Raw genomic sequence first — 67,954 nt, forward strand, 5'->3', positions numbered from 1 at the left:
CTCCCATCTCCCCTGCCCCAATCAAACAATTTCTGATAGCTATTTTAGTTAACTTTAAAATGTGCACATATACAGCATTTACATTTTGTTTTGTGACCATGATTTGCAGTGCAAGTTCAGTCTCAGTTCTATGAACTCAGTGCTCACAAACAGACCTTTTAGCCTGAGTTCTTCATTCTTGCATCCTTTATTTGATTCATCATCTGGTTGGTTGGATTTCAAAGAGCTCTTGGCTCATGTGTTCCCTGAGTTCTTTGAGGCTGAAACTATTGCTTCTTGGCAGGGCATCTGTTTCTCGGGTTATGCATTCTTTCTGTGCTCTATAGACATTCTCCACTGTGAGTTGCCATAGCGAGTTCCCTGGGAAAATCTCAGGCTAACTGGATTTTCTCACCTTGTGTGTAGCTTGCTTTTTCTTCATGAATGCTCTCTCCATTTTTTCTTTTTCTTTTCCTACTATTTTAATGATAAACTATTTCAAGTGTACAGAAACGTGGAGAAAACAACACAACATCTAACCATAAGCGTTGTTGAATTTGAAAATTTAAAAATGTTTGCCTTAGATCACTTAAGATAAAACAAATAAAGCTTACAGATCTAGTTAAAGGCCTCCATGTGCAATCCTGTATTTCACTGGCCTGCTCCACAGTCATAGTTGCTATCCTGATTTATGTACTTATGATGCCCTTGATTTAAAAAAATTAAATTTTGATCACATGTGTACACATTCCTAAGCAATATTTTACTTAATATTGCATGTTTTGCACTTTACATAAATGGTATCATAATGCATAGATTCTTCTACAACTTCCTCTCTCGCTTAATTTAAGAGATCTTTCCATACGGATGGAATTCATTCCTTCTCACTACTGTATCATATTTCATTGGTTAAATGTGCTCTAATTTAGTTTTCCATACTTCTGTTGGATTAGGACTGTTTTCAGTTTTTTTTTTCTATTAAGAAAAACTATTGTACTTTCTATTAATTAAAATTTTTATTGTATAATAATAAGAAACTTAATTATAATTATAGGCCATGTACTAATGATTCTTTGGAATTTATTGAGACTTGTGTTTTAGAGCATATTCCATATTCCATAATCCACATGTGGTAGGAAAGAATGTGTACTTTCTCTTTGCTGGGTGTAGAATTCTACATGTACCAATAGCTTGGGTTTACCAATAATATTATCATCTATTTTATATCTCTGCTCAATTTTGTCTCCTTGATTAATCAGTTTTCTGAGAAGAATGTGTTAAAGTCTCCAACCATAATTAATTAATTTATTTCTTCCAGAAGTTTTGTTAGTTGCTGCTTTATATATTTTGAGGCTACATTACTGGTGTTTTTATGTTCATGATGTTTGTATTTTCTTATTTTATGTTCTTCCTTCTATCTTATATTTTTCACCTTGAATTCTCCTTTGTCAAATATCAAAATTCCTTCCTTGAAATTCTTCATATTTGCCTGGTATATTTTTTCTTTTTATTTTAAGTATTTTAAAAAATGTTTTCTTTTAAGTGTTCCTCCCTTATAAGATATACTGCTGAAAAAATAATTTAAACCTAATCTGGGAACCTTTGTCTTTTAAGATGTATGCTCACCTTTTCATCTTTATTAAAAATACTGTTGTATTAGGATAATAATATAATGTTGTTAGATTAGTCTGCCATTTTATTTTAATTTTCCATATACCGTCCCTTTTTTGTTTTGTTTTTTCTTGCTTTGCATTAGGTGGAGCCAAATATCTTCTTATATTTTTAAAGTTACAATTCCATATTTTTGAAATGTTACAGTTGCTTCAATTTAACTCCATGTTAATCCTTTGAATAATTTCTAAGTGTAGCATTCATTCTGTATTTCCCTTAGCAGGAAAAATGCTCCTTGCTACCCTCGCATCCCTCCAGTCTTGCTCTTTCCTCTCTCTAGCATCCCATTATTTTGACAGTTCCTAAAATTCTTTTGTGTACATCCCCAACCAAAGACCCACTGTCTTATCCAAGTGTGTTTCCTAAGGCTGATTATAAAATCCTGTGCCAAGTCATTTTTGCTTTTAGTTCATCTGTTGACAGAGTCCAGATGCAAATATGATTTGCAGTGCCTGGAGGCTGCTTTCCAACCAATCAGTCTCTCTCTCTCTCTCCCTCCCCCTTTGGCCTTTAAAAATAATCAGTCTTATTACATTATTTAACCAATTTTACTCCCCATATCTCAGGCATCATCCTGATTTATTTTTCTTGGATTTATTGCTCTTCTTATTTGAATACTTTCTGCAGGAGTATTTTTAATGTAGGTCTTTTGTGGCAAACCCTCTGAGGCTTACCATGTTCGAGAATATTTTTGTTATACCTTCACATTTGAAAGACTGGTTATATGCAACATTTGTTTCACTACTTAAAAAACATTGCTTCTTTGTCCTCTTGCATCTAGTGTTTTCCTTGGGAAGGCTGCGAATTTGATTCTTGTTCCTTCCTATTGCTTTTGGAGGTGTTTAGACTTTTATTTGACTTTGATGTTCTTAAATCACAACATAATGAGGCAGGATGTGTGTTTTCCCCCTTAGTTACCCTGTTTAGCATTCATGAGCCCATTCAACCTGAGATGTTCACTTTTCTCTCATTTCCAAAAATGTATCAATGCTATTTCTTCAACTACTTTATCCTCCCCCCCACCGCCCCGCCTCTCTTTGGGGCATCCTATTATCCTGATAGCTACACTTCCATCCTCTATGTCATTTAGCTCCTTTTAAAATACCTTTCTTTAATCTTTCTTCTGCCCTCTGGGAGATTTTCTCAATCTCATCTCCCAGCTCACCCATTTGTTCTCAATCTGCAACCAGCTTTCATTTTTCCCAATTGTTACCTTCTTTATGTCAACTAATATATATATTTTATATTTGATATGTCTACTCTGTTCTTTTTTTTTTTTTTGAGAGGGCATCTCTCATATTTATTGATCAAATGGTGTTAACAACAATAAAATTCTGTATAGGGGACTCAATGCACAATCATTAATCAACCCCAAGCCTAATTCTCAACAGTCTCCAATATTCTGAAGCATAACGAACAAGTTCTTACATGGTGAACAAATTCTTACAAAGTGAATAAGTTCTTACATGGTGAACAGTACAAGGGCAGTCATCACAAAAACTTTTGGTTTTGATCACTCATTATACTCTGTTCTTTTTTAATTAGTCCTTGTTCTTATTTCTATCACTGATCCTCTCCTTTACCTTTGTAATGAACTTTATTTTATTCTAACTTAAAATATATTTATCTTATTTTAACTTCTTGGTCCATCAGTTTCAATAATCCTGCTTCAAATGATGGTTTATGTGGCTTGTTCTTTCTTTCCTTTTGTATGTCATTACAAGGGCTATACACCTCGGGTTCTGACTACTTTGGCTTGTGAGCACGTGTTTGCTGGGCTGGGGTAGGGGTGGCTCTCAGTTACTGTCTGGTAACGGGTGTTGGGGAGAAATCTCAGTGTGGACCTCCAAAGACACAGAGAACTACTGTCACCGTTCACTTTGCAGCCATTCCATCGGGCAACATCCTGGTCAGGGATTTGCCTTTAAACTTTAATTTAAAATGCAGCTCCGGGAAGAAGCAGTCTCTCTAGGTTCTAAGCCTCCAGCTCTGGGGATTAGCAGGAGGAGGCTTGACTGCTCCAGGTCAGCCCACACTTATTTTCATCAGTTTCTAATCCCAACAGGGCTTCTACGCTTGTCCTGTTTGTAACCAGCTGTCTGGATTCTTGTGTTTTCTATAGAGGCTGTCATCTCATCTTGTTATTTCTTTCCAATCCTTAGACCTTAAGAAAAATGTTTTTCTTAATGGAATGGCCATAATCTTCAATTTACTTAATGTTGAGTAAAGTAATAATAGTGGGAATCTTCTCCTGCTTCTTGACTTTAAAACATTTACTATTCATTCATTTATTGTTCAGAATGAAATTGCAGTATTTTTTTTTTTTTCAGTATTTTCTGGCTACAGGTTTATTCAACACAAGACAATCTCCTCCAGTGTAACCAAGGTGGCTAACACCGTCTCCCGACCAAATTCTCCTCTAAACTGGAACTGGGGGGCTGACCCCGCCCCAGCCTTGGCTTTCTTGTCCCTGCCAGGGGGCACAGCACTTCATCTGTAGGGGCCTCTCTCGGAGTTTTCCCTCGTCCGAGTCTTGCAGGTTGCTGCCCCTCCAGACCTTTGGGCCTGCGACCTGCCAGTCGCAGGATGGCTGTGGTGCAGCGGGGTAGGCACCATCTCGGGGGACAGGTGGAAGTAACCACAGACACTGGATAACTGCGCTGGTACGAGACCAGCAGAAATGTCCCCAGGCCAACTGCTCCTTCACAGAGCTGGCCTCGCGATTTGAGAGGCTGCTCGGCCCTCACGACGTGACGATTGGACACAGTGTTCTTGGCCAGTTCCGGATGTTTAGGTATGTAGACATCCTTCTCAGCCACTGTCAGTTCCTTCTTACGAAGGAGCTCACGACTGGCAATCCGGGTCTTCTTAGGCATCAACATCTCAGCGGCTGCTGCGTCTGGCGCTGTGGCTGGCAAGCCGCAGTGTGTTTTTGACAGATGCCTTCTTTTCGGTCAAGGTATTTCTTTCTTCTGTATTACTGAGAGTTTTTACTATGAATGGGCATTGAATTTATTTGGGCATCTATTGAGATGATCATATGATTTTCATTTTCAATCTGTTAAAATGATTTACATTAATATATTTTGTAATGTCACAAACCATGGCATAAACTCAACTTAATCATGATTTTTTCCTTAAGTCTAACGCTAGATGCCAGTTGCTAATGGTTTATTTAGGATTTTGTGTCTTCAAGCATAACAGATTAGCTTCCAGTTTTCCTTTCTCATATGGTACATTTCTGGCGTTAGTATCTAGGGTGACCTGCTTAGCATACAGAATTGGCTGTGTAGAACATACCAAAAGTAGCAGCGGCTTGAAGGAGGGAGAAGTTAATCTTTTTGTCACATACCAAATGGAGGCTGGTGATCTAGGACTGGTTCTAGGACTGGTTCCGTACCCCTAGCTTGTATGGCCCAACTAGCTTATGTGTTTCCTAAGCAGCTGTAACTACAGGGAAAGGAAATCCCAGGGCAAAATACCTCTAAAGCCGAAATCAGTCAAAGGGAGAAATGAAGTTTAAAAACTGTTTATTGCCTACAAACTGCAGTGTGGGTCTGTCTCTTTTTTCTGCTCTGGCAGAAGCAAAACCAGCCCTTGCCCAGGTAATTACCTACTGATGTGGAGATGAATTTATCTCCACCCCTGAGGAACACCTGTTGATACGCAGATACACTAAAGCCAGGTGAGCTATTCTGGAAACATTACAATTTTACCCACAGCAGCCATAAGAAAGAATGACATGTTTTTGGTCATTAAGGGCCTGACTCAGAAGTTGCATACATCATTTCTGTCTACTTCATTTGGCCAGAGCTTAGCTACTTGACTACATCTAGCTGCAAGGAAGGCTGGGGAGTGCGGCCTTTTTTTGAACTTACAACTAAGGGCTCTTTCGCTATGAGAGATAAAGGGTGAACAGGTTCTGGGGCAAGTAGCAGTCTACCACAAATAATATTTTATATCTGCCACCCTAAAGTAAGTTGGGTGGTTTTTTTTTTTTTTTCTTTCTCTATTTTCTGGGAACTTAAGTTTGTATAAGATTTTTTTTTCTCAATTTGATAACTTGTTCATAAAAACCACCTGAGTCTTTTAACTTCTGCTTTTAATTTTTGTTGTGCAGATTGATATTACTGATAAATTTTTTTAATGGTTATAGGACTTCAGATTTTTCTCTAAGTCAATCTTGGTAAGTAATATGTACATATTTTCTGCAAAACTGCCTATTTTAGGTAATTTTTCAAATTTCAATCTCAGCTTTATCTGGGGGAATCCTGGTTAATCTGGTTTATGGGTGTGGGCCTTCAAAGTCATTTTGCTTTCCCCAGGTGAAGGCCATACCTGTTTAACATCACATTTTATGTTAATTTTTGGTTTGGGGATTTTCTGAACCACACCAGCTATGTTAACTAAAATCCCAAACTTGCATGCAGGCAGGACCATCGCTAAAATTTCTCTAAGAAAAGTATTTAAAATTCTTTAAAAGAAAGAAGTCATATTACATGAATTTTAATAAAATCATCCTGATTATTATTTACTTGAAATGGAGCTAGTGCTCTTCTGAAGGGTGAGGGGCTGCAGGGGGTGGGAGCACAGCGTTCCAGTGGCATCTGCTCTGGTGTGGGGAGGGGCACATCTCCCACTTTTTGGCATTTGGGAGGTAGGGTTGCATCCCAGTAAAACTTGGTGGCATGCAGTCTGCCATTCTCTGCCTCCTCTCCTGCTCCACCCCACTTCCCTCTGGTGGCCTCCTTGACTAGGTGGCCATGTCACAAGGCAATAGGAATGTCATGGCAGCAAGGTTTCTTCTGAAGCTGCCCTTTACTGTGCTCCTCAGGTGCCGGACTAGGCCAGTAGATCTCCAGAGGGTGAGTCTCCCCAGCCTGTTCTCAACCTCGAATGTTATTTCTCAATCAAAGGGACATAGGAGATCCCTTTACTGGGGTGTCTTCCCCTAGGGTTTGGGGAGCGTGTTTCTGCTTTCATTTACTGCCCTTGCTTAGATCACATGTCACTATATTTGGCAGGTGCCCTTCATGATTTGTGGATGGAGTTATACCAGTTTCATTAAACACAGTCTCTTCCCTCCTCTATATTTTATTTTGTTTGATTACCCTTGGTGAGGTTTCAGAGTGGAGAAACAAAAAATACCTCTACTGTGCCATCTTCTGTTGAGAGCTCCCGAGTCACCTCTAAGGCCTAAATTAGATTCAGTCATTCTACAGCTTAAAATCCTCCAGTGACTTCCTGTCGTATTGAGAACATAACTTCAACTCCTTACACCGGCCTATCCGACTCCTCCTGTTCTCTCCAGTTCCATCCGAGTTCCCTCCCTTGCCATCCGTGCTCCACACACACAGGTCTCTTGCTTCTTTGACACCCCAAACCCCTTCCCATCTCAGGTCACTGCCTGGAGTGCTCATTCTGTGCTCGCTGCGCGGGAAACCCCTCATTCTCCAGGTCTCAGATGCAAGGTCTCCTCTTTCACAAGCCCTTCCCCAACCGCCCTCCCCAGGTGACGGCACCTGTTCATTTTCATTCACAGGCTTTCCTATAACTTGTAATTTACATTTATTTTCTGTCTTCCCTACTTGAGCACATGCTCCACCAGGGCAGGGAATATGGCTGTTTCAGTCACCCCTGCATGCCCGGGGCTGCGTGCAGCATCCCTACCTAGTACATGTGTGTTGAGTGTGTGAGTGAAGAATGAGTTGGAGAGCTGCATCCTCAAGAGCCACACCGAAGAGTGCAAAGGATGTGGTGGTCAGTAGAGAGACCCAGAAGGTTTCTGAGCAAGTGAGTGACAGAAGGGACGGCTGTGACCAGAATGGATGAAGAAGGAGAGGCTGGAGTCCAGAAAGAGACTGGCGAGGAGGTTGCTGTCCCAGGATAGCTGGGGTGAGGCCATGGCTATGGGCACAGACAGGAAGCATCAGCTAGCTGAGGGGCCAAGGAAAGCCCAGTTGCACTTGCTGTGTGCTTAGTGAGGACTGGTAGTGGGCCAGCTCACCTGGCTGGGCTGCGGGTCCTGGGGGGTGAGGCAGACGTGGCGCCCACGTGGGGGCTGCCTGAGTGCAGTTTCAAACCCGTTCATTTAAGCTGTCTACACAGAAGGGGGTGATGGTGCAGTAAGAAAGAGGGAGAGAGAGAAAGGAGCCAGAGGGAAGCAAGCAAGAGAAGAGGGTAGAAGGCTTGTGATACCCCAGGAACCGGAGGAAGGGAGGAAGAGGGAGCAGGCAGCGGCCAGAGAAGGGATTTCACGGGGAGGAGGGCAGGCGGGGTGACTGAGGGGCTGTGCAGCCAGGCCAACCAGGGTTCGAATCCTGGTTGTGCACTTAATCCCCTGAGCTTCTGTTTCCTGATGTATTAATCAGAGACAATGCCGACATTATAGGGTTTTTGGGAGGATTTCATTAGATAATGCATATAAAGGACTTAAAACAGTGTCTACACAGAATAGGCACCCAGGAAACTTTAGATTCTTCCTTCCTACCTGTCTGCCACCCTTTTTCCTTAGGAGCAAATGTTGATCTAGCCAAAAGCCGGGCAGGTTCACAAAGTCATTCTCTGTCTCTTCACTTAGGGATGATCTTGTGCCGAGAGACTAGACCTTGTTTCCTCTTAGGACTGTGTGGTAGACCCAGACATTCCCGAAATCAGTTCAATTTCTTCCTGGAAGGAACGGCCTTTTGAGACTCCAAATGCAAACCAGAGCCAGGATGGCTGGAGGGGGATGATCTGAATGGGGTCCGCGAGGAATTGGGGGTGATGGTGTGTGTTTCTGTCCCCAAGTCAGGGATCCATTTCCTTATCTATGAAATGGGTTTGGGGAGCGTGCTTCTGCTTTCATTTACTGCCCTTGCTTAGATGACATGTCACTGTGGGGTGGCATGGGACTAAATCAGGCTAGGTCGTCACCAGACTCCACTGTTTTTGGAGCTGAACCTACTTGTTTTGCCGAATACAATGGGAAAAATATGATCACTTCCAAGCTAAGAGAAAGAATGAAGCAAATGAACAGATTTTTTTCAATTTTAAGATTTTTAAAATTATTTTTTCTTAAATGGGTTCACCTGATACTAGCTCAAAGGACAGGTAAACATTGACAGGGAAACTAAGAGTAGATTATTGTCCTGGTGTTTTTAGTGGATGTATGGCATTTGATCATGGTTTTAAGTTGCCAACAGGTCAGATGACCCTGTTTCAGCCATGACCTTGGCTCTAACTGTATATCATGGTTTCTTCTTGCACTGCTGTATCTAATACCTCTCACTGAATGTTCGCTATATACTTTACCTGTGTTATCTCACTAGATCTGTGAGGTGGGCAATAGTATCCTCCTGTTACAGAAGAGGAAACTGATCCTTAGAGGGAGGGTACGGCATCTCATAAGGTCACATGGCTAGTGTAGTGACTGTGGCAACCTGCTTCCTTCATCTGGTGATAGACCGTGGACCAGAAGGTCCACCGGACTCACACTGGACAATCACTGCACCCTGATTCCCTGGAAACAGGAAGGCCCATGGCTGAGTGCATGAGTCAAGCAGGGACATTCAGGGTTCTTCCCGGGACACATGGGCACTGGAATTACAAAGCTGGAAGAGCGTGCGGCCAAGTTCCTAGAGAGGCCTTGCTATAAGAGAATTCAACATGCAAAGAGAGACAAATAGTAATGGGAGAAGGATGCGTGGATGGATGCACAGTGTTGAGCTCCCTGTCTGAGCACCCAGGGCTGTGGTTCATTGACCCTGTGAATTATTGCAGTGACCTTAACAGTTAGGCAACACTATATACTGCTGCTTTTTGCTTCAGCGAGCTTGCACTGAACTTCTGTCTCTTATAGCTGAAAGATCTTGACCTATGGAACTAGAACATCACGGAGTCAAGATTAAAACTCTGAATCCAACATCTTAACTTCTCTGCTATGACTGTTGCCCAGTATTACACATTGATCTCTTAAAACATCTAATTTTAAACCACTTCCTCATGAGCAACGCCCTGTAATTTTTAAAATCACTGCTCACCTTTCTGAGTCACCTTTCTTCTCCTGAAGTTGCCCTTAGTCTCTTTCTGAGATTTGAGAAGTTCCCTGTATTTATCAGAACACATCTCTCACGTCGGGTGTTTCTGGGAAGGCTGTTAATCACTCTGCTCTGTGTCGATTCCCGTTAACACTAGTTTCACCAAGGGACAGTTTCCATCCTTGGCCCTCCAGCAAATGGCAGAGCTCACTTTCAGACCCAAGTGTGCCTGACACTCAGGCCTGTGTGCTTGCTGGGATAGGAGGTGGCCTCCAGGCTGTGGGAGTCTGAGAGGAGCCCGCAGGCTCGGGTGGAAGTGTCCTGGGCTCCTGAGTAGGGCATCAGACCTCAGGAACTAGCCTCTGCACCCCGACTCTCTGTGAGGAGTTGTGAGTTGGGAAGGCAATGCCCTAAGCCTGAGATCCAGGGGCCCCAGGGAATGGCCAGAGAGTGGCGCTTCTCCTGCCAGCCTGCTTTCTTGAGGGCATGGATGGTGGGGTGGGCGGGGGTTGGGAGTGTGTCAGAGGTTGGGGGCCCAAGGAACAATTTGTTCCTGACCAGATCTCCAGAAGAATGACCCCAGTTAATGGTGTAGATGGCAGTAGAGGGGCCAGAAAGGAGGAGGCCTGTTTCTGAGAGTGCTGACTGTTCACGTCTCCCTCCCTTTTGGGTTCTGAGAAAATCTCCAAATCTCAGCTATGGACCAGAGAATGGAATTTGGAGCTGAGGCCAAAAAGATCTTTATATTCCTCTCTGGCTGCTTCCTGAACTGACCTTCCCCACCTCATCACAAAGAGCTCTGCCCGACTGCACCTGGGAGGTGGGGTCACCAGGGAAGTACAGAGGGGCCAGCTGGTGGAGAGGGCCAGAGCCCCAGCCCACCTCTTCCTGCTCCCTTTGGAGGAAGGAGGCAATAAGAGAGGGAGCAGAAGGGATCACCCCTTGAAGAGGCTTTCCGAGGCGTGGGGTGTAAATTGCCCCCTCTCCAAAACCGTGTTGGCAAAGAGGAAGCTTCTAGTGACAATGGAAACAGCTGGATATGTACAATGGTAACAAGTCAGTTTTTAGAAGGTTCGGGATGGGGGTAGAGGACTTAGAGTCTGTGTCTGGAAATGTGGTACCGAAGGGAGGAGAGAGAATCCTGGTGATGAGACAGCATTTGGGCCTCCATCTGGCCACTCACCAAACACCTGCTCTGCGTCAGGCACTGGGACCCTGGGAATTAACAATACTCAGCGTCTATTTCCCAGCAGCCAGTCCAGCAGGGGAGATGCATAAATAGTCACGATGAAACACAGAAGGTGCTGTTATAGAGTGATGGGCAAGGGGCTGCAGAAGCACACTAGAGCGCCTAAATTATGCTAACACCTCCTATGTGTGTGTGGTGTGTGTGTGCTGGTCTGCATGCCAATGAGTGTGCACTGGTAGCTAGGGAGGCTGAGCAGTAGAGTCAGGGATGCTGCACAGAGGAGGTGATCTTTGAGGAAATGGACAGGGGGACAAGCTGAGGAAGGGCTTTGCAAGAGAAAGAATGGCTTAGGCAAGGGCATGGGGGCGTGCAAGGGCGTGGCATGTGCATCAGTAAGGGTGGCTGCCCAGAAACTACGCTGCTAGGAAGGTGTGCCATGCTCTGTAGCTTCTCCTGGAAGTTACGGGAATCCACTAGGTGTTTTCACCTGGGGTGTGACATGCTCAGATTTGAATTTTAGGAAGTTCATCCTGTGGCTGAGCTGCAGGGGGTCAGAGCAAGGGACAGGTTAGGTTTGGGAGAAGAGTCCAGGTGGGCTTGCACTAGCTCAGGAGCAAGGTGATGCGGCAGGATCTCGGACAGCGTAGACAGAGCCGAGCAGCGTTTAGAAGGCAGAAACGATAGGTCACCTCACTGGACATATGGAGGGCAGTGAGGGGAAAGCAAGAGGCTAGGAGGGCAGCCACGTTTCTGGTTTGGGTCATTGGGTGGATGGTGGAGTTATTTGTGATAAAGAGGGCTGAGGGAGGTGGGAGAACTGAGGAAGTCTCTTTTTTTAAAGATTATTTAAAATCCAGGCCAGAGTGCATTTGGAGGCAAGAGGAATCGTTGAAGATGCCAGACCAGAGCAGGTGGAGGGGAAGGGCTCCCGAGCACAAGGTGCACTGGAGAAATGGAACTGAGCGTCTGGGTGTGGTGGTGGGGAGAGATTGAGCAGAGAGACCCAGGCTGGTTTGAGTGGAAATCAGAAGGTGGTTGGGGCTAGTAGGGGAGGTGTACCGTCATGACTCATTAATTGTGTGAACTTGGATGAATTTTCCTGAGCCTCAGTTTCCTCTTCTGTAAAGTGGGTAAAGTTGTCCCAGCTTCTGGATTGTTGTGTAAATTAAATGGGATAGTACAGGGAAATCCCCTAATGCCCAGGGGGTGCTTCCTAAGGCAAACCCGTTAGGCACCTGAATCCAGAGTGACCCAACCACTGTGATACCGCAGGTTCTCTCATGCTGATTGTGCTACCAGGGAAGAGTTAGAGATCAGTTAATTCACCAGTTTGTTAAGAGAAAATATTTCAAAGCATATTTTGAAGAATGGAGGAATAAGTAAAGGGATCCTTGTGGGGAAAATGTTTAAGCTCAGAGACTGGTGCAACTCACCCAAGGTCACACAGTGAGTCAGAGGGAATGCCAAGGCTTAACCCTGGGGTCCCAACAGTGAAGCCATTTTTCTTTCCGCTGAACTGCCACATAGCTGGGCAGTGTTCAGCCTCTCACTTTGCCACCTAGTTCCTTCCTGCCCCTCCTTAATGCTTTTAAACAGCTTCCAGGCATCCAGGCTTCCATCTCAGAAGTTCACCTGTGCTTCTCAGCAGGGACTGTCCAGGAAACACCTTATATGGTAGGCAGGTGGCGGGATGCGGGTGTGGGAAAGCGCCTTGGCGATGAATCAGCACTGCCTCCTCCTGTGTGAGTCAAAGGTAGGGAACAGCAATGGCTGGCGGACCTGGAAAGAAGGAGGGAAAGAGAGCGAGCAGGGAGGGACCAGCCTGCAACGACACATATCAACCACCAGGCGGCACAAACCAGGCGGCAAAACCCAGCCGCAGCAGGTGGGGAAAGCTCTGGAGCCTGGAGCTGGGGCGACCGGGTGGACTAAAGCGAACTCCCTCTTTCTTTCTCACGCTGGGCGTGGGCAGAGTCACTGCCAGGGACGTGCCCACTGCCTGCCTGCGTCCTGGCTTCTTGGCCTTCTTGGAAAAGTGGAGAATGTAGAGCTGGATTGGACTCCAGGGGGTCATTCTCTCCAACCCTCAGGTGCTGTTAAGGGGGAGGGAGTTGGGCAAGACCACAGACAGCGATTAGTGGCAAATTAGTGTGATTTTCACTGGTCTCAGGAATACGGCCACGTGAGGGGCACCCTCCTGACCTTAGCTCTGGGCTGGGGACAGGTCTCCGGGTGCTGCCCTGGTACTCACTGGCTCGCTCTTACCCCTCTCCCCCCAGGCTCATCTCTCTCACCTTGCCCCCTTCTCAGTCACTGTCCCTTGTTTCAGTGACTATTTTACCGTGTCTCCCTGTTTCCATCTGGCTGCCCCTTTGGGTCTCCCTCTGCGTGCCTCCTGTCTCCGTTCCTACCACTGGGGAGTGTGCTCAGCTCTCTCTTCATTGGGCCCCTGGGGTCACACATAAGGGATTTGCAGCTCTTTGAGGTTCTGTTTTCCAAGTCAGTGTCTCAGTTCCCCTCCTGGGATCTTAAGGAGAGGTTATGGCGTGATAGCAGAAACCGCAGTGTGATTTTGGGGTAGGAAGAAGGGGGCTACTAAATACTCCCCCCAGATCCCCCCACCTTTACCACTTTGGTGTGGGTGAGACCCTTTCCTCATGCCCGAACGAATAGCAGCCAGTCCCTGTCGCATGACCTCGTTGTGCAGGGGTGAGGGCGAGAGAAGTCAGTGCACAGTGACCAGTGGAGAGCAGGATGCGCCAAGCACTCAAGGACGAAAAGGGGGCTTTGCACGGGACAGAGCTGGGAGAGGTGGTATCTGGTTGGGCCTGGGGAAGGCTCCACGAAGTAGGTGACATTTAACTGGCCTTTGAAGGATAGGAGAGATTTCAGCAGAGATGTGGTGAGCGGGCCCATGCCCAGTGGAGGGATGGGCATAAGCAATGGGGCTGGTCCACACCAGGTGCTGCCTCTGTACCCCAGGCACAGGGAGCAAGGCAGTTCAGTATATGCGGGGCGACCCTGGTGGGCGCCAGAGCCTGAGCACCTCACCGCCAGGCTTTAAGAAGAGCATGGGGATGCCACTGGGTTTCTGAGCAGGAGAGCCATCTGCTAGAGTCCTCGGTTCAAAGAGAAGTTCTGCGATGCATTGCATCCCTGGGCCCCAACCCTTGGGTGAAGGGCTTTATGCTGAGCTCCACCTGATACAGGTTTTGATGGGACCAAGCGGTGCCATGAGGGGTCCAAGTGCCTGGGGTGGCAGGGGGACACTGGGTGGCTGTGCAGAGATGTAGGGGAGGATGCTGGGGCCCCAGGGCCCGGCTTATCCACGCTGCTCAGGCTGCCCCAAGCCCCACAGTGACTCCCAGGAAGAGCCTCCTGGCTTCGTGTCTGATCCTCTGTCAGTTCTCAGTCTGAGCTTCTCTGTGGGGTCCTAATCCAAAACTCCCCAGGGTGGGTGGGTGGTGAAGGGTCTCAGTGTCAGAGCTCTCTCCTCCCAGGCTGGGCTGGGGGTCCGCCTGCTGCCCTGGGACCGCTCTGCCCTGGCCCCGAGGGAGGAGGGCGGCGCCGCTGAGTCACTGCCTGGGCATCTGGGCCTGGAACCACGGGTGAGTCACCTAAGATTTAGGGGTGCTGGGGGAGGGGAGAGAAACTGGTGGACGTCTGGAGTGGGGAGGGGAGCTGCGCCCACAGGAAGGGCGGTGCCCAGATTGGGTTGGGGACAAAGAGCAGCAGGCGACGGGCCTGGGAGGGGGCAGTGTGAGGCCAGCGCTTCTCTGAGCAGCCCTCCCCTGGGCTGGGTCCTGAATGGCTGCAGTGTTTGACTTTCTCCGGGTATGGGGTGGGGCAGGCAGGGGCGGGGCGAGGGAGGGAGGTGGCTGTGGCTGCATCAGGCCTGGCCCGCTGGCTCTGGAAGCTGTTCGCCCCCCTCACTCACCCACCCCCAGCTGGAAAAGGGGAGGTTGAGTTTCTTCCTTCTTGCTTTCAAAATCCTTTATACTGCACAGACCACTGCTCACCCCAACTGCGACTGTAAGCATCTCCACTTCTTACTGCCTCCCTGTCTCCTGCCAGACCCCTTCCTACCCAAAGGGGGCCTTTCAAGATATTTTTAAGCACGCCCACTTTCCTCGTGACCTCATTAAAGGGTATTCTGGTTCCAGCTATTAAAAGGAACTTTGTTTCTCCCACTTGCTTAAGTCAGCCCTGCCCTTGTCTTCCTGGCGCCCCCGGGGCTGCCTTCTCTGGCCTCCAGCTTTCTGCAAGCACCCAGACTGCTTCACCTGTGCGTGCACACACACAGACACATGCCTACAGGCCTGCGGCCTCTCTGTGTTGCCTGCAGCCTCTGAGCCAGGAATGAGTGGTGACTCGCAAGCATGTGTCATGAGAACAAGGCCTGGCATGCGTCTCCAGGTCCCATGAAAAGGGGCTGCCTCTCCTGGCCCTGGGCCCAGGCTGCCCCCTCCTCCCTACACCGCCCACTCCCCCATTTGGGTGGGCCCAATGCTACCCTTGGTGGTGCGGGCTCTCCTCCGGGTGGGGGCTGATCTTGCCATCTCTTGGACGGGGGAGCAGGAGGGAGCCAGGCTGCAGACGGATCAAGTTAGGGCACGTTCAGTTTCCTTAGAATGCCACGTTGGGGGCCGGTGGGGCTGGCGTATAAATCCCCACTCTGGGCACCTGGCTCTTGGCTTTCTTTCCTGCGTTGCACTCTGCCTCCTGGTCCAGTGAGTATGTCGGCCCTGCTGAGGACAGGGCGGGAGGATCCCAGGGGTCTCTGCCTTTGTCCCTTTTCTTTATCTTTGTCTCCATAGTTTTCTCATTCTGGCTTCCTTGGTAGACCAGCCTGGGCCTCTCTGAGTTTCTCCCACTTGGGGGCCTCTTGTGAGGTGCCAGATTGAGGTTTTTCTCCAGGTTCCTCTCTGAGGTCTTGCTTTAGGGGTTATTCTGAAGCCCTTCTTGGTCTCTCAGGCTGGAGGCACTCCTGTGGGTCTCTTAGGCTGGGTGTCTCAGGATAGAGGCCCTTTCTGGGGGGTCTAGGCCTGAGAGTACGAGGCATGTGTGCGGGGTGGTTTCATGACAATCCCGAGATTTTTTTCACAAAATCCTGGGCTCCTCCAGGCCTGAAGAACAAGTGTAAGTTATCTCCCTGTGTGGAGGCCTGCGTCCCCGCCCTGAGCACTGCCCCTTCTGGCCTTCTCCAGCCTTGCCTTGCGAACGCAGGGCTGACCATGGGCCCAGGGCTTTCCCTGCCTCTGGCACTGGCTACTCTGGCCTCACTTGGGGACCCACCTCACCCTTCTGGGCTGGTCTGAGCCATCTCAGAGGCAAGGACTTGGAAAAGATGACCTCTGAGGTCTGTCCTTGTGTCCCTAGATTCTACCCTGATCCCAGGGCACTGGATATTTAATTTCTTTAATTCCAATCCCAATATCCTTCCTGGTGGGGAGGGTGTTCAGTCTGCAGCACCCCTTTACCCACTCAGGGGCCTCCAGCATGAAGGGGCATGCATTCCTTACCCTCTGAGAGCCCCTAGTCTGAGGGAGGGAACCTACCTGCCCAGGAGAGCTCCTGGTTGGATGGGAGAGGACTCACATGCCCTGAGGCTGCCCCATGGATACTGCCAGAGCCCTGGGGGGCCCACTGATGAGCCCACGCACAGGACTGTTCCCAAAGTGTTGGCCCAGAGCCCACTGGCCTGTGGGAAGAGCTGCCCAGAAAAGACCCCACATGGGGCTCTGGTGAGCCTGTTGTCTCCCTTTCCGGACACTCAGATGGGGGATCGCTACCCTCGGGGATGTGCCCTGCATGGGATCAAAGAGGACTGGAGGCCCTACCCTCAGCAACCTCCAAACGCAGGGGAAGGGTTGACACCTGCCCTCCGAATGAGGCGGCGGTGGGACCCTCGCCCGGGAGCCAGCCTGATGGGGAGTTTCAGCCCCTGCCTTCCCATTCAGAGGAGCAGTTTGGGGCACATGGGCAGAAGTGGGGCTGTCCATCACTTGCCACCCCTGTGGCCGCAGATCCAAGATGTCCAGTCCCCTGGAGCAGGCGCTGGCTGTGATGGTCACCACCTTCCACAAGTACTCCGGCCAAGAGGGTGACAAGTTCAAGCTGAGTAAGGGGGAGATGAAGGAACTTCTACACAAGGAGCTGCCCAGCTTTGTGGGGGTGAGTGGGGCACCCGGGGGTGGGCCCCGGGGTGTGAGTGTGGGGGCTCAGGCTAAATCTCCTCTTTTGCTCTGGGGTGTTTGCTGAGGCGGACGCCAGGGTGGAGCTCCGTGCTTTACGGCTTCACCAGCGGCGGGGTGAGGCCCAGGTGTGAGTGCCTGTTACTGGCTGTTCCCTGCAGTTTTCCAGAGAAAGGGACGTGCTGTCAGGGAGCTCAGAGTCCATCTGTCAAATCTCCTCACTACAGAGTTGAGGAAACCAGAGCCCAGAGAGGGGAAGTGACTGGATCAGGATCACACTGCATACTCTCCTTCTCTCTTATTTTCCATATTTATATGCCAAACGAAGAAGGTGTGTAGGGACAGAAAAGCTCAGCTAAAACATGCACGCTGGGACATTCTGCAGAGAAGTGCAGTCCACTGTCTATTTGCCCCTGGCCCTCCCCTTACTGACTCCCGGATGATCCCAAAGTCAGTTCTCTTTGAACTTTGAACTTATAAGGCACGTCCTTCTTTCCTTTTAAAACAATTTTTGGTTAAACTTTTCTAATTTAGTTCATTTTGGTTGCTATTAAAAAGAATCTGCCTTTTCTGAGTGCACTTTGCTGGTGACGGGGCATGGTGGCGGCTCCAGAAATCTTTAGATTCCACATCAGCAAAATGGGGTTGATGATGCCCACCTGGCTGGGCTCCTGGGGAGCAGAGCTGATCCTGAGCTTAGGGGGTGCCTAGGTGCTCCTCACCTCAACAGGGAGAGTCGGAGACCTCACCGATGGACATCTCTCACCTAGGGGGTGCTCCCAACAGCTCCTAGGGGCTCCCTGCCTGCCACTGACGAGGCTGCCCAGTGCAGAGGGAGAGCTGGGCTCTGGCCAGTGTGTGTTCGGTGGAGTTAGCCTGGTGGTGACCCTGTTCTCTCTTGCTTCCAGGAGAAGGTGGATGAAGAGGGCCTGAAGAAGCTGATGGGTGACTTGGACGAGAACAGCGACGAGCAGGTGGACTTCCAGGAGTACGCTGTTTTTCTGGCCCTTGTCACTATCATGTGCAACGACTTCTTCCAGGACTCCCCAGGCCGGCCCTGAAGCCACCCTCCGGGTTCCCTGCCATGGGTCTCGTAGGCCCAGGACAACTCTCGATGCCTTTTAGTTTTGTACTGAATAAATTTCTTGTTTGTTGATAATATTTTCATTGCTCAGTGGTGCCCTATAACCTGGCCAGCTCAGTTTCAGTGCTGGAAATTGGGACTCCCCTTTAGATCTCATCCCCTCTGGGCCCTGACTCTTCTTGTGGAAATCTCCCCCATGCCAGAGTTGTGCCTTAGGTCTCAGGCTTTGGGATTTAAATTACCAGTACAAATTTGGAAATTGAGATAGTTTGCTAACATTTTTTTCCCCCCAGATAAGATATTTAAAAAGGTAAATACTGTCTACTATTATCATCACTTCCTAAGAAAGAAAATTCCAACAAAGAAAGGAGAGTATAATCTCAGGATGAAGGCCAGACCTTGTCACTCAACACTGTGAGCGTCCAGGCGAACTGGGATCTGCTCAAGAGACAGAAGTTAGTCTAATCAACCTGGCAAAATTTTGTATTAGGGACTTCCTGTCAGATTGCAGGCCATAGGCAGTGCCCCTGCTTTTACCAAAGCTGTATTTCTTTTGATACCTGCCTTTAGATTGGCAAGGTCTGGTGTGAGTTCATTCTTCTTCCGGTGTCTGCTAACAGCTAGTAGGAGCTTGTTCATATGAACGTTCTGATTTTTTTCCTATTATTTTCCCTGAAACTGTGACCTAGGTTGCCATTTTTCTACATCCTATGGTACATCAAGTGACAGTTTGACCAAATGATGCTTTGCTATCTCACAAGGTCGCCAACTTTCCAGCCTATAAATATTAGATCCTTTCTTTCCCTCATACAATTCCACATCTTAGGTTCTTAAAAAAATTTTTTATGGATCCCACTCATAGTTACTAAATTCTCTACTAATTAGGAATGTATTCAGCTGTAACTTACAGGAAACCTGACTATGAGTGGTTTAAGTAAGTCGGCATTTAAATGTTTCACATGCTGAGAAGTATGCAATTCAGGTTTGGTTCAGTGACTCAGAGATGCTATTCTGATTACCTACTGCTGCATTACAAACCGCTGCAGCACTTGCTGAATTATACCTCCCAAGTTTCTGTGGGTAGACTGGGGACAGTCAATGGGGTTCTCACTTGGGGTCTTATATGCAGTTGCCGATGGAGGTTGGGGCTGGTGTCATCTGAAAGTTCAAATGAATTCAGTTTCTACGGTAACTCCCTCAACAAGCCTGGCAACTGATGCTGGGTGTCAGCTGGAAGTGCCATCTGGAATGCCTGCCCATGACCTCTCTATGTGGCTTAGGCTTCCCAGAGCATGGCAGCTAGATTCTGAGAGGGAGAGAGTGTCCCTTTAGAGAGCATCCCAGGAAGCCCAAATGGGAGCCGTGAAGGTTCTCAAGCTTTATTTCAGAAATCCCAGAACATCACTTCTGCTGCGTTCTACTGATCAAGCAAGTCATTGAGGGGGCCCAGATTCAAGATGAGGAGAATTAGGCTCCATTGCATGCATGAAATTGACAGCGACCATCTTTGGAGACTATATACCATAGTCTGTCTTGTAGCAACCTTGGTTCACATTCCTTCTGTGTGCAAAGTGAAGTCAGCTCCTTCCCACCCACCTGCAAAATCATGCCATTAAGGCATCAACTTGAAGTCACTATCTTGTTATCTAAATCAGCTCCAGATAAGAACTTGGCTTCTCAGGTGCACCTCCAGGAAAGCTCCTCAAGAATGTTCCCCTTGATCTGAAGATCTGTGAATAATGCATTCAATGTACAAATGTAAGACAGAGACAGATAACTGCAATAAACACTCCTATTCAGAAGGGGATGGTGGGTGATTGAAGGCACAACATGGTTATTGGTCCACAGCGTTTCTGAAATTGAGTCAGACATGTGCCACCAGATATGCAATTAGGGCCTGGTTCTGCTCCTTACGAGTGGTTCTTCTTGGCTCCATCTTCTGGGCTCTCGGTTTAATTTTCTGAGTTAACTCTTTTCCATAAGAAATGTCTGTGTTAGTAGCTAAGAGGCTTCTCGGTTGCTCCCTGCCCCTAGGAAATGGAAGATCTAAAGCTTCTTTGTTTTTGTTTTTTCTTCTTGTTTTGAGCTATCTCTATCCCTTGCAGTCTAAGATGATATAATTCTTTAAAAATGTTGTGGGCTTCCTGTGTATCAACTTATAATTCACTTACAGACAAAAGCCACACCTCCAGATCTTTTTGAGACTGGCCTCTCTCTACCTTAGACTGAGAGTCAGGGAGCTATGAGAAACACCTTGTCTGGAAGGGTCTTAGAGGCACACTTCTAAAATTACTAGAAGCCATATTGTTTATTTGAGAAGATATGAGACTTGCCCTTAAATCTTTTTGAGGTCTCCACAAAGGGTCCCACCTTTGACTTCATCTCTACCTGAGGCCCTTTTTATTGGCAGGGCCCTGGATTTGATCTATGCTCTGAGGCCATTTATTACTTTGAGAGCCATTTGCTGGCTGGAAAGACTGTCCTGGGCCATTTATATTTCCTTTAAATTCTGCTCAAAAACTGAACAATTCCTTCTTTAGTTCATATTTTTCTTCTCATATTTTATCAGAGAAAGCCAGAAGAAGCCAATAGGTGCTTTCAGGATTCTGTCTAAAAACTTCCTTAGCCAAATCCGTGAGTTCATTAGGTACTTTTTCTATTTTCCATGTTACTATAGACAGTAGTGTTTCCAGACATGCCACCACTACATAACAGAGGTCATCCTGTCTTCAGCTTCCAGTGACAATTTCCTCACTGTCCTTCAAATCATTACTAGCAGCCTCCTTGAGGTCCTTCTAGCTTTCACCCAGTGCCTGGTCCCAAAGCCAATGACACCTGGCTTGGGTTGTTGTGATAGCAGCACCTTACTCTTGCAGGTCTGATGAAAGATGCAAGAAGCTGGCTTATGCAAACTTTCTGAACTTTTTTTTTACCACTTCCTCTATCCCTACACCTAGGTTTCCATTTGGTCTGCATCCCAAGACACATCAAGGGACAGTCTGACCAAATATTTTGTCATTCATTACAAGGGTCCTGGACTTTCCAGCCTGCACAGATTTGGTCCTCAGATCTCACTGTCTTCCCTCCTCTACTTAGCCAATTCCATATTTTAGATTCCTTTATTTGGCGACTCCACTTTCAGATAGAAAATGCTCTACCATTTAGGAATTTGTTCAGCTATGAATTATGGATAACCTGACTAATAATAGGGCTTTAATTGTCTTACATAACAAGGAATTTAGGGTAGGCAATTCAGGGTTGGTTCAGGGGTCTGGAGATGTCATGATATCCAGTGTCTTTTCAATTTTTTGCTCTATAGTCTATAGCATATATGCTTTCCCCCCTCACACATGTTTTTTCATGATCACAAGATGGCTGCTCTCCCTCCAGGTCTCTCTGTCCATGTTCCATGGTGGAAGAGAGAGGAAGGGTAAGGTGCTAAAATCTTTCCTAAAGAGACTTTGCCTTTTTATTATGTAAGTACTCTCTCCGGGGATTTCCACCTACCTCTCTTTGGCTTTGACTATGTAATATGGCTAGTCCTAGCTGCAGCCATGGGGACACTTAGGAAAAAATAGGTTTTCATAATAAGGAAAGAAGGGATGGACACTAGACAAGGAATAGATAATATTTTCCTGAACTGCATTATTTTTCTTACTTCCCTGGGAAAGTCTGATGCTGGGAACCACTTACAGAGTAGCTCAGGCCAGAGCTCCCCAAGGATGGCAAAGAGCTGAGTAAGAAGGTGCTGGAACAGCCTGCTGGTTCTTGCTGCTGTGCCTTAACTGCACATCTGAGGCTGGCCAGGCAAGGCTGGGCAGGCCCGAGCCATAAAAAGGGAGAAGTCCATTTCCTGATATCTTGTAGGAAAGGGAGCCTGTGAATACTGGTCAGGGAACCAGAATGATGCTAATGAATATTTCCACAGCTGTTCTCAGATCTCCTTTTGTGCACACTGTCCTTTCAGCTCCGTGGGAACCCTGAGAGGAGCTGCCATTAGGCCCTGTGCACAGATGAGGGGACCCAGAGGGGGCAGCATCTGCCATTCGTGGAGCTCACCCTCAGGCCGGGCTCTCTGCTGGGTCTGTTCCAGAGCATCTCACTGAGTCCTCAGAGCGTGGATGAGGGATGTGCTGGAAGTTTCTACACTTCACAGAGGAGGAAATAGGGGCTGGGGGAGGTTAAGTAGGAGCTGCACTGGGACTTGACCCAGGTCTGTAAGAAAAGGCCTAACCTCTGTGGGACAGGGGGTGGCAGCCTGGCCCTCCCCCAGCCATCTCCCCAGCCCTTGGCTTTCGTGAGGTGACCAGGCCCTGGGGGAGCGGTCAGGGCGCCTTCGGTCTCTCCATCCTCTGCGGGGAACCAGGCGCCCTTGCTGGTGGTTGCATTGTTGCTGCCTGACTGCTCACACGGCTCCCGGCTTCCACTGGGGCTCAGATCCAGGTCTGTGGCTGCGTTGGCTGCTGGAGACTGGCCTCAGCTGGCCATCTCTGGAGCTGCCCCCAGGTGGCTAAGCTCTGAATGAGGCCAATTGCTTTTCCTTCTGTGTATTTGACAAATTAAGGAACCCCAGACTTTCCTAGCTGGCTCAACGATCTTCCCTCATCCTGCCCCTGCCCCCAAATCTCTGGGCTGAGGCAGAGAGCAGGGGTCCAGAAAGGGCTCTGGCCAGGTCCTGTCTCACTGCCTCCTGCAACGGTGGCTGGGAGGAAGGTCTCAGGAACGCGTGTCTCCCCTCCCATGTGCCCTACTCTCCCCTCGGCCTTTGCTCTTTGGGGTCTATCCCTGGCAGCCTACTGACCCCCAGGAAAAGAGATACTAAAGTCAAAGGTAGATTCGGAGACAGGGGAATGCTGAAATTGGGCTCCTCGTGCTCTGTCTTTAGGCCACGTGACTTCCTAACTAGCTCACTGCTCCATCTGGGAAATGGGCGCAATCAGGCACTGACTCAGCAGTGAAAGAGGCAGTGGGTCTGAGCCTCATGGGCTCTCCTTGATCTCAGTTCAGGCCCCGCCTCCACCCACCACCCCAGTTCCATAAGCAAGGCTCTCCCTGGCTCTAGTCCCAGCCCCAGTAATTAATACCCCTTCCCACACTTGCCAGTACTTGGAGTAGAAGCTGAGAAAGGGGGTGAATCAGTTTGACAGGCTTCGCCGGCCCCAGGGGGCTGTGCAGTTGCCTGTCCTTTGGGCCCACGTCCTCTGAATGCAGGCACACGAATGTCCAGGTGCTCTAGGGCACTAATCTTATTTTTCTCTGAGGTGCAGAACCAGACACGGGCCCCCAGAGGGCAATGCAGCTTCCCAGGGGCCTTTGTAAGGCGATGGCGGTGAGGGTGGGGAGGCAGAGGCAGGGAGAGAGGGGAGAGGGAGAAGGTCAGAATGGTAAGAAGTCCTGGCTGGTCAGACAGCACTGCCCCAATCCCTCTGATGCGGTCCATGCCTCAGGGTTGGCTCCACCCCTGCAAGGGGGTGCTCTTGGGCTCTGCCTGGGGTGGGGAATCGAGTGCATGGAGGAGGGTGGGAAAGGGTGAGGAGGGTCCCCATCTGGGCCTGGGAGGGGTGCTTAGTGTGATGTGCATTTGGAACCACTGCAGAAAGGGGATTCAGGGTAGACTCGGGGGAAGAACTTACAGAACTGTAGGAAGGACTTGGGAAAGCAAGGCAAGAGAGGCTGTAGACCTGCCCCCTGCCTCCGTGGAGGCCAGAGGCTGGACAAAGTGGCCTGGTGAGGAGGGTCTGGTTCTCTCCCTCTACCTCCCTGCTCCCTGCTGCCATCATTGAGGGGTCTCAGCTTGCAACTGTTGAGTTTGACTCAGAAACCTCTGCCTGGACATCATCCACAGTGACAGCAAGGAACATAAAGCACTTTCACACTGGAGTCTCCTGGTAGGAACCTTCCAAACCCATTTCACAGGCAAAGAAATAAAAGCCCAGACAAGGTAAAGAACATGCTTGAGGTCAGGTGGCAGGGGAGTTGTGCAACTTGCAGTGAGGGTCCAGTGAAGGGCTCTTTCCATGACCTTTGACCCCAGACCTCCCTCTCTGTTCCCCAACCCACCCACAGTGAGGTCCTGCCCCTTGGCAGTCAGCCCTTCCCCGCTCTCCCCTGGGGGGCAAACAAAGGTGCAGCATTGGTGAGGGGAGGTGGGGGAGGGGGGGACAAGGACTCAGTCCTGGAATGGGCTGCCTGGCTCTTCCCTGGGCACCTATAGGAAGTCCCGGGTCACCCCCATTTCCTTCCCCTTAGCCCTGCCTTACTCTTCTCCCGGGCATTCACGTCCCCAGCCTGTCATACACTTATTTGCTACTGTCTGTTTCCCCCATAGGTTGTCATCTTCACAGAGCAGGGACTTAACTCTGTTTTGTTTATGGCTATATCCCCAATGCCTCCGTTAGGTGCCTCTAAATATTTATGTGAATAATGAGTGGCTCTTACACCTGCCACTTAGTTGTGTGACTTTGGGCAGGTTGCCTACCTCTCAGTTAACATTTATGCCCTTACCATGTGCCAGGCACTACTACTTCTCTGTGAGCTTCATATCTATTAACTCATATAAGCCGCATAGCAAACCTGTGATGTGGTTACCATCATTATCCTTTACCACTGACGGATGAGGAAAATGAGGCCCAGAGAGGTGGGTGACCTACTTTTGGGAGGTGACGGGTGGTGGAGCTGGGGTATCAGATGGGAATAAATGCTTGACCTAGAACTGAGTTAATTGCTGGCCCCCACTTCTGTTCCCTAGTCCCCATAATTCCTTGCCTATAAAACAGGACTAATCACAGCTCTCCCTCCCCTCCCCTCCCCACTGCCTGCTTGCCTCCCCTGTAGGGGCTGAATCTGCAAGGAGGAGATGGCACAGGCAAGGTTTGGGTGCCCAGGTGAGGTCAAGGTTATCATTAGCTCCCTGGCTGCCTCCACCAGCACCAGGGCTTCTCCAGAGGACTGGGTGCCCCCTGCCCCATACCCTTCTGGGTCTTGGCTTCTCTGTCTGTGAAATGGGGAGGGGTCTCTCAGGCTCAGGGATGACGGAGGGGATACAGAAGTGACATGAAGGGATTACCATTTCTGGTGACACGGTGGTCTGTGCCTGTTCCAGCTAAAAACAACAAAAAATGGACAGAAATAAAAAACATTTTTCAAAGTGTTAACGAGCTCACAAGGCAGTAAGAAATCTGCAGGAAAGCAGACTCCAGGATGTAAGCAGAACACCTGGGTCCCCAGCCCTGAGGGCATTGGCCAAGTTGAACCAAAATGACCTTTGGCTGTGACAGTTTGTGGACTGAGGGAGACAGAAGCTAAAGCCCAGGGCTCACTCAAAGAGGGGAGACAAAGGGGACACCCCCATAATGCTGGGACTCCAAAGCAGCTATACTTCAGCTAAAAGCCAGGGGATACCCAGCCCCACCCCACGAGACTGCAGGGAACAAGGACTCGGTGCCTAATGTAGTGGGAAGGACAGGAAACATGCTCCAGCCACAGCAGCTCTGGCCCTCGAATGGGCCTGCAGTCCACGTCACCTCAGTCACTGCAGTCTGGCTGGGGGGTGGCCAGGGAACTCAGCCTAGAGGGTTGGAGTGGCCCTAGGAGCACACACCTCCCTCCTCTGCCTCAGGGACATCCTACAGATCGTTTCCCCCAGGGTCTGAGCAGTTCACAGCCCGAACCGACCAAGGACCATGGATCTGGAGATCAGGCAGCCAGAGGGACGCATGGCCTCGGTGTTCTCTTCTGTAGACGAGGGGCTTGATCAAGATCCTCTCTGGCACAGGGACTCTCTGAGGGTGAGGCTAACGTGTGTTCCCACTTTGTATTCTTCTGGGGTGTCTCTTCAGGATAAAGAGATGGGGGTGCGTGGCATGGGTTAGCTTGTCTCCTCTGACCACGCTGGAGGGACATGGACAGGAGGCTATGGTCAGTGGGGAGGGACAGAAGGGAAATAATGGGAGGCATGTCTGAGGCCCAGACAGGGCCTTTGATGTGTGCATGAATAGGTGGGAGGGTGGGGCCTGTAACAGGGGTTGCCAGAGGCGTGGAGCCCCCGGGGACATCCTCAGCTTGACCTACTTGGATCCCCCATAATTGCTCCCTTCCTTCTTTGGGAGGCTACAAATAGGGATGCCCTGCCTTTAGGCTCCAGCACCTGCTGAGACGCCAACGCCAGCCGTGAGTGCTAGCTGCTTGGGTCCTCTGTTGGGTGTCCAGCAGCTCGAGGTCTGACTTCTGTCCAGGGGCTGGGCAGGGGTGCTGAGGGAGTATAGCAGGGACTGATGCAGTGAGGGAAGTCAGCTGTGGTGGACTCAGGGGTTCCCTTGTATAGTGAGAGGCTGTTGAGAAGTTTGGGGTAGGGGGTGTGCAGAGGTGGACTGACTAAGGGGTGGGGAAATGGACTAAAAGAGCTGGTGTTACCTTCAGTTAGCTCCCCCCGGACTCCTTCCTTTATTCCTGCCAACTGTGAGCCAGGGCTGCATGGCAGAGAGAGGATTCCTTCCAGCCTCCAGGCCCCAGGCTTCTGAAAAAGCAGGCTGGCGGGAGCCCAGAAGGCAGCTGAGCACCTCTGAGTTCCTTATCCCTTGGGATCATGGCCCTTTTCTCCCATGGGAACCCAGATATACTGCTCCAGTCCTGAGCTGTTGCAAAGCATTCGACCCCAGGCAGTGCTTAGCCCCATCCCCTTCCTCCTTCCCACCAGCCACAGCCCTGTGGCCATTTCTTCCGAGGGCCAGGCAGAAAGGAGCTCATCAGCGAGGGAGCTTGGGCCTTGGCTGCCTTGTGTTGTGGGACTCTCGTCCTCTGGGGGAACCAGAAGTGAGTCACTGGGCTCACATGGAAACGACATTTGCCTTCCTGGCTGCCTTAGTATTTCCCCAGGCTGGAGGCATCCTCCCAGCAGGGCAGTGGGAAGGACCAGTGGAACTGGGGTGGTGATTCCAGGAAGGGCTTCCCCGCTAACAGAACAGGGTGCCCCTATGCAGAGCCTTCTGTCTCAGGACCCCCAGGGGTCAGGAGGAGGGCCTCAGGTGGGGCAGATCACACCCTGGGGAAAACCCGAGCTGGGTCCGGCTAGAGACTGTCTGGCTCAGGTCCCTACCTAGGCCTGTGAGGTGGGATTAACCCCACTTTACAGACAAGGCACCTGAGACTGGGAGCCGGTAAATGGCTCATCCAGGGTTGCCCAGAAGGCAGAGAGCCTCCCAGAAGTTTTTCCTTTGGTAGCAGCAGGGAGGGTGAGGGGTGGGGGATGGTGAGGCAATGGGGGTTCCCCTCAGACTCCACCCTCCCTGAGAAGGTCCAGCTTCCCCAAGGACTGGAGCATGGGCGCACGGGGCAGGGTCTCCTTGTGCAGGTTCCTACAGAGGAACTCTGGGGTCCTGAAGGGGACCAGGGGCTGTGTTTCATTGGCTGGCATAGGTGGGACTGAGCCCTTCCTGGGTGTTGGAATGAAAAAAGGTGGAGAGAATCAGGGTGTCCTCATGGACCCCTGGCAGGGGGTGCAGGGGGTGGTGGGAAGAGGCTCTCTCCCTGAAGGGTTTGCAGGGATGCAGGGGGGAAACGTCTGTCCAGGAAAATAACAATGGGGGAAGGAGGAAGGGGGATGGGGCTAAGCACTGCCTGGGGTCGAATGCTTTGCAACAGCTCAGGACTGGAGCAGTATATCTGGGTTCCCATGGGAGAAAAGGAGTGACAGTAGGGAAATACATTAGGAGGGGTTGGTGTAGTCAGGGAGGGCTGCTCAGAGGAGGGGGAGCTGGAAGCTCTGTGGGGATTAAGCCAGGTCTGGGATCAGTCCCTGGGAAACACGGAGGCAGGGAGGACCCAGGCCTCCACCGTGAGTCACACCCTTGTTCTGTGACAGTAAGGATGGCCAGGCCTCTGGAGCAGGCAGTGGCTGCCATCGTGTGCACCTTCCAGGAATATTCAGGGCGCTGTGGGGACAAGCACAAGCTCTGCCAGGCGGAGCTCAAGGAGCTGCTGCAGAAGGAGCTGCCCACCTGGACTCCGGTGAGCACCTGGGTGCCTACCCTGCTGGCAAGTGCCACTTGGCCTCTGCAAAGAGAGACATGGGGACGAGTTCTGAGCATGGGACCGTGAGAGGGGTGGAGGCTAGACTGTGGGGAGGAGATGCCAGGAGTGGGACTGACAGGGCAGGAATCTCAGTTTCTGCATCTGTAAAATGGGGATGACAACCACCCCACCTGCTGCTTACTAGCTTTGCTGCGAGGACTGAGTGAGACTGAAGACTGCCTGGCGCATAGTAGGCACCCCATAGGAAAGAGTAGGTGCTCAGTAATTGATCTGAGCAGGGGGATGGGCAGGGAGATTGACATGGGTGTGCTACCAGAGCAGGTAGGCTGGGGTTGGCCCCTAGACAGGGCGTGGGTGGGGATGGGTGGGACCACCCGGGAGTGGAAGTAGAAGCAGCGTGTGTGCCAGGCTGTGCTGCCCACCTCAACCTGTCTCCCCATCCCTGCCCACTCCCCTGCACAGATGGTGTTTCGGGAGTGTGACTACAGTAAATTCATGAGTCTTCTGGACACCAACAAGGATTGTGAGGTGGACTTTGCGGAGTACATGCGCTCACTGGCCTGCCTCTGCACCTACTGCCACGAATACTTCAAGGACTGTCCTCCGGAGGCCCCCTGCCCCCAGTAGCCTCTGCTCCCCAGGGTCTGCTGCATTCACCCCTGCCCCCTCCTGGCATGTCCTGGATGTGCCCCTGATCTCTTAACCCATATCACCCATGAGGCAGGGAGATGGAGGGGGCCTCCCCAGGATCATATTAGGGAGGGGCGTCCTACCAGTGGCTCTGGGCTGAGGTGGGCAGAGGCCGGGATCTGTTCTGAGGCTGTCCCGGCCCAGCACTGAGGAGATCATGATGGGGAAGGGCCGCTTGACTCCTAATAAAGAGCTGGTGTCACTTGGCTTGGTTTGTTTCTTCCGAGAGGACAGCTGGGACCTGGGTCTGAGTCCCATCGAGGCCTCTGCCCCTCTCTGGTCTTATCCCTTGGAAGACAGGGGGCTGAGGGCAGCTTTGGACCCTGCAGAAGCGAAATGGTCTCAAAGGTCCAGCAGGAGGAGGTGGGGAAAGGCAAGGACAACATCTGGGGAGGCTGTGTGGGGGGTTCTCTCTTTCTCTCTCTCTGTCTCTGTTTCTGGCCTTTGAGGGAGAAGCTCCCTTGGCCCACCAAGGAGGGTGAGAGGGCAGGCTGAGAGTCCCTGGGGATGGAGCTCGGTCGTCAGGACAGGATGTCCTGAGGAGGGTGGGGCCGCGGGGGCTGTGTGCCCCCTGCCCAGGGCTGTGGGAGCCCAGAGTGCGGCACTAGTAGGATTAGGGTGTCCGAGGTCTGATTAGGGTGTTGCTCCGGGCCTGGGAGCGGAGCGGATACTTGCGGCCGACCCGCCCCTGAAGCCACAGCCAGCTGAGGGCCCTAACCCCACCTTTGACCCTAGCTCAACCCAAGTTCACAGCCCATCCTAAGAGGTTAGCCCCGTCCCTGCCTCTGCCATTTTGTGCCATTTCTTTTCTAACTTTCCACCCCAACCTGCATTCTTCATTCCTCACATCCATCCCAATCTACCTCCCTCCCCTTGCAACTGCTCTCCGACCCACAATCCATTGCTGAGCCCATGCCCGACTCCCAGTCCCCACTCAGCACTACCTCACCCACGACCTTCCCCTGATATCCTTCGGGTGGTCGCAGTGCCCCCTGTGGGCGGTGGCCTGGTCCTCCTCCCGGCTCCTCAGCTCCTGCCCTGGGCCTCACTGGGTGGGGCAGAGAGCGGTCTGGGAAAGTGAGAAGCGCAGCTGGGGCTGTCCTACAGCGCTGGGCCTGGGCTACCCTCCCTTAGTTCCTAGGCAGACACATTTCCAGTGATTCCCCACCCATCACTCACCGCTCCTGTATCCTCTTACCCTGCTGGCAGGTGTGACTACCTCCCTGTCCCCCCTGCCCCAGGCACAGACTGCCCCTTCCTCCAGCTCCCTAAAACTCAGGCTGGGCTGTGCCCACTGGAGGTGCCCACCCCACCGAGACCCCTGCCCGTGCCCGCTGGGCTCTCCCATTGTCCGTCTGAGCCTGCCTGGAGCAGGAACCTGGGTTTCCAGGCCGGGCTGTGGAGGGGGCCACAGCACTTACCACATCGGCCCACAGCAGGAGGGCTGTCTCCCGCTCTCCCCCATCCCCTGCCATGGGCAGGGCCTGGCCAGGGTATAAATAGGGCAGACTGTTGGGCTTTCCCCACTCTTTCTTTCTCCCCAGACCTCTCTCCTCAGTGCTTCCTCTCTTGGCCTGGTGAGTTGTGGTTGCCTGACTGGCACTCAAAGAGTGTCAGGCTGAGGATCCTGGCAGGAGAACGGGAGGCTGGTGGGGACCAGATGTGCTGAGTGGGTCCAGATGTGAGATTCCAATGTGGAGACTCTGGGATGCTGTGTGTGTGTATGTGTGTGCGCATGCACACGTGTGTATGCACGTGCAGGAGAAAAAATGGAAAGAAGTGTGCAGGTGGCTGGATTCAAGCTACTTGAGGGGTACAGAGGTACTGGGCCTTGCATATGCTGTGGCTGTTGTATGTTTTGGGGTGTGTGTGACCTGTGGGTATGCACAGGGGCTTGTGTTTGCTTGGTTGCACACTCCTGTGTGTGCACATGGGTGTGGGAAACAAAGTGAAGGCGATTGTGGGCTTTTGTCTGGCAGTGTCCTGTGAGCTTCTGCCCTGCACCCAGAGGCCCAGCCCAAGGGAGCCTGGCCTCCCCACCCTTTCCCTGCATCCCTGCCTCTGCCACCTCACCCTGCCCCTCCCTAGTAGGCCAGGCCTAGGCGCTGGTTACTGTTTTTTTCCGCTGCAGGCCCCTGGCAGGTCTCCAGCCACTTGCTGGGCCCTGGGAGGGAGAAGAATGGACTGGGTGGGGCTGCCGTGGGCCAGGCTGTGGTGGGACTGAGTGAGGGATGGAAAAAGCTCTGTGGTTGAGGCGCATCTGTGGGAGGCCCCGGAAGCTTGCTCCCTGAAAGCCAGAGTTTATACAGTGGGCCCAGCAAGGGTTTGCTGCCTGAAGCATCGATTTCCCACTGTGCATGCTCCCCACCAGGACCTAAGCCCTACTTCCTAGCTGCTCTCTGCTGGGAGCAGTCTCACCAAGGGCTCCTGGAGGGACGGGAGGGCCATGGGCCTTCTGAATACATAGCTGGGGGTGGGGTGGGGGGAAGATAAGCTACCTCTGTGACCCCCAGACCCAGATTCCAACTGCTGCCATGGCATGCCCCCTGGAGAAGGCTCTGGATGTGATGGTGTCCACCTTCCACAAGTATTCAGCCAAGGAAGGTGACAAGTTCAAACTCAACAAGTCAGAGCTAAAGGAGCTGCTGACCCGGGAGCTGCCCAGCTTTTTGGGGGTGAGTGGCTACTGCCTGGGGGTTTGCTCCATGGGGAGCATTCTCCACAGTTGGGAGGTGCCAGGGGGCATCTGTTCCTCAGCTAGGGAAGTTGGGGTATGGACCTTCCCTGCACTGGCCACCTGGGGTAGAAAAACTGAGCACGCACCATTCATTTTCTGGCATCCAGCAGAAAGGAGGCTGAGGATGAACAGGTAGGTTCTGGGCCAGACACTCTGCCAGGTGCTTTGTACCCCTTAACTGAAGGGAAACAAGCTCAGAGAGGCTAAGTAACTCACCAGGGCAGTCAGGGTGCAAAGCCAGTTCTGTGACCCAGGGTGGTCTGCCTCTTGCGGTCACTCCAGCAAATAACAGTATTCAGGTTTCTGTTTGGCTTGTGTATGTGAATTCATGGTGATGGAGACCCTCACGTGCCTACTTCCCGTGAGCAATTACAGCTTCCCTCCGTGTCATACTCCATGCAGTTTATAAATTGCTCTCATGACCATTGTCTAATTGGATTCCTGAAATGACCTTGGGGGAAGATGTGGTCCCCTTTTCCGGATGCTCCCAGGTACTCTGGCTTCCGCATCTGAGGGGTAACCCTTCGCCAGAGTTCCAAGCTGGGCCTCCCAGGGAGTGGCTGGCCTTCCTGAGCTCCCATCTGGCGATGGCAGTGTCCAGTCTCGGCTCTAGTGCCTGGGCTTCTGGTTTCTACCTGCAGCCTCTTCTCCCTGCAGAAAAGGACAGATGAAGCTGCGTTCCAGAAGCTTATGAGCAACTTGGACAGCAACAGGGACAACGAGGTAGACTTCCAGGAGTACTGTGTCTTCCTGTCCTGCATCGCCATGATGTGTAACGAGTTTTTTGAAGGCTTCCCTGATAAGCAGCCCCGGAAGAAATGAAGGCTCCTCAGATGTGGGTCAGGGGGGCCCTGTCAGCCGGGGCTTCCCTCTTGCAGGGTGGGGCACAGTGCCTTAACCTGGCTCCTACACATGTGTACATGATGTTGAGCAAGTTCAATAAAGATTCTTAGAAGCTATAAGCTGATGGTTTGAGAGATTTTGCGGGTATGGGATGGGGGCTGAGGGATATGGGGGTGGGGAGTTGAGCTGCAGTTTTGTGGAGAGCAGACTAGTGTGGAGGGATGTATGGTGACTGAGGGGGGGTGCATGCACGTGTGTGTGCATGTGTGGGTGTGCGTGTGTGGGACAGAGTTAACTCCGGATAAGGCTGAAGGCAGGGGAAGGGACCCCAGAGGCTTGGAATGCCCTAGCTGTGGGATCTTACCCAGGGACTCGCCTCTCCCACTTCACCCTTGCCTCTGGCAGGACCTCTAACTGAGGCTGGGATGGGACTGAAGGTCACAGCTGCTTCTGGTTGGGGTCTGGAATGCAGTGTGGGTGCCCTGGGGGAGTGGTGGGGGAAAGGGCTGAGTCATGGGGAGGGAGTGGGCTGGGGAAGAGGGCTCAGTCCTGATGGTCACAGTCCTGTCCTGCTGTCCCTTTCCTGTACCCTGGCTTCAGACTTCAGGGATGGATGGATGAAATTTCTGTCCATGGTTGGATTAGATTGGCCAGATGGACGGAGACCAGGCTATTGGCAGCAGCCTGCGAATATCATCTCTGTCAACCCCTGTCTCTGCTCCCAAAGGTCCTGGGATGAGATTTGTTTCAATCTGGAATCATGTTCCTTCAGAGAAGGACAAAAGCCCTCAGAAGGGATGAGTGGCTGGAGTGGGAATGAGGGAGATGGTGAGAGCTGATTGTAGTTTTTGGAGACAAAATTCCAGACATATAACCTGATTAATGAAATTGAGATATTTTCACCCTAGAAAATGTCAGGCACGATGTTGCTTCCTTTAGGTTACAGGTTAGCAGCTCCATCATGCAGTGAATGGGACTCATGTCAGACTTGCAGGCCATGCCTGCGTGTATGGGGACCTGTAAGGGAGAGGTGGATAGAGATCAGGTCCAAAGGCAGAGAGGGTTTAGTCCCCTTGACCTTGCAAACATTCCGTGTTCCCGTGTCAACACATTGTGTTTTTTCTCAAGTTGCTGAGGAGTGGGGTGAATGACTCAGATCTTCCCCCAGAGACTTGGGGAGAATTTTGGTCCAGGAAAAAGTTTGTTTCCCCCTCCCACCCCCTCCCTGCAGTCTGCGCATCTTCCATAGGAGTGCCCTCCCCTGAGCCTCCTTCTGCATCACTCTTTGCTTCGGAAACTCCTGTTGCTTAGTGACGGTCTCCGCTGCCTCTCCAGCCCTGCCAGCTGGTGGTGGTGGTGATGGTGGGGCGCCAGCAGGAAGCACTCAGGCCGCATGGTTGGGGGACTGCAGCCACGACATGTGCTAAGCCCCTAACTTGGTTCTGTTCTCATACTTGGACTGGTTGGTGGTAAAACAATCTCTGAGACTCTCTTGGGATACAGGCAACCCTTCCTGACCCCCACCTCATTTATTACTGCATCTTGAGCCTGTCCCCCCAGTCTACAACCCCTACCCCATCACCTGGCTCTGTCTTTCCTCAGTTCCCTCCCTTAACCCAGATTCTCAGTTCTCCATTTGAAGAATCTTGGACAACTCTTTCCCACAGAGAAGAGTGAGGTTTAGATGGAATCATTCATTTAAAAGCCCTTTAAAGCCTTAGCCTCCATACTAGGTAATGACCTTGACTATGCCCTTGGAAGGAAACATCTTCCCCCACTCATTCACATCTCAAAGTGTTGTCTGCTCTGCTCTTGGTGTGGGTGGGAGGGCCCGGGAGCACCCCAGTGTGAAGAGTGGCCTCGGGCATGCAGAGATACCTGGCATTTGGCCCACACCTCCCGGGTCTTCTTTCCAGGGCAGCCTGGCTTCTTCTTTTCCATCCTGTTTCCCATCAGGCTGTGAGTTCTAAGTTTTGGTTGGGAAAACAGAGCTTCCGGGACTGCAGATGTGTGGACCATGGTGAACTCACTGTGCCCCCTTCCCCTCTATTTGGAAACAAGGAGGTGAGATTGGCAGAGGGTTTCTTCCTAGCCCCATCCCAGGAGGCTCTGACCTGGGCCTCCTCATGTCCCGGCCCCTTCTCATTGGCCTCTTCCCCTCCCCTGGTTTCCTGGGGACTGGAGCAAGGGAATAAAGGCAGGGAGCACTGGAGGGAGTCTGTTTCCGCCGTGTGGGTTCTCCGGCTTGCTTCCTCCCTGGTGAGTCCTTCCTCCTGACCAAGGCGGCCTCGCTGGGTGAGCGGGCAGGTGTTCAGGAGACAGAAGGCAGGGTATTCGGAGTGTGGTTATCAGAATTTTCTGAGGAGCTGCTCTGGGTGTGGGGTGAGGATCAGGGCGGATAGGACGCCGGTGTGGATGCCCGGAGCCCTTGCCCGCACTGTGGCCCTGGCCGAGTCTGTGAGAAGCTGAGGTTTGGGGGTGGTGGGAGATGAATGACAGGTCCGGTGCAGGAATCCCCAGATGGGCTTTGGGCTGATGGGCAGAGCCAGCAGCTTCAGCCCCCCATCCCGCCCCATCTGGCGTGTTGCCTTCTTCCTCTATAGCAGAGAAGCGGTTTTGGTCTGAGTCCCAGGAGCTCCAGGGGCCACCCCTGGGTGGGTGCAGCTGTGCTGAGGGACTGGAGGGCTCCCTTCAGACCCAACCTCTGGACACTGAGCCTGGAGGTTTCAGTCAGCTCACCGCACTCTCTGCCTCCTGCCGCATGTGCAGTTCTCTGGGCCAGCGTGGAGACCAGCCCGACCAGTCCAATCACTTGCCCCGGTTTCCGGCTGAGACCTTATCTCCCAGTGCCAGCCCCAGCACCCCCACACCCAGGACACTCTCTAGCCCTGTCTACCACTTCTATAACACGAGACACTCCCTGCTATCAGGTGATTCAGGCCCTCAGGCAAAGGAGGGCAAGCAGGGCGAGGACTGCTTCTGGCATGTGAGAGGCCACGCTGGATGCAGGCAGGGAGAAAGTCCTGACCCTTTACCTGCTCCACCGTCCGCCACCAGGTCTTCTTTGGGGAAGGTCAACTTGCCATCCCTCTGACCCCAGATCCCTTTTGCAACGCCTCGTAGGCAGGACAGTGTACAGTCTCCTTCGGGACTGGTCAGTCTCGCGGCTCTGGCAGGTGCAAGTGTGCCTTGGGTCTCATTATAACCGGTCCTCACACATCTGGGCCCAGTTGCTGGTGGGTTTTGGTCTCATCATGAGCTGCAGCCTCTGGTCCTTGGAGCGGGGCGGGTGATGGTGAAAAGCAGACGGTCCGGTTTTCTGGAGTGTGTGACGTGCGCCTCTCCATCCACCCTCCAGAGCTGCACCCGGGGATGGAGACACCTCTTGAGAAGGCTCTGACCACCATGGTCACTACTTTCCACAAATATTCGGGGAGAGAGGGCAGCAAACTGACGCTGAGTAGGAAGGAGCTAAAGGAGCTGATCAAGGAGGAGCTGTGTCTGGGTGAGGTACGTAATGGTTGCCCACACCCTACCCCACAGCCCAGCGCTCCCTGTGGGCACTGCAGCTGGGAGGGGACAAAGAGCGCAGACACCACTGTCACAGGCTCCCCAGTGGGTGGGTGGGGGGCCCAGGCTCTGCCTCCACAGGGACCCCACAGGAGGGGCGCACACCTGCGCTTGGGCACTCCAGTCCCAGCCAGGAGCAGATGGCTGAAGGGTACGGACAGAGTCTGAAGGAAGAGGGTGGATAGCTTAGACTCACAGGACGCTAGACCTCAGCACAGGGGCTAAGCCAGGTTCCACTGAGGAGGAGGAGGGCCGGCATCTGGAGCGTGGGCTGCAGCCGGTGGGAGGGGTCCTAGGGGATGGGGGTCCACAGTGTGCACAGCTCCGGGGCAGGGCCCCCATGTTATTCCCCTCCTGTGCCTGGCTCTTCTAGGGCTCTCAGCTGGTGCTGACCCGGGAACTAAGTTTAGCTTATTTGGAACAAGAGGTTGGAAGGAGGGAGACTTGATTCTTAACAGATGGAGATGGTGGGAAGCGACGGGTAGAGGGGAAGGCCTATGAAATAACCATTATATATTATTTTTACAGTTAAAAAAAAAATCGAGGCCTGGATATACTACCTAACTTGTCCAAGGATGCCCAGCTAGTGACAGGCTGAGCTGGAATTCCAGCCCAGGCCTGTGTATCACCCTCTTTTTTTCCTTAAAAATCCAGACTGGGGGCCCCTCCTGTCACATCCTGAATTCCAGGGATCCTCCCAAGAAAGAAACTCCCCCAGGTTTGCCCTTTGGGCACGGAACTGGACAGGTGTGGGTGTCACCTGGCCTGCCACTGTCTTCCTGCCAGGCCCTCTGCATCCTGGAGTTAATGAGGGTGGGGGTGGGGGCATGGCTCCAGCAGGGGTTAATTACAGGAGTCTGAGGCCCCTGGGGAGGGCTGGCTATAACAGGAGCCCAGGCTGGGACAGGGATCTCCTCACAGAGGCTGTTTGCTTCTCCATATGTCCTGACATCCAGTCTCCTATGGAAAAGGTGGAGCTGAGGGCAGCGAAGAGGGGAGGGCAGGATGGTTCACCCAAGGGCTCTGTCTCCATCGTCTTGGTGGAGCTGGGCTGGAAGGGGACCCAACAAAGAGTATGCCACCTGTAGCCAGACACTGGTCCCCGTACAGCTGTCTTGCAAGCCCTCCCAGCAGGGGAAGGACGCCGTGGCCACCGCTCTCACGGGCTGATGTGGTGTCTGGGTCACTTCTCAATTATCCCCCATACGGACAGTCTATGTAGGAGACTTGGATCAGGCTCCGTGCCGCATAGTCACCATGCTGTTTCTATTAGGTGTTGTATAAAATCTGGATGATTATTTCTTTGGATGGTGCAAAGTGCTGAGGGGAAGAGAGGTTGGACTGGTTTTCATAGTGTAGTTTATTTAGAATCACTCCAGGCCTCTGAGCCCTTGCTTGGTGCCAGGCCCTGTGCTGGGGGTGGGCTGGAGGAAGACTCTGGGCTCAGGGTGCTGCCCACTCAGCTGGGGACCACCCTGAGGTTGCCTGCCCCCCGTGGGGTGGGGAGGGGTAGCTGATCTGTCTCTCCCCCGGGGCCCCTGAAGAAGATGAAGGAGAGCAGCATCGATGACCTGATGAAGAAGCTGGACAAAAACAGCGACAAGGAGATTGACTTCAAGGAGTACTCGGTGTTCCTGACCACGCTGTGCATGGCCTACAACGACTTCTTCCTGGAGGACCACGAATGACGGGGGTGCTCAGTGCCTTGCCCGGGCTGCTGCCGCTCGTCCCAGAGCCCCTCTGTGGCCCCTTGCCCTCCTCTTCTTCCCAGGTGGACCCTGCTTCAGCCTTTCCTTCCAGCAGAGGAAATAAAGATGTTCCATTCCATGTGTCTGGAGGCTGGTTTTGTGATGTGTGGTCCACCCGTGCTGGGGGTGGGTGGGGGGAGGTGGGGATGGGGAGAGGGGCCAGGCAGAGGGTGAGAGCCTCTGGGTGTGAGGGTCCTGCGCTCCCACCCCACTTCCTGTCCTTCCTCAGTCGAATGTCCCTGAGTTGATCAGGACTGAGTTTTGCTCTTCTGGAAAATGAGGAAGTTGGGCCCGGCTTTTGCTTGCTTCTCAGGAAACGCTTCTCAGGAAACGCTGCAAAGATGCCGAGAAAGCTGAGGGGGAAAGGGCTCTGAGGGTGTGGACACGGCGCAGCTGGGGAGTGGTTCCTGGGGGCGGCGGTAGGCAAGCCAGGCTGGCTGGTCACTAGCTTACAGGAGGCCACCCTGACGACACCGGGTGGGCGGAGAGGGAAGTCTGGCCTTTGCCTCTGGGCCAGCCCCCTTTCCCCCTCCTCCATGTCTCCCTCAGCAGCAGCACGGGACCCCAGTCGTCCCAGGGACTAGGGCTTCCTACTCCTCCTCCTCCCCTATCAAAATCCTTTCTCAGGAGAGCTGAAAACCTGAAACAACTAACGATCCTTACAGGGACTGGCCAGGCTGGTGTGCACACAAATGGGCAAGAGGTGGAATTCCAGGTTGGGGTGGGGGCGGCGAAGGGCGCCGAGGGGAGGGCAGGGGATGGGGTTGGCGGTAAGAATTTATTTTTGCTGAGGGATGGTGTCCTAGATGTCCTTTAAATAACATCCTGTGGACTATGGCTGCTCCCCATACCCCCCGCCCCCTTCCCCCTAGACACACACACACACGCAGCACCGACCGGCCCAGCGTCCCCTCCCTACCCCTCCCCATCGCCGCGGCGGGCAAGCAGCTCTGGCGGTCAGGGGGCGCTCGAGCGCCCTGGGTCTGCAGGGGTCGCCCCGACGGCCCCCACCCTTCCGCTGGACTCCTCCGCCCCCCGGAACCCGGAACAGCCCAGGGGCGGGAGGCGGGGAAAGTCGAGGGGCCCGTGTTTGTGTGTGAAGCCGGGGCCGGGGTGGGGCGCGGGGCGGGCCCTGGCGGGCCCCGGCGGTGGGGGGCTCGCGGCCGGCCTCCCGGCCTCCGGCCTATAAGGCGGGCGGACAGCGCGCAGCCCGCGCCCTGGACGTTCCCGTCTCGCGCTTCGCTGCAGCCGCGCGGTGAGTCCCCGGGGCAGCCTCGTCCTCGGACCCGCCCCGGGCTAGCCCGGCCACCGCCCGTCCCCGCCGGCCCAGCGGCAGGGACAGCGAGAAGCGGCTGCGCCGGCCCGGGGCTAAGGCATCGCGTGGGGCGGCGCCCCAAGTGTGTCCCTCTGGGGTGCGGGAGGGTGTGTCCTGGGTGTGGCAGTGCCCCGGTGTGTGGCCCCGTGAGGCTGTGTGTGTAGCGCTGGGTGCCCACTGCCCACTCCCCAACGTCGGCAGCTCTGCAGGACGGTTCCCGGCTCGGGCCCCAGACCCCGTGGAGCCCCCCCGCTGCCCCCTTCCTGCGCCGACGTTACGGTGCTGGGGTCGGCCCTCTCCCTCCCCTTCAGGCCCGGGGCTTTCTGATGCGGGGTGGTCAGGGGAGCGGGTGGTGGGCGCGGAGGCCCTGGGGGGTGCCGTGCGTGAGAAGGCCCGTCCGCCCCCAGCTCTGAGCCCAGCCCTCAGCCATGGCGTGTCCCCTGGATCAGGCCATCGGTCTCCTCGTGGCCATCTTCCACAAGTACTCCGGCAAGGAGGGTGACAAGAACACCCTGAGCAAGCGGGAGCTCAAGGAGCTCATCCAGAAGGAGCTCACCATTGGCGCGGTGAGTGCCCCCCGAGGCTGCGCTTCCGTCTCGCCCCTCTGGAAGGGGGCTTCGGGCAGAGGGAGCAGCCGGGTGCCTGTGAGTCCCCGGGGTCCGCATTCCGAGGCTTGCTGAGCCCATGGGCCCACTCCCCTGAGGGGGTGTGGGACTGTGGTGGTCGCTCCCCGAGTGAGGAGCAGGACCAGAGGAGAAAAGTGGGGTGAACCCAAGGGATTGCCTCAGACCTGCGGTGACCAGTGGGCGCAGAGTGACCTGTGTGAGAGAGGGCTGGGAGGGGGAAGGGGGGAGAAGACAGGGTCCCCATCACCACTGAGTCTGGATTTCCCGCTCTAACATGTTAGAAGCTGCAGGAAGCCGAAATTGCAAAACTGATGGATGACCTGGACCGGAACAAGGACCAGGTGGTGAACTTCCAGGAATATGTCACCTTCCTGGGGGCCTTGGCAATGATCTACAATGACGTCCTCAAGGGCTGAGAATACATTGGGACTGTGGAGACACCCTTTAGTGGGCCTGTATAAGTCAAATCCAATGGTGGGTAATTGTATAATAAATATTTTTGGGGGGGTTCAACCTAGCTCTGTGTCCTGCCTCCCAGTGATTTCTGTTTCCTCTTCTGCTTGGTGCTGCATTGGCCATAGAGGGTTTGCTCCGTGCCCTCTGGGAGTGACTCAGTGACTTACCAGGCCCAGAGAACTAGTGGGGGGCACACCCTGACAAGACCACTGCTAGCTCGTAAGTGCCTTCATGTGCATTGGAAGAGATGCTCGTTGTGGACAAAGCCATCTTATGGAAAGGCTCGTGTGGTCTGCAGCAGAGAGGGGTCTCTGATGGGCTCGGAGAAGGAAAAAGTGCCAGAGCCAGGCTGTGAGGGGTCCAGAGACCATCCTAGGCTGGGCCCTGAAGGCGACCTGCTCCGCTCTGGGTGTGGTGAGGGGGTGGGGCCAGTCCACTTTCTCACCACAGTGAAGTGGGCGCAGAGAGGGCACGTCTGGTGTGCTCACAGCCTGGCCAGGGACCCTGAGGACTTTTCAGGACGTTCAGGCTGAGTTCACTGCAGGTGCTGGTGCCCCCTTGAAGGCGGGAGGCACACCTTAGAGGTGTGTCCCTGCATTCAGGGACAGGGTCTTCTGTGTTGAGTGTGGTGGTGTGAGCAGCTAGCAGCTGCACGGACACGTGAATCATGGGGCGCTCGCAGGTGGATAGGATGGGCTGGGCTGACCGCAGCTTCTAGCCTTTCAGTCAATATTGAGCCAGCCCATCCCTACGGCCTCACAGAATGAATCACCCCAGTTATTCCATCCGAGCTAAGCCTGGCTGTCAACCCGCATCAGGGAAGATGACTAATTGTCTGAATCCATTGTTTGCTTTAGCGTTTTGTGGGGAGTGTAGGGAGAAAGAGGGTAAACTGTGCTTCAGGTTGCTGGGGCATCTGTCATGTTGTCTCCCCTTCAGGCCTAGTCTGATCCAGGCAAGTCCTCTGTAGGTTCTGGGCACCTCAGACGGAGGCCATATCTCCTTTTACTCTTACTCACCTTCCCACTTCCCTGGAGGCCCGACTTTGTGGAATTAAGTCTCCCTCTTCCTCCGTGGGGTGGGGATCAGTAAACAGTCCCGAAGGGCTGGGAGCCTCACATTTTGGAGTCCTCCCTGGTTGCCTCCTCCTCCCCACAGGGAATAGGAAGTGGCACGGATGGGAAGCAGGATGGGACCCAGGGCCCCCAGCTCCCAGGCTGCACAGCCCTGTTGAAGCCTGAGCTCTCTCCAGCTTCTGGAAAAGTACTGCCCCGCCCTGAAGTGGCTGGCAATTGGGGCATGGAGCGAGCGCCCTCCTGTGGGCAGAGAGCAGATGTTGTGGGGAGAATGGGGTTGGTTTTCTTGAAGCCCTGGGAGGGGCCCATGGTGGGTATTAGGGTCCTGGCCATCAGGGAGTCCTTCTAATGAAGAAGGAGCCCCGGGAATGTCAGCACGGGGATCTTTTGGCTCCCAGCAATCAACTCCCAAATAAACAACTCAATTTCATCTAAAACATCTAGGATGAGCAAGTCAAGAAAGGGAAGGCGGTTTGCAAACACAAATAGAATCTGAACCTTGCCCTCTCCTCGCCTGCTTCCAGGGGCATGCAGGCTTTGCTCCAAAGAGGGAGGCAGAGTCCTTTAGTGGGTGCAGGCCCACTGCCACGGGGAGGAGCTGCTCAGCCCAGGCCCCCAGCTCTGCATTTCCAGGGAGGTCAGGTGGGTGGGCAGGCCAGCGAGAGATGGAAGAGAATCAACAAATGCACACAGTCCATCAGCCAAATAAACAGGCACGTTGTTTAGCTTCTGCTTCTCCACAGTAACGGAGGGAAACAGAAACATGGCCTTTAAAAACTAAAACAAAATCCCAAACAAATTGCAAATCTTTTGAATGCTTCCAGAGTGTGATACTTCTGTTTTGCCTTTTTTTTTTTTGAGTGGGACTGGTGAAAGGAAGCAGCATTTTCAATGGGATCTCGTGGGTACAGCAGTTAATGGGTGGACTTGGATGTGGGGAGGTGCACAGACTGGTCATTTTTATTAATTTGCCTCCAATTAGTGTAAAGTTGGAAGTGAACTCTGTGGAGCAGAGGTCTGGGCTTAGAGAAGAGGGAGGGGTTCAGATGTGAGCAGGGGGCTTCACACCCTGTCCCTTCGCTGAGGCTGATGGGGAGGTCCCATTCTTCACCTGCAGGACGGGGGGAGTGGCTGGGTGTTCCCCCATTGCCCTAGCTGAGGCTCCTTCCCTTGCTGTGCATACCCGACATTACTCCTACAACCCTGACAGCCCTCAAGTTGAAACAACAGCCCTTTTCTGTAAGCTGGCAGGGGTGGGAGTGGGGTGCCCCAGTAACATGGGGGCCCATCCTGAGTCACAGGATGCAGCTCTTGGTCCTCTCCCGAGCAAATCTAAAATTGTTAAGAATAATGCCACTTTACCTTTGCATGGCACTTTACATTTTTTAAAATTTTTATTAAGGTATGATTGATATATACTCTTATGAAGGTTTCGCATGAAAAAACAATGTGGTTACTACATTTACCATATTATCAAGTCCCCACCCATACCCCAATGCAGGCACTGTCCATCAGTGCAGCAAGTTGCCAGAGATCCACTATGTCCCTTCTCTGTGATACACTGCTCTCCCCGTGATCCCCCACACCATGTGTACTAAACATAATACCCCTCAGTCCCCTTTTCCCTCCCTCCCCACCTGCCCTCCCACACCCCTTTCCTTTGGTAACTACTAGTTCCTTCTTGGGGTCTCTGAGTCTGCTGCCATTTTGTTCCTTCAGTTTTGCTTCATTGTTATACTCTACAAATGAGGGAAATCATTTGGCATTTGTCTTTCTCTGCCTGGCTTATTTCACTGAGCATAATGTCCTCCAGCTCCATCCATGTTGTTACAAATGGTAGGATTTGTTTCTTTATTATGGCTGAATAGTATTCCGTTGTATATATGTACCACATCTTCTTTATCCATTCATCTACAGATGGACACTTAGGTTGCTTCCATATCTTGGCTATTGTAAAAAGCATGCACTTTACTTTTACAAAGCGCTTTCATACCCATTGTCTTTTGTGATCCTCATAAGATTTATGTGTAATATGAATTAACAAATGAAAAGACTAAGCTAAAGGGTAGACAGTGCCTCTACCCAGGGCCAACTGTAACGTAAGAGGGAGCAGCGACCAGGACCGGCACTCCTATCCCCTTGCCAGCCCACTAGTACTTATCATGACACACTTTGGCTATTTCCTCTTCATCTTTTTCTCTTACATGCTTTAATGACATATTGAGGGTGCACAAAATGCTTTATAGAACACATCTAAGATATACGAATAATGACACAAACCCACTGAGTTTAAGAAGTGAACACGTCCATTACCTTTCAGTCCCCTGGGTTGTCCGTCCCGTCCCACTGCCTTCCCTCTCAGCACAGACACTGCCAGGCACTGGCGGGTCATTGTGTTCATCATTCTTCTTCTTTAATAATTTTTACTACATATATTTTCACTTCTAAACAGTATGTGATTTTGCACTATTGTGAACTACATATGGATGGGATAATACCATATATTTGTATATAGTACAAATAAGGTAAGGAACAAGTCAAATCTAATTGTTTTCCACATAGATAAACCATTGTTCCAGAAAAATGTATTAAAATTCCATACTTTCTCCACCACTCGGCCATGCCAAATGTGTAATAAATGAATGTGTGGGTCTGTTTCTGATCCTTAATATCTGGTAAGGCAAATCATTCACCGCGCTCTTCATCTCCAGGGATATCTTGGCTATTTTTGGCCCTCTACTTTAAAATATGCACTTTAGAGTGAGTGTATTAAATTCCACAAAACAACTCTTGGGGTTTTGACTGTCATGCACTGATTCTACAGATCAACTTGTGGAGAATATTGAAGCTTCCAATCCATGAATATGGTGTATCTCTCCATTTATTTAGGTCTTCTTTAATGTCTTAGAATAACAAGCTATCATTTTTACCACGTAAGTATTTATTGATGTTACAAATGGCATGTTTTTAAAAATATACATTTTCTGTTAGTTATTGGTATAGAAATGTAATTGAGGTTTTAGATACTTAAATTTTTTAATTGCCTTAGAAAACATAACAAAAAATTAACCATGCTAGGCACTTCTAAGTGTATAGTTTAGTAGTGTTCGATGTATTTACTTTAAATTGTTGGGCAACAGATCGCCCTAACTTTTTCATCTTGCAGAATTGCAGATCTACGCCCATTAAACAAGAGCTGCTCATTTTCCCCTCCTCTTAGTCCCTGACAACCATCATTCTTCTTTCTGTTTCTATGAATTTAACTACTTTAGGTATCTCATATAAGTGGAACCATGCAGTACTATCTTCTCGTAACTGGTTTATTTCACTTAGGGTAAAATCTTCAAGGTTCATTCATACTACAGCAATGACAGGATTTCTTCCTTTTTTGGAATTGAGTTTTTTATTGACTTTATAACCAGAAATTTTGCTAAAATCTCATTATTTCTAATAATTCAGATTCTCTCGTGTTTCCTTCAGAGACAGTTATTTCAAAATGCGAATAAAACTTTGCTTTTTTTTGATGTTTATGACTTTCATTTATTTTTTCTTGTCTGTTGCACTTGTGAGGACCTCTAGTATCTTGTTAGGACCTTGTTAAATAGAAGTGTTAGTGGGTACTCCTATTTTGTTTCCTGTCTTAAAAGGAATACTTTCAAGTGTTTCACCATTAGATGCAATATTTGCAGTAAATTTTTGAAGAAACTTTAATCAGAAATTAAGAAGTTCTCATTTTCCTTAGTTTTCATTTAAAATCACAAATTGATATAGAAGTTTTTCAACTTTTTCTGCATGTATTAAGATGATTGTTGAATTTTCTCCTTTAATCTGCTAATGAAATGAAGCGTATAACTTTATTTTCTATTATTAAACCAAACATATTCCTGGGGTAAATATTAGTCTGTATACATGGCGGGCTTTGGTTTGCTAGTATTGTACCTCAGACTTCTACATTCGTATTCTGGAGAAGATTGGTTTGTAATATTCCTTTCTTGTATTGTCCTTGTCAGGCTTGGATATAAAGGTTATATTGCCCTCATAAAATGAGTTGGAGACAGTTTTTTTTCCTGTTTCTAAACTCGAGCATATTTTGTAGAAAGCTGAAATTTGTTCCCTGAATGTTTTTCATAAATCTCGTTGGTACAGTTTGGTAGGAATTTTCTGTCATAAGAGTTTAAACTGATGCAACTTTTTAAATGGTTTTGAGTTCTTCAGTTTTCTCTTCCTTATTGTGCCAGTTTTAGTAAGTTTTTTTCCCTAGTAACATATCCATTTCATCTTTATTTAGAAACTTGTTGATATAAGTTTTTCAATATATACTCTTATTGTCTATCTATTTGAAGTATTTGTAGTTATGCTTTTCCCATTTTTGGTTCCTAATGTTAATATGTGTCTTTCTTTTCATTTTCCTTGAATAATATTGTCAGAGGATTGCCTTTTTTCTTCCAGTTTTTCTGAGAAACCAAATTTGGCTTTATTAATTCTCTCTATTATGTTTGCTTTCTATTTTATTAAATTATTCTTTTGCTTTTATTTTCTTCCTTCAGTATTGTTTGGGTTTATTTTGAGAAGACTCATTTGTTTTTGAATATTTATCTTTCTAATAGGTTACTTTAAGGCAATACATTTTTTGCTAAGTACTGTTTTAGCCACACTGCACCCATGTGTATTATTATATCAATGTATATACATAAATGATTTGTTTAGTTCTAAGCATTTGCTAATTTCCATTATGATTGCCTGTCTTCCCATAAGTAATTTTTAGAAGTCTATATTGTAATTTTCAAACAAACGCCTTTTTCTAGATATCCAGTTGTTACTGATTTTTAACTTATTTACCTTGCCTATTGCAAGGTAAGTTGCCTATTGTGGTTAGATAACAGGTGAGTTATGACATCAGTGCCATGAAATACGCTGAGACATCTCTGCTTTGCTCTAGTAGGTAGTCAATTTCATCAACGCTGTGTAGGTGCTTCAGAAAAGTGTGTATTCTGCAGTTCTCTATTTTCTTGATTTTAAATTGAGGTTTTTCTTTTTCTGCTTGTTGTCTCTGAATTACTGAAAGAGGTATGCTGAAATCTCTCACCAAGATACTTCTCACAAATTCTGTGAATTTATTTTCATTAATTTCTCTTTGTAATTATGTTAATATTTGCTTTATATATTTCAAGGCATATTATTAGATGCAAAGAAGTTCAGATTGTTATATGTTTAGGAAAGTTTTGTATTACTATGTAGCAATTATTTTTATGTCTAGTAATGTTCTGTACATATTACATCACATTTTATATTAATCAGCTTTTGTTTGGTTAATATTTGCATAGCATATATTTTTTCATTCTTCTATTGTCAACCTTCCAGTGTCCTTTTGCTTTTTGTCTTTTGCACACAGCATGTGCAGATTTAAAAAATCTGATCTGATGATCTTTGTTTTTAATTGCAACATTTACTATATTCAGATATATTGAAACTACTGACATTTATTCTTTGTCCTACTATCTTTTGTTCTGCTTTCTATTTTTCCACATTTTCTGTGTTTTCTTAACATGATTGATTAAAGTAATTTTTTTTCCCATTCCATTTTTTGTCTTATTTGTCTGCAAGTCTGGAATATATTCAATTCCTGTTATTTCAGTGGCTGCCCTGGATATATTCACATGTATATTGGATTCATTAAAGTATAAAGTAAATCAGTATTTTTTCCCTTATCCTGAATAAACTAGAACCCTATAATACCTTAATTCTGACCACTTCTTCCTAACTTACCACTATTTTTGTCAAGTATCTTGATTATTTTTCTTTTTTTGGTCCCACAAGTCATCAGCATCATTATTTTATGTAGTTAATATATGTTCATAGTTAGCCCCACATGTTACCACTCATTTTGTTAAATTTTCCTTGTGTTTGAAATTCACCCTTAAACATTTTATTACCTTTGGTGGCAAATTCTCCTAGGTTTTGTTCCTTTTTGTTTTACACTTGTTCTTGAAGATATTTTTGGTGGGTTGATAGTTATTTTCTCACTATTCATTTAGGTTACCCACTTTTTCCTGTCTTCTACTTTTTTGTTTTGAAGAAGTCAACTGTCAGTCTAATTTTTAGTCCTTCAGGCTAATTCCTCTTCTCTCTACTGCTTTTAAGATCTTCTCTTTGCCTTCGTTGGATTCATCCAGAGACTGATTCATGATTATGTCTCTAAGTTGGATTTGTTTGTATTTAACTTGTTTGGGATTTATTAGTCTTCCTGAACCTGTGGATTGGTGTTTTTTTTCTCAGTTCTGGAAAATTCTCATCCATTCTCTCTGTATATATTCCTTGGTTCTAATCTCTCTCTCTCTTTATTTCTTTAATATGTCCCTTCTCCTTTCTTCTCCTTCTGGAATTCTGAAAGTTAGAGCTTTTCATTTTCTCTTCCCTGTCTCTGAACCTCTCTTTCCTGTTTTTTGTCTTTGCCTTTCTGTACTATCTTCTGAGTAATTTCTTCTATAGTTCACTAACTGTCTCCTCAACAGTATCTAGTTTGTGGTTAAACTCATCCATTGGGTTTCACATTTTAATTATTGTTTTTTAATTTGTATTATATTTCATTTCATTTCTATGTTTTATGTTTTTTTAAGAGCCTTTTTCTTTTTGTTAATGTATCAACTCCTTGTTTTATTGTTAAACATGTGACACATAGTTATTTTATGTTCTGTAGCAAATGTTTCAATATCAGAGTCTTTTGGAGTCTTTCATCAACTTTGGCAAGTGCCCATAAGGCAAAAGCCAGCTTCAAATCTCTTCTTATTTCTTTGGATTTCTGTTTTTACTTAGATTTAGCATCTGAATATTCCTTACTAAATTGTTCACTGACATACTTTAAAAAGGGTTTTCATATTTTATGTAGCATTTTGAGTTTTGAGTACCTACTCTGCCATTATCTATTATTTAATTCAACAAATGTGCACTCAGAGAGGGCCTTCTGTGTGCCAGAAACGATCTTCATTGTCTTGGCTACCAGGATGGATGAGATCCTCTCTGCCGTGAGGGATTTCCCTATCCACAGCAATTCAGAGGAGGTCATTCCAGTTTCTCAGATACTTGGTTTTAATGAATTTCACAGCTGCAGTAAGATATCTCACAAAACACAGCCCAGCTGCCTAGCCTGGGAGTGAGGCTGTAGATCTGAAAAACTATGGTACACCCTGTCCTCGATGGGAAGTGAGAGATGGTCTAGTACAGGCTGTGTTCCCTGGAAGTACCCCAGGCAGGGCTGCTGAGAAGTCATATAGTTTGTGTCCTGCACAGAAAGGCGCTGGCAAGGGAGCCAGAAGGGGCTGAAATTCAGCCTGTGCTGAGCTTTCCATACTGCTACCTTGGTGCCTGGCTGCATTTGTCTGGAAGATGAGACACTTTCTCATTTGCACAAAGAAAGCATATGGGTTAGCAGGCCCAGGGATGTTGTATAGCCAGTGGAGTAAATGGGAATGCCTGGTGGCCAGGGCTCTGGAATCTCTTCCTAGTTTCTGCCTAGGTCACTACCACTTTTACTTATTATATGAATGGTTTCTCCCTAAAAATTCATTATCAAAAACCAATACAAGGATTTGATGCCTTAAAAAAAAAATCAATAATATGGTGCTGTCCCCCTCCCAATTCTGCAGAGGAAGTGCCAGAATTCTAGAGGGGGAAGGTTATTTGGTGGCTTAATTTGACCAGGAGCACACAGTTAGACAGAGGCTGGTCTGGGTGTAGGACACTGTGCAAGCCGGCCTAGTCACCCTCAGGAGCACAGTCTAGCTGTGGGTGGAAGCTGGTGAGCAGAACAGTCCAGCCATTCAGGGGAGAAGGGGAAGCCTAGGTATTCAGGCTGGAGATGCAGCACTCAGCTGTATGGAGGGAGAGGTAAAACAGGTCTCTGGACATTGTCCTGTAGGCTTCCTTCCTAGCTCGTTGACTGAATGATTCTTTTTATATAGTTATTTTTCACAATAAAAACTCTTTCCTGCCAGATTACATCAACAAACATGGTTATTGTAAAACGTTTGAAAAATATTTTAAAGTATAAGGGGAAAAAAGTCATCTGAAATCCTATCTTCATGAAATAACCTTTGGTTTGAGTACATCCTTTCATGCATGTGTTTTTGGACATATAATTTTATACCTCTGGGATCATATAGCAGGTTTGTAAGTGGTCAGTTCAGTATGTTAAGTACATTCACACTGTGGTACAATGAGGCTCCAGAAAGCTTTCCTCTTGCAAAACAGAAACTTTGCATCAGCTAAGCACTAACTCCCAATTCTCCCTCTCCCAGCCGTTGGCTGCCACCATTTCACTCTCTGTCTCTGTGAGCTTGACTACTCCAGGTACCTCACAGAGGTGGAATCATGCACTATTTGTCTTTTTTGTGACTGGCTGATATTACTTAGCATAATGTCTGGAAGGCTCATGCATGTTGTAGCATGCACCAGAATTTCCTTCCTTTCTAAAGGCAGTGTTTTTTTCCTTTTCACTTACTCTCTTCTCTCTCCATTTCTCTCTTTCTCTTTTTCATTTTCTTCCCTTTCATTACCCCCTTAAAAAGGGTTCTGATAACTCTTTCATTTGGTATAGCTCTTTGGATCGCGTTTCTATCTGCAGGAGGGGATGCTGCCCACTTCATGAATGGTTGAATAAAGCCAATAATATCTTTGAATTTTATTCTGTTGAAAAAAGATTTTTTTAATCAAGGGGAAGAGGGCTATTGTCCTCCTTTCCTTCTGAGAAAGTCCCCTTGGAAATGTCATGGGCCCGAATCCCAACACCACCCTTTGGAGTGTTACTAAAATGTATCCAGGAACCAGATAGCTCCAGTACTCTCCAGCTTTTAGGTCCTAGAGAGGCCTCCAAATTCTCTCTCCATTGGTTTTGAAGTGTAAATACCTAGGAAGATAGCCTTCCAGTCTTTCAGGCACCTCAGGGCTTCTCTTTGGATCCTTCCTAATGATAAGCATATCACCCTCTCTCTGGGAGATAAGACAGGTTTTATTATCTTTTTGGATCAGAGCAATTAACTACACACATTGGCTACAAATCTAGTTCTCAAGTTCTGAAGAATCCCAGGAGGCTAGGGCTTTAACCACAGCACTAAGTTCACTGAGGTTTTACCTCCCCACACTCAAACGACCAACATTAATAAACCAGAATGCATTCTTCCACAGCTCTCTTTATGCACATGTCACTATGTATAAATGTAGTCCCATGGGAGATGGAACATGAGACGTTTTTGTACAATGTAATTGCATTATAAAAATGTGATTATATGGCTACTTAATCTTATTTCATTTTTTTCACCATCTGGCAATATATCATGAAAATCCCTTCAAGTCCACTGGGAGAGATCTAAATCCTTTTTCAAAATGGCTGTGTATTATTACACGGTGTGGAAGTACCACAAATTGTCTGACTATTTCCTATTTCCTCAGTGATGGTTATGTCCTACCCCAATTTTTTTTCACTATAAGCAATAATAATATTGCTGAGTAAACCTCTTTGTAGACACATTAAGGTCTGATGTTTTTATTTCTCTAGTACAGAATCTCAGGAGTGGAACTGCTGGGTTGAAGTGCAAATGCATATTTAATTTAAATAGCTATTGCTATTTGCCTTTTCAATACAGCGAGAACAATTCCTACTTCCCACTAGCAGTAAATGACAGCAGCTGTTCCCAGCATCCTGGCAACCTTGCAGCATCATTTTAAAAAGTTTTATCCAGTCTGTTAGGATCCAGTGGATTCTGAACTACAAAAGCTTCCCTATGGTGGGGTGGTTTTCGAGTGCATGTGTGTGGGGTCTCCTGGCCCCTGACTTCAGCCAGGTATCCTCTATTTCTCAAAAGTTTGTGTCGCACCACTTAGCTTCATGGAAGACCTACATAAGTACCTGTTCTCACTAACTAAATGAGTTCTGAAGAGGATTTTCACTTTTACAGATAAAGGCAAGAAGGAAAGATAGTGTTCAGGGTTGGTTTTGGGGTGAGCTGGTATGGAGGTGGTGAGCACCCCAGCAGAGAGCAGCCCCCCAAGCTCCTTCCTGGAGACCCACACTCAGCAACTCAGCATCAGGCTGCCTTAGCTTTGAGCTTGTCCTTGAGCATCTGGGCTTTATCTCAATTTGTTTTGTGCAAGAAGTGTCCTGAGGTACCAGGAAAGCCTAAAAAGAGGTTATTTTTTGGATCTAGGAACACGAATTTTTTTTTCCATATAAACTAATGGTAATTGCTTCTCCACCCATTTTGGTTTACTAAGGTTTCATAGAAACGCTGTACTTTCTGATAGTGGGGAGCCTGTATCAGGCTCCCCCATCTGGCTGTATTTTAAGAAAGGGTTCTAGAGATAAAGGAATGTTTGGAAGCCCTGTCTCTAAGCTATGGGTGGCAGGTGGGCACTGACAGCTGTGAATAGGGTGGTGACTTCAGAGCCAGGACTTCAAAGACATGTGGAGGCTGGCCAAGGGGGACAGGAAACTGGTGGCTCACAGAGATGGCATATTGAGGATGTGACAGGAAGTGCCGCTGGGCGGCAGGAAGAGGGCAGGCAGGTGTCCAAAGGTGAACGGGTAGGATCCATGGATGTGGGGGTGCGGTTGGAGGCGCAGAGAGTCTAGGGTGCTCCAGCTGGGCAGCTGGGTGGCTCAGAGGCCTGTGAGGCCACCCCTGGAGACAGAGCTCTGCTTTTCCTGACCCTGTGGGGCTTACCTGGGGACTAGCCCAGGTGGTGAGCAGGGACAGCCCCAGGGGAACCTGAAGGGGAAGCTGGGGGAGGGGAGGTGTTTCATCCCCACTGTCCATAGGCAGTGCCTGGGGGTGGGGGTGGCGAGCCAGCAGGGTGCAGAGGGGGAAGAGGGTGGGGGCCCCGATGGCAGCCCTTCTGGCTTCTTCAGAGAAGGGTGGGGCAGGGGAGCAGGAGCAGATAAAGAGGGACTGTAGTGTGCCAGCTGCCAGGCCATAGCTCAGTGTGGAGTCCGAGTAGATCCTTTCCCCCGTGGCCCCTGAGCGCTCAGCTTCCTTGCCTGTGCACCCCCAGAGCCCAGGGAGAGCAGCCAGCCCTCCATCCGGAGGAAGGAGGAGAGGCCAGGGCCCCCTTCCCACCTCTCCTCGGGGGAGCACGGCACGGCACTAGGAGCCCCCTCCTGCCTCCGGCTCGGGTTAGGGCCTCCAGACTAGGGGAGTCCCATGCAGAGGGGTCCCCACACTCCCTCAGCGGAAGCCTCCTCCGCCTGCCCCTCTGCAGTTCCTCAGCCTCCGAGCTTTAAGTTGCCACACGCTGCTGCTCTTCTTACACAGAGACACACGGCCTTTAGTCCCGACACTTTATAATGCTAACGGGCGAGGCTGGGCCAGCTCTGGAGGAGCCCAGGGTTGGGGCGGAGTTCCAGGCCCAGAAGTGGGGGTGCTGACCAGAGCGCCCTCCTGGCTGTCCCCCTGCCTGTCCGTGAGGAGTTAGTTCCCTCTGAATTACCTGCAAGCAGGGCCACTTGTGACTCCTGTGGGCTCTTGGTACTCTTACCTCTGTGGACACTTTCTTTTATAGAAAAATACTTAAAATTGTGTTTCCTGACTGTGTCGGTGTAAAGACAGATGTTCATTATTACATATTCATTATTACTGTATTCAAATTTCTTGTGTTTTAAAAGAAATGAAAATGAAAACGTTTTCAGGGCTCTCCGCCTGTGCCTCTTTTGTCTAACGGGTGACCCCTACCCAGAGGTAAGCACCTCATCAGGGAGTACTTTCTTCCCAAGAAAAATAGCCTCGTGTGTCTTCTTTTATTTAAAAAATTTTTTAATGAGGTATTGAAATCACAATCTCATAGCGATCTCTTCATTCATCAGTATGACTCACGATAACCAAGATCTAGAAACAGTTTCAACGGATGAGTGGATGAAGAAGAGAGTCAAGATAAAATATTTTAAGATAAAAAATATTCCAGTATACAATGGAATATTATACAGCCACGAGCAAGTAGGACATCCTGTCATTTACGGTAACTTGGAGGGAACTCGAGGGGATTATTCCAAGTGACATGTTAGACAAAGACAAATACCGTCTGATGCCACTTATATGTGTAATCTCAGAAAATCAGACTCAGAGAAACAGAGTAAGAGTGGTGGCTACCAGGGGCCAGAAGTGGGGAAATGGGAAAATGCTGGTCAAAGGCTACAAACTTCCAGTTATGAGACAGTTCTGTGGAGCTAATGTACAGCACAGTGATTCTAGGTAGTAAGATGATCTCATGTACTTGAATGTCACTAAGAGAGTAGATCGTATAGGTTCTCATCACAAAAAAGAAATGGTAATTATGTGATGGGATGAAGGTATTAGCTAATGCTATGGCAGTAATCATTCTGCAATATATACATGGACCAAATCACCATGTGTACACCTTAAACTTACACAATCTTACACATCAATTATATCTCAGCAAAGCTAGGGAAGAAACGAAACTAAAAACCAAAACCAAAGCAAACATACAAATGTGTTATTCAGATATAATTCATCTACCATAAAATCGACCCTTTTAAAAGGTACAATCCAGTGTGATTTTTTTTGGTGGGGGAGGCTTAAAACCACACGGTTGTGCCCTCCAGTCTCTGCCTTTGTGGTCACACTGCCTAGTCTTCTGTCTGTGTCAGATCTCCCCCTGCCTCACTCTTTTTCCTTCCACTTAAAAAAATTATAGTAAAATACACATATCATGAACAATCTTAACCATTTTTACCACGCAGTTCAGTGGCATTAAGTATATTCACAATGTTGAGCAGCCATCACCATCTCCCGTCTCCATAGTTCTTTCCATTTGGCAAAATGGAAACTCTGCATCCTATTAAACAAGAACTCGTGGCATCCACCGTTCTGCCTTCTGTCTCTGAGTTTGATACTCCAGGTACTTCATGAGGCGGAAGCATAACGTATTTGTCTTTTTGTGGCTGGCTTATTTTGCTCAGCATAATGTCCTCAAGGTTCACCCATGCTGAAACACGTAACAGGATTTCCTTCCTATTTAAGGCGGAATAACATTCCATTATATAAATATGCCACGGTTTGCTTGTCCATTCCTCCACTGATGGACACTTGGGTTGCTTCCACATGGTAGCTATTGTGAATAATATCGTTATGAATATGCATGTACAAATATGTCTTCGAGTCTCTGCTTTCTATTCTTTATTCTCCCAGGTGCAGCTGAGGGAGCTCATGTCCACTGCCCTACTAGGTGGTGGGAGCTACCCTCTGGTTATACACTGACCTAGAGGTACTACGTGTGTGTGTGTGTGTGTGTGTGTGTGTGTGTGTGTGTGTGTGTGTGTGTGTGTGTGTGTGCCTGACTGGCAGGGTGATGACTGTCACTGGCCAGGCATTGCTCACTGGGGGTTCAGCTAGCTGGAGTGGGGAAGATGGGTGATTGGAGCACAGAAGGAAGTTTCCACTTATAGGAAGACTTGAACAGGGACCATTTGGGACCTTTGGTGCTGATGGCGTGAAGACTGAAGCGTCAGCCAGTAGAGCTAGGATCCATCCCTTCCTGTACCGCACACCTCCTTCTGTCAGCCCTATCGGTCACCCAGCATGCCCTGGACAATGAACGGCCCACTCCCTGGCAATTCTTCCAGTTTTGCTCTGTTTAATACCCCCATGGCAGACTCCTCTTTCCTTTTCTGTTCTTTCCTGGCTCCCCCAGACTCCCTGCACCCCTTCACACCGGAAGCCCAGTTTCTGTCACTGAAGTTCATAGCAACAGGAAATGCAGTCGAACTGGGAGGGCTCTCTCTTAATAATTATCATAGGGGACCAAAATATTAATCTGTATTTTGGTATGTGTTTCACACATAATTAAAATATGGAGGCACATATCTGTATTCTATGTAAACATTTTCAGAATTTGTAGGACTACAAACACTGGAAGTGTATTGAAACAACTTCAAAAAAATAAAAAATACACTATAAGACATCAAATAAAAGGTAAACATTTCAAATATAAACATTAAACGTGCATTATGACTTTAATCTAAATTAGTGGAGAAAAGGAATAAAATGTTCACAAAGTAAACACTGTACAAAATCACGTTCAATTAACTTTGAAAAGTCAAGATAAAATGATCTCTCAAAGAAAGGGCAATCTTAAAAAGCAGCCTTGGTCAATGGTGCTGTCCTTGAGCTGCGAATGCATTCTTCTCGACTTTTTTTTCTAGCTGCTAAAAACCCTCTGATTCTATACCTTGCTTGAGAGCATATGGGGCAGCCGACTCCATCCTCATCCTCCTCTCTGGCTTGTTAATTGTGAGGTGCTTTTGAATTTTTTTTCAGGGCCTGCACTCTTGCTGTTAATTATACGCTATAGTTCCTGTTTTAAAGAACACCAATTTGCTTCCTTAATGACTTTGTTTATGGCTAGAGATGGCAATGCAGAGAACTAGTGTCAGTTTCAGTGCTGAAATGTTCATCCATCATTTGCTTGGATGTAATAAGAATTATTCCATGGTAGGAACTTTGCTCTGTTGATTGGCATCTTCTTCCTCTTTTTGCAGACGATGGAGGTGTAGAAGAATGTTTTCTAATAGAGTAAACCTTTGTTGGACTTGGAATTTTAATGTTAAAATGAAATTCTAGTTGTAAATTCTCAGGTACAACTCAATGTGTAAATGATTGAGACTTCAGATTTTAAACAATGCTGAATGTTACTATACCAACATAAATACTAATATTATAGTAACTAAAAATTACACAATATACCAGAATACTGGAATACAGAAAACAGGCATTTTGTTTAAAACAAGTGAACAAAAATAAAATTCTCAATCTGGCAAAGAAGCCCTGTGTCTGCTGTCAGTCTCTCAGGGGAGGGAAGACATGTTCACAGTCAACTGCCTCCAGGAATGGGTCACAACTCATTTTAATGCAACCCCCCAAAAAAGAGACGCAAGTATTCCTGTTCTCTTAACAAATCTTCCCACAAATCCTTCCACAATTACCATTTTAATGACAACACACAGCTCCTTCTTGCTGATGTTCAACATTTGCTAATGTCCCTTAATTTTGGACATTTAGATTGTTTCTGGGTGTCTTTTCCTCATCCCAGTTACAGATTACCTGTGATAAATATACTCACAAAGACAGGTTTTAGCTTGGGACTCATTCTCAAGAGTGAATTACAGCCCGATCAGCCAGTTCTGTGACTCATGCCCAACTTTGGTTTGCTATTTTATCTTTTATGAAGTGTCCTTGTTCAAGCTCAGAGCCATGGTGTTAGGTTAGGACCACACAAATCTGATCCAAAACTTAACCGGGAAATTACTGAATTTGGTAAATAAAAACCTCTCCAAGGAACTGGGAAAAGCTTAAAAAATCTGTGGGAGCATGTGTGCGCGCGTGCATGTTTCCCCATCCCTTGCCTCAAATTTGGGGGAAAAAATACGTCCTTTTTCTTTTTTGTCCCTCCATTTGAGATCAGAACACAGGGCCGGGAATGACGGAACCCACGGAATCCGGCAGCACAGGGCCTGGAACCTGGGTGACTTCCCTTCCCACCACCGGGATCTGGAGGAGCCCACCAGCCTGTCGACGGGCTGATCATCGGTCCTTTAGCTCCCCCTGCTGGCCACTCGGTCCCCGCTCAGCCTGGTGTTGCCTGCGGGAGTGGCCTGAGGTCTGGGGTGTTGGGATCGACAGCAGCTTGCCTCGCAGAACGCGATGCTGGCTGGAGCAGAAGCCAGACCCCTCTGCTCCTCTGGAATGCCAGCAGGGCAGAGGAGCCCTGGGTGGGGTGTTATACTGAGGAGTCCAGTCCGAAGCTCCATCTCTGCCATCCGGAGCTCTTGGCTGTCTCAGGCCGCGGGGAAGCCTGCGGTGGGAGGGAGTGGGCAGCCTCCCTGCCCTCCTCCTCTTTCCCTGCTCACCCGGCTGGCTCCGGTCCTTTCAGGGTATGAAGAGAGGAGAGACAGGGGGTCCAGAAGGTCTCACTCACCAGGGCGTTTATAACCTGGCCTGGGAGTCCTTACTGGGTGGTGGGTGTCCAGCTCTTTTGGGTGGAGGGGAACTTTGTGGGTTCGCCAGCGCTCCCACGCCTCCTTCAGCTGATCACGTACAACACGCCCCAACTTCCAGGGGAAGTCTCCGCGCAGACTCTTTATTGGGGTCACCCCGTCCTATGGTCAGGTCCCCTTTTGTGGGGAACACGCATGGCTGCAGGCCCCAGGCACTGGCTCCGCCATGGGAGCGAGTGCAGCCTGCTGGCTTTGCAGACATCTCCTCATCTGCTGTTGGGGCAGCCAGGCGCCACCTTTAGAGTGTAGGTGTGAGTTGGGAACCATTTCCCAGCAGCCCCAGTTCCCAGGACACAGCCAGCTCGCGGAGAACCCAGAGGTTCTCACTTGAGTTAGGGTGAAGGTGAGGCACCTTGCCCTCGTGCTGCCCACGGCGGGCGGGGTGGGGAACAAATCGGGGCCAGCCAACAGCCCCGCTCACGCCCCCGTCTGAGCAGCCCAGCCTTTCCTTCCCTTGAGGTCAGTGAGGGATGGAGAAAGTCACCGGCTGTGTTTCTGGTGCACTCCCTCCCTAGAAAATTCTCCACAGCTGATCAAGAGCCTCTCTTTAGGATGTATAGAAACACAACACCCTTTATCCTCAGCTTTGGGGGCTTAGGAAAGAAGGAGACGGGAACAGGCACTCTCTCCCAGGGTCCTGTTACACAGGCGCTGTGGAATGAACGAATGCTTGCTTGGATTTAGCAAACTGAATGTCAGGATGTCAGGCCAGGGATGTGGTAGGCAGCCCGGAGACTTCCTGGATGAGACGGGAGGCCAGGCGGGCAGAGAGCGCAAGCGGGTCTGGCTCCATTCCCCGGCAGACCTGGACTTGACCCTGGCTCTCATTCTTGGTTGTGCGTTTTGGATACATTACTTATTCTCTCTCACAATTGCCTCATCTAAGATAGGGATAATTATGGGACCCACCATAGAGGGCTAGGATTCCTGGGGTGATGCAGGTAGTGTTTGCCCTCAGGAGAGCCTAACTCGGGTAGTTTCATGTTGTGGGTGTTATTGCTCCTCAGTGGGGAGGGGGGCTGTGCCCGCAGGGCGGGATGAGTTGGGGGCTCAGCCTTCTTGGCTGGGCTGTACACATCAGGAGGAGGCTGGGGGAAAGGTGGGAGACGCGTGAGGAATTCAGGGCAGAGGGGAAGCCAGTTCCCATGCCCTGGGTGAGCGGCTGTTGGAGGAGAAAGCCAGAGACAGTCCCGTGCGGCGTGGCCCAGGTGTCCTGGAGGATCCACGCTCAGCCTGGTTGGGGGCCACCTGTACTGTCAGCCTTCCCTCTCCGAGGTGCCAACTCGGCCCCAGGCCTGGCCTCTGGAGAGTGGCCCTGGTGGGCAGGGGAGAGGGCCCTGGGCCCTCAGAGCCCCAGCCGGGGTCCGTCCCTCCCTACTTCCTCTCTGCAGGACGAGCCCCTCTTCCCTGGCTGACCGCCCTCGGGGGGCCTGGCTTGGCTGGGGCAGCTGACTCATGTGATTTCTGGGTTCTCTGGCAAAAAAATTCTGCAGCTTCCTCTGCTATGGTCTTGAAAATAGAAACTCTTCTTCACATTGCTGGTGCAGGAAGCCAGTGACACAAAGCCAGCGAGTTGAACTGGCCCAGTGGAGTGTTTGGAAAGTGCTCAGTAGGTTCAGAGTGCCCTGGGAGTCCTTGCTGGGACATTTCCACGCACAGAGGTCTGACTACTGTCTCTCCCCATTCTTAGGACTCATATCTCATTCCTTGGGGATCTTTCCTTCTATTCCACCTCATTCTAGTGGTACTCCCAGTTAACACTGCCTTACTCTGCCTTGCCCCACTGTGAGCATGTGACTACGGGCCTGCTCTGACAGCCCTGTCCCTGGATGCTGTGGGCCCTGGCCAGCCTGCGAGGCTCAGTTTCCCTGCCTTGAAACAGAGGAGGCACCTGATAGAAGGTGGGTAACTGACCATCCTGACCTGGGTGCAGCGTGCTTCGTCATACAGCAAGTTGGGGCTTCTAGCCGAGACAAAATGTACCTGGAAGCTGGAGGTTAAGTCCCTGTGATGCGGTTTCCTAAGTGCAGTTTTGAAACGTTGTCAGGTAACCGTGCTGGAGATTCAGTAGGGAGAGGCTGAGAACATGCGGGGGAACTGGGGGAGCCATTCAGAGAATATCCTCCACCCTGACATCCCCTGGAACATCCTGTGGAAGTGGAGCTCTCTGGGTCTTTTGTGATAAACACAAACTTTACATAAGTGAAGTGTCAGAATGCTTTTTTCTCTAAGCCTCAAATCCAGCTCTTGGATGACGTCACCCTGGCCGCAATGAATGAATAGGTGATCACGTGACCCCACAACCGGGGTCCTTTCCGGGGAATGGACGCGGGGGGAAGAAATACTTTCCCTGGGATTGCCCCAGCGTGGATGACGAAAGCTGGGAGGCTATGTCCTTTTCCTCCTGGAGGAAGTCTTTCCCAGGTAGGAGTGAAGGAGATCTTCCAAGAGGGAGGGACAGAGCACCGGTGGAGCCATCCGTCCATCCATGGAGGAACAGGTGGTAACATGTGAGCCCGGGAATTTACCTGTGTTCTCCAGCGACGGGAGCTGTATTTTTGCTGACGCTACTCGTAGTTCGGTTTTGTTCTTTCCAGCCAGAAGAGTCCTGACCAAGACCTGCCTCCAGGAGCCCTGCATCCACACTCTGTCAGAACAGCTTGCGTCCTTCGTGGCTCCTGTCCCCTCTGCCCACACCCCGTCCTCTGCCCACCTCCCCTCCCTCACGTACACATACACCTAGGGATGACTGAGCGATCGCTACTGTGTGGATGTCCTCTTCTCCCACGTAGCACTCTAAATGACCCCGTGAGGTAGGTGCGCCGGGCAGGCCAGGTGAGCCCCTTCTCCGCAGGTGAGGACACGGCAGCTCGGAGAAGTGAGGGGCCATGCCCCCGGCTCGGGGCTCGTGGCAGGGCTGAGACACGAACCCTGGCTGGCATTCAGGTGTGGGGCCTGGGCTGGCATTGCAGAAGGTAGGGCGCTGGACTTAAGAAAAGCAGCTGATCCCTTTGAGACTTACTTTCTTCAGCTGAGAAATGGGAACATTACCCACCCCACAAAGTTACCATGAGAATGAAAACAGGGGCTTCTGGCTGGAAAGGTGTCTGGCCTGCAGCCCTGACCCACCACAACGGCTCAGGAATCGGGGGAGAAAGACCAAATCTCAACATCAGCCCACCCCACAGAGACCAAGGCGAGGACCACGGAGACCTGGCAGCGCTCTGCTCCTGCCTTGCCTAGTGCCGTCTCCAGCCTGTGGAAATGTGGGAAGGCACTTGGTACCTGAACAGCGGTTCCCAGGCTCGAGCATGCACCAGACCCACCGGAAGGGCTTGCTGGGCCCCACTCCCACACTTTCTAACACAGGAGGTGAGGTGCAGCTGAGAATCTGCACTTCTAGCAAGTTCCCGCATGCTGCTAGTGCTGCGTTCTGGGCACTGCTCTTTGAGAAGCACTGTCCTTGAGGGGCTGCTCCTGTCAGGACCCAAACATGGGGATCCCCTCGTGTTCTTCCTTCCTCTGGGCCTCACCGAGTGGTCCCCACAGGCCTCCCACCACCCAGGCCTCGGGACTGGAGTCGCTGGTGGCTCTATGGATGTGGTGTGCGCACAATCAGAAAAATCACAGCGTCACATTTTTGGTTTCTTACATTTAAGCACTGGAGTAGAGATGCAAGGCAATCAAGATTTAGCAGCATACGTAATCCCTCCCTAAGTGTCCTCCCAAGCCCAGGGTGATGAAGGGGTGTAGGACCAGAGAGCAATGAGCTCACAGAACCAGCTCTAGCTCTGAGATGGCCCCTCTCAGAGCCCATCAGAGCCAGCACCTCCTGGTCCAGCAGAGGGTGACACAGAGCCAAGTCCTGGAGACTCGGCTGAGCCTCCTGCCCGACCCACCTCATGCAGAAGCCCCGCCCTCCAATGGCCCATACTAGCTGGTGGGGGGCCTGGACACCAAGATGGTGGTAGTGCTTAGAAGGGGTAGCCTTCCCTCTCCCCTTGGGCAAGGAGGGAGGCTCCTGGTCACACAGGTTGTCATCAACCAGACAAGCCTTTTATCAGGTTTACATTATTTTATGTATGTGTTTGCAATCCTATCTTTCTGTCCTGTCCGTCTGAGGCAGCCAGGGTCCTGAACCCCAGCCTGCTCTTCCCAATCTTTCAATATCTCATCAGAGAATGCAACTCCCAAAGGACCACAGGGCAGGAAGAAGGCGTAAGAGAGAAAGGAAAGGAGACTGTAACAATGACAGTGGCCACTGAGAGCGTCTGTTAGGACTTCGGGATGTCAATCGTTGAAGGCCTGGGCCACAGCACGGGTGAGTCGGTACAGGGGGATATGAAAAACAACAAATAAACAATCACAACAAGTTCCAAACTTTCTCTAGAGCTGTAGCACGCATCACATGGATTAGCTTTTCATATTATTAAACACAATAATTAAAATTCACACCAGAGGGTGAAATGATTCATGGTACACACACATAAAAAGTCATTGGTTATATAAAAAAGTCACAGCATTTTAACATGGAAAAAGTTAAAAACACAATTATTCCAAGCATTGTGAATTAAGCATGAAGAACACATTAAGATGAAGCAAATCTAAAGCTGTAATCATAAAAATCTTATTTCCTTGCTCTTTCCTCCTCTCTGCCCTTCCTCCCTCCCCCTCCTACCCTCGCCCTTGGCTTGATTTTGAGCCAGAAGGTAAACCCTTGTAACCTGTTACTTCTCAGGTCCCATTCACTTTGCTAATCTGTTTATAAACATCATCTTTAATTGTTACAAAGTATTAATCATCCTCTCTTTGCAAGCAAGAAAACCAGCTTAGGAAGGTTAATAAACATGCCCGAGATCACAATTGTTGAATGGGAGCTGGCTGTTACCCCACTTGGGCCTCATTCCTCACCTGGAGGCCTCATCTCAGCATCGTTCCACTGTGCGTATGGTTGTTCCTGAGGAAGAGGTCAAAATAATTAGAACAAAAACATAATAAATAACTAAAAACTCCCTGAGCTGAAAAAAGTACAAGAATGTGTAGACAAAGGGCTTTCCTTAATATGGGCAAAATTGATAAGAACGGAGATATGCCTAGACAGGCTTTGGCAAAAGTATTGCATCAGAAGGGGAATAAAAGATTATCTTGAATGGAATAATGCATATGTCTCGTATTTCTTATAATTTACGCACAAGGATCAGAAGGTAAGTGAACAATATCTTTAGTTTTGTGGGGAAAAAAGGGTGTGACTCAAAATTTTGTAACTAAGTTGTGAGTCATCTGTGAAGGCAATGGAAAAATATTCCCAGATAAGCAAAATCAGATGTTCCAATTATAGCATTCCAATTTTTTAAAAATTTATTTTTATTTTTATTTTGGTATCATTAATCTACAATTACAGAAAGAACATCATGTTTACTAGGTTCCCCCCTTCACCAAGTCCCCCCTACATACCCCTTCACAGTCACTGTCCATCTGCGTAGTAAGAATAGCATTCCAATTTTATGGAACATAAAATGTTCCAATTATATTTCCTTCTTTCAGTAACTTACTTGAAGAAACATTGCAGTTGATGAAAAGATGACTCCAAATTAAGAACTTCAGACTGGTGACTTAGAATTCTTGAGAGTAAACCAATAAAACCATGTAATCATACAGTTAGGTCTAAATTACCAAAATATAATAAGATATACTGTAGGTTTAAAAAATAATTATTTCAAGAAGAAATGCAATGTAAACAGAACAATTTATTTAAAACAATTGGAGTTTAAATCACAAATCATATTAACAAATACCAGTAAGTAGTAAATGGGTTGGGAAAGAACAAAAGGGTATTCATTTCCTTATTTCACATGAGGAGAAGGAAAGGACATAGAGTTTTATGCTTAATTTTCAAGATTAGAATAATATTTGTAAAAAATTTTTTGAAAGTCTTTAAGGTGCCTGCTTTAAAAATGGAGAATGTTTATCTGTTTTCCACATAACTGGAGAGAAGAAATCAAGCATCATCCATACAATGAAAGTAGGAAACAAAGAGAAGATCAAAGAAGTCTAAAAAAGGAAAGCATTAAGAAAGCATCTGAATGGTGCCCTGTTAGCTTACATATTGTTGTTACATACTGCTACATATTAAATGATACAAAGTTATATGTACAATATGATTGTAATTTTGCTACAAGGATATGACTCTCTATGTAACAGCATTTTCCTGTTGCTTTCTGTAGAACACTGCTGTCTGTGAGATGCTAATAATTGTTCTAGAAAAAGAGCTCTATGGTAAAGTAAGGTTGGGAGACCCTGGAAGAAACAGTTTGAGACAGGAGTTATTTTGGGGGAGGTGCCTCAGAGCCTTCGTGGATATGGGTAATGATTTTTAAAAATTTTGGCTGCCCAGTTCCTGGATCCCCCCACCCCTGTACGTGGGGAATTTTTCATCTCATGAGGCAGAATCCATCTCTGGTTGCAGAAGCTGAAAATTCCAGGTGTTACTTTCTCTTTTCCTTGGCAGCTGCACCAGTCAGATAGATGCGCCTGCTGGGCAGTTTGGATCTGGGCCAGTTACCCCAAGAGGCAGGAGTGGTGAGGAATTCTTCCTGGTAGTGGGCAGCAGCTTTTCTAGTGCCCATGCCAGCCATGCCATCCCAGTGCTCAGGGTGACCCTGCGGGGTCCTCACCAGACTGCTTCAGTGGCATGATTTTGGCTGAGCTTCTGTTTGTGTGACTTTTGTTTATGCTTGCCCATTTTCTAAGCCCTCATTCCCCAGGCTTCCTGGTAAATCTGGTGGCTATCTAATATCATTTAAAGAAAATCTTTTCCTGTTTAGCTTGAGGAAGATGTTGCATTTCTGAATATGGACTGGTACACTATGCTGTGTGTGTGCTGTACATTTCTAAGAGGGACAGATTTTCCAAAGTTATTTGTCTGCCCTTTTTTTCTTTTAAGAAAACAAATTCATGTGAAGTTAATATGTTATGGAACTTATTGCCAGAAGAGAGCCTGGAAGGAAATACAGCAAATGAATCATAGTGGATATTTGGTTCCAAATAATAGGTTGAGGATTGTGTCTGTGTCTCCCTCCAGAGATTCCATTAAAAGGGGATAGAAACCTGTAGCAGCGAATATGGTATGAGATGGATCACATAGAAAGAGATTTGAACATTTGTAGAAGGTGTCCAGTTGAAGGAGGTATGCTGGAAGGTGGAAGAGAGTGGAAGTAGAACACAGACTGAGACCCGGAAAGGACTGGAGTGGAGGCAAGACCTGAGACCTATTTGGAACTCCAGAGAAACTTCGGGATGAGGTGGGTGTGGAGGATGGTATGAGAAGGGGCTTGGTAGTGCCTTAACTCTGTCTGACTTGCTAGGCCGGCCCCAACTCTCCCCTTTCTTTCTTTACCTGCTTGCCCAGTAATGGCTGCTTGGATCCAGTTTTTCTCTAAAGAAAAATCTAATCTCAGAAACTTCTTTCTTGGCATCCCAGAATAAAGCCTTCCTAGTTCTGGCATAAACAGCCAGTTGCCTGTCAATTCACTTCAGTGCAGCTTGATATACCACATAAATGGTAGTTCTAAGCAACTTTCCTATCTTTCCTGTGCAGGGGAGAAACCAGCTGGGAAACTAGATGTATGTTCACAATAGCAAGGAAAGCCTGTGTCAGCTGTAGGAGCTACTTAGAACAGCTAATTCAATCTTTCATTCCTAAGGTTATAAAATCACCCAAATGTGAAGAATACTGGCAGCACAAAAGAGAAAGGATAGAATAACAAGCAGAATAACCAATGGCCCCTGAAGAAAATGCAGGAGCCAGGAAAATACTGCATCTTCAAAGAGATTCAGTAAGTAGATTTCCAGAAAAATGACTTTAGTGGAAAACAGTTCATGTAATAGAAATAGAAGCTAGAAGATATTAGTAATACAATGTAAAAAGCATAGGTTTCTCAACAAGAGAAAAAAAACTCCCAAATAATTAGGGACTTCAGATAAAACAGAGAACAATAACAAAGTCATGGTCCAGAAACAAAGCATGCTAAAATGTGGCACGATTTTGAACAACTGCCAGAGAAAAAGAAAAGAAGATTTTATGTGACTTGGATACTAAGTCTCTCCTGTAAGAGACCAGGAGTTGCAACCCTGGACCATTAGGTAAAACAGTGTCATCTTAGCAATTTCTGGGTATGGAGTAAATAATAATTATGTTGCTGCAATAATATAAACCCTACTCTTTGGTCTTCAACTATTTATAATAAACTTATAAGCAAAGCTTGAAGACTTAATTATGATTCCAGAACAGAATGTTAATATTTTACATGGTGGTTAAGAGTAAAGGTGTAACTGACAGAAGGTGGGAGGACAGAGACAGCAGGAAGGAAAGCTGGGGATGCAGATGTCCCGGCCTTACAGACTGGGGTGGTCAGGGGCACTGGCTGAGACAGAACAAAGGGAGGCTTAGGTTTCTTATTAGAAGTTACACAGGTAGCCAAGACAAGAGCTAAAATAATAATGTAACCATCAAAACTCAGGAGGAAGATAGGGGCAGGAGTTGGGAAGGGGAACAAAGGCCAGATTATCTTTATCTTTCACTGTAGGCATTCAGCAGATAATGTCTGAAGTCAATGCATGAAGTGATAGAGGCTTAAGCCACACATTAGAATGCTGGTGGTAAACAATGAATGCAGAATCAGTGAACAAGGAATCATTCAAGCGGTTGCCATTTGAGGGGAGGGACTACAGATGGAGCAGGGAATGCTTTTTATATTTAGCTTTTCTGAACTATTTAACTCTTCTTTCTATTTTAAGTTGAAATGTAATTGATATATATTATTATACTGGTTTCAGATGTACAACATAGTGATTTGATAACTATATATATTACTAAATACTATGATAGGTATAGTTACCATCTGTCGACATACAAGGAAATCACAATATTATGGGCTATATTCCCTATGCTGCACTTCCTGTTGAACTTTTAAGAAGCTAGATGCATGCCTTAGTTGATGAAAATATAAAAAATAAAGAAGCACCGTTAAATAAAAAAATAAAAATAATTTGTGACATGAATAGCTCTTATTTCCTAATTTATACACTTTTCTATAGTCCAAATTTTTCTTTAATGAGGATGGGTTATATTTCATAATTAACAAAGGAAAAGGAGATAGGAAAAAGAAAACTTAAAATGACTTCTGAATTGTCAGACCACAGACTCTGGGAAGGCAAGAATCCCGTCTGTCTTATTTCTCTTTGTCCCTCCAGGGCCCTGGACAGGCGGGCCCCCAGCAAGTAGTAAGCGAACTGAATGCAGAAAGACAGACCCTGGGAGAGGAGAGGCATTTGGAAGAAAAGGGAGGCGGAGATGGGCCTCAGCTCTGATCTGAGTTGGCTGTAGACGTAAGCCGCCCCCTAGTGGCCTCCTAAAACCTAACCTTCCAAACTGCTTTGAGGTCTCGATCCTCAGCGCTGGATCGGAGGCACCGAGGGCCTCAAATATCCCTAGTATTTGTGGCTGCCGTGGCCTTCATGATGGAGAGCACAGAAGGACACAGGAGGAGGTGATGGAATGGGGAGGCGGTGAGGCATGGCCCCTGGGCTACCACACCGCTCTCATGGGAGGCGGGAAGCCCCATCAGTAGTCATAGGAAGCTTATGTGTTCTGCACTCTAATAATGGAATTAACTTCTGAAAAAAATCTGACACATCTCTTTGTCCCAGTGAAATTCAGCGCAGGTGTGATCCCAGCCTGTCCCCCTCAGCTGGGAGCTCACTCGTTGCTGGAGGGCTGGCCAGCAGCCCCTCTGCCCCATGAGCTTTCCCTCTACCTGCCTGAGGAACCTGAGAGATGGAAGGGCTGTGTGTGATGTCCAGGAAGTTCCCAGTCTAAGGGGAGGCCCAGTCCCGCCCTGGGGGAGAGAGCCCTTGCCCACCTGAGTGTCAGGTCTCTAGGTCAGAGCAAGCCCAGTATCTATCCCTGTCTTGCCCCTCCAGTCTGATGCCAAGAGGGTCCTGACATGCCCTTGGCCTCCTGGGAGCACTTGTTAGGGGATGAGTATGTGTGAGGGGTGGGGACAACAGCTGTCAATTCAGAAAAGCGGCCAGGGCAAGGGGAGCTGGCTGCGGAGCAGCCCAGGGCCATTGTCAAGACAGACCAGGAGGGGGCAACAGTATCATGTCTGTAGGGGAGGGGCAGGCAGGGGAGGGAAGCTGCTTCAGATTCCCGGCTTTCAGAAAAGGGGGTCGGGGGGATGGCTCGGTGGGAGCAGGTAGACACAGAAGTAAGGGAAGCTAGGGACAGGGGTGCATCCTGCTTCACTTCTTGGCCTTGGGGTCGGGCGGGGAGTGGGGGTTGCATGGTCTTCTGGTTGCACCAGGCAGAGCTCTGATGACTGCAAGTTCATAGCCTCTGTCTTACCAGATTCTGGTTGGGGGAGGCTGATTTTTTCCTTCACCTCTGTTTCTAGGAACACCTGGTTTTGATGGTGAATACCTGTTTCTAGTGCATTCTGAGTTTTCTCGAATCTCAGGGAAGTCTGTTGGCTTTTCCTTCTTGACTCATAAGACCCTTCCTTGAAACTCTCCCTCCAAATATTTAGCTGCATCACTTACATTCATGAGTAGTTCATATGTTTTTCATATGTGGTGTCTTGTTTTGAGTAGAATTGAGGAAATGGTTGAATTT

General features: G+C 49.2%; 5 protein-coding genes, 1 long non-coding RNA gene and 1 pseudogene across 15 annotated transcripts in view; 5 read left to right on the forward strand and 2 right to left on the reverse strand.

Moving 5' to 3' along the window:
- Window positions 1-4,002: 4,002 nt before the first annotated feature.
- On the reverse strand, window positions 4,003-4,532 carry LOC108383993 (small ribosomal subunit protein eS10-like; annotated as a pseudogene).
- A 42-nt stretch (window positions 4,533-4,574) lies between these two features.
- On the forward strand, window positions 4,575-18,212 carry S100A2 (S100 calcium binding protein A2). 5 transcript variants are annotated; one of them, XM_017640779.3, is made up of 3 exons: window positions 4,575-4,609; window positions 16,884-17,031; window positions 17,960-18,212. In XM_017640779.3, the coding sequence occupies exons 1-3, from the start codon at window positions 4,590-4,592 to the stop codon at window positions 18,110-18,112; spliced, it is 321 nt and encodes a 106-aa protein (XP_017496268.1). In that variant the 5' UTR covers window positions 4,575-4,589; the 3' UTR covers window positions 18,113-18,212. The 5 variants fall into 5 exon arrangements, with proteins under 5 accessions (XP_017496268.1, XP_017496272.2, XP_017496270.1 ...); XM_017640783.3 differs by lacking the exon at window positions 4,575-4,609 and adding an exon at window positions 12,609-12,742; XM_017640781.3 differs by lacking the exon at window positions 4,575-4,609 and adding an exon at window positions 12,772-12,947.
- An 8,013-nt stretch (window positions 18,213-26,225) lies between these two features.
- S100A3 (S100 calcium binding protein A3) lies at window positions 26,226-29,061 on the forward strand. Of its 3 annotated transcripts, none has more exons than XM_073221307.1 (3): window positions 26,226-26,304; window positions 27,995-28,140; window positions 28,627-29,061. In XM_073221307.1, exons 2-3 carry the CDS (start codon window positions 28,000-28,002, stop codon window positions 28,789-28,791), a joined length of 306 nt encoding a protein of 101 aa, XP_073077408.1. In that variant the 5' UTR covers window positions 26,226-26,304; window positions 27,995-27,999; the 3' UTR covers window positions 28,792-29,061. The 3 variants fall into 3 exon arrangements, with proteins under 3 accessions (XP_073077408.1, XP_017496278.3, XP_073077409.1); XM_017640789.3 differs by having other exon boundaries at window positions 26,245-26,352; XM_073221308.1 differs by lacking the exon at window positions 26,226-26,304 and adding an exon at window positions 26,927-26,946.
- A 1,284-nt stretch (window positions 29,062-30,345) lies between these two features.
- Window positions 30,346-32,553, forward strand: S100A4 (S100 calcium binding protein A4). 3 transcript variants are annotated; one of them, XM_073221305.1, is made up of 4 exons: window positions 30,346-30,431; window positions 31,368-31,529; window positions 32,249-32,380; window positions 32,454-32,553. In XM_073221305.1, exons 2-4 carry the CDS (start codon window positions 31,389-31,391, stop codon window positions 32,487-32,489), a joined length of 309 nt encoding a protein of 102 aa, XP_073077406.1. In that variant the 5' UTR covers window positions 30,346-30,431; window positions 31,368-31,388; the 3' UTR covers window positions 32,490-32,553. The 3 variants fall into 3 exon arrangements, with proteins under 3 accessions (XP_073077406.1, XP_073077404.1, XP_073077405.1); XM_073221303.1 differs by lacking the exon at window positions 30,346-30,431 and adding an exon at window positions 30,651-30,675; XM_073221304.1 differs by lacking the exon at window positions 30,346-30,431 and having other exon boundaries at window positions 32,249-32,553.
- Window positions 32,554-34,676: 2,123 nt separating this feature from the next.
- S100A5 (S100 calcium binding protein A5) lies at window positions 34,677-37,835 on the forward strand. Of its 2 annotated transcripts, none has more exons than XM_073221309.1 (3): window positions 34,677-34,693; window positions 35,793-35,944; window positions 37,549-37,835. In XM_073221309.1, exons 2-3 carry the CDS (start codon window positions 35,807-35,809, stop codon window positions 37,690-37,692), a joined length of 282 nt encoding a protein of 93 aa, XP_073077410.1. In that variant the 5' UTR covers window positions 34,677-34,693; window positions 35,793-35,806; the 3' UTR covers window positions 37,693-37,835. The 2 variants fall into 2 exon arrangements, with proteins under 2 accessions (XP_073077410.1, XP_017496275.1); XM_017640786.3 differs by lacking the exon at window positions 34,677-34,693 and adding an exon at window positions 35,411-35,670.
- Window positions 37,836-38,850: 1,015 nt separating this feature from the next.
- S100A6 (S100 calcium binding protein A6) lies at window positions 38,851-40,210 on the forward strand. Its single transcript, XM_037014002.2, has 3 exons — window positions 38,851-39,007; window positions 39,475-39,633; window positions 39,975-40,210. Exons 2-3 carry the CDS (start codon window positions 39,496-39,498, stop codon window positions 40,107-40,109), a joined length of 273 nt encoding a protein of 90 aa, XP_036869897.1. The 5' UTR covers window positions 38,851-39,007; window positions 39,475-39,495; the 3' UTR covers window positions 40,110-40,210.
- Window positions 40,211-67,889: 27,679 nt separating this feature from the next.
- Window positions 67,890-67,954, reverse strand: part of LOC140845940 (uncharacterized) — a 3,285-nt gene continuing 3,220 nt past the window's right edge. Inside the window, exon 3 of the long non-coding RNA XR_012124857.1 lies at window positions 67,890-67,954. This exon is cut by the window's right edge and continues 47 nt beyond it. This is a non-coding gene — a long non-coding RNA (uncharacterized lncRNA).

This window comes from Manis javanica, chromosome 14 (assembly GCF_040802235.1).
Source record: "Manis javanica isolate MJ-LG chromosome 14, MJ_LKY, whole genome shotgun sequence".
Taxonomy (NCBI): domain Eukaryota; kingdom Metazoa; phylum Chordata; class Mammalia; order Pholidota; family Manidae; genus Manis; species Manis javanica.

Coding starts and splice junctions, on each gene's coding strand:
- S100A2 (XM_017640783.3), top strand. CDS start 12,624: ATGGCTGGCGGACCTGGAAAGAAGGAGGGAAAGAGAGCGAGCAGGGAG. Junction 12,743..16,883: donor GCAAAACCCAGCCGCAGCAG/GTGGGGAAAGCT, acceptor CTGTGGCCGCAG/ATCCAAGATGTCCAGTCCCC. Junction 17,032..17,959: donor AGCTGCCCAGCTTTGTGGGG/GTGAGTGGGGCA, acceptor TCTTGCTTCCAG/GAGAAGGTGGATGAAGAGGG.
- S100A3 (XM_073221307.1), top strand. CDS start 28,000: ATGGCCAGGCCTCTGGAGCAGGCAGTGGCTGCCATCGTGTGCACCTTC. Junction 28,141..28,626: donor AGCTGCCCACCTGGACTCCG/GTGAGCACCTGG, acceptor TCCCCTGCACAG/ATGGTGTTTCGGGAGTGTGA.
- S100A4 (XM_073221305.1), top strand. CDS start 31,389: ATGGCATGCCCCCTGGAGAAGGCTCTGGATGTGATGGTGTCCACCTTC. Junction 31,530..32,248: donor AGCTGCCCAGCTTTTTGGGG/GTGAGTGGCTAC, acceptor TTCTCCCTGCAG/AAAAGGACAGATGAAGCTGC. Junction 32,381..32,453: donor TGTGTAACGAGTTTTTTGAA/GGCTTCCCTGAT, acceptor CCTGTCAGCCGG/GGCTTCCCTCTTGCAGGGTG.
- S100A5 (XM_073221309.1), top strand. CDS start 35,807: ATGGAGACACCTCTTGAGAAGGCTCTGACCACCATGGTCACTACTTTC. Junction 35,945..37,548: donor AGGAGCTGTGTCTGGGTGAG/GTACGTAATGGT, acceptor GGGCCCCTGAAG/AAGATGAAGGAGAGCAGCAT.
- S100A6 (XM_037014002.2), top strand. CDS start 39,496: ATGGCGTGTCCCCTGGATCAGGCCATCGGTCTCCTCGTGGCCATCTTC. Junction 39,634..39,974: donor AGGAGCTCACCATTGGCGCG/GTGAGTGCCCCC, acceptor CTAACATGTTAG/AAGCTGCAGGAAGCCGAAAT.